At 39.4% G+C, this 65,306-nt stretch overlaps 1 protein-coding gene and 1 pseudogene across 2 annotated transcripts; one reads left to right on the top strand and one right to left on the bottom strand.

The window, feature by feature from the left end:
• Window positions 1–19,914: 19,914 nt before the first annotated feature.
• LOC107781386 (plastocyanin A'/A''-like) lies at window positions 19,915–21,254 on the bottom strand (annotated as a pseudogene).
• Window positions 21,255–30,726: 9,472 nt separating this feature from the next.
• Window positions 30,727–37,362, top strand: LOC107781385 (serine/threonine-protein kinase STY46-like). Of its 2 annotated transcripts, XM_016602078.2 has the most exons (16): window positions 30,727–31,709; window positions 32,100–32,214; window positions 32,951–33,042; window positions 33,177–33,293; window positions 33,435–33,489; window positions 34,170–34,280; window positions 34,763–34,813; window positions 34,893–35,095; window positions 35,170–35,277; window positions 35,421–35,494; window positions 35,624–35,799; window positions 35,881–35,976; window positions 36,291–36,371; window positions 36,768–36,821; window positions 37,000–37,134; window positions 37,214–37,362. In XM_016602078.2, the coding sequence occupies exons 1-16, from the start codon at window positions 31,516–31,518 to the stop codon at window positions 37,253–37,255; spliced, it is 1,704 nt and encodes a 567-aa protein (XP_016457564.1). In that variant the 5' UTR covers window positions 30,727–31,515; the 3' UTR covers window positions 37,256–37,362. The 2 variants fall into 2 exon arrangements, 1 of the variants encoding a protein (XP_016457564.1); XR_012699364.1 differs by lacking the exon at window positions 37,214–37,362 and having other exon boundaries at window positions 36,732–36,821; window positions 37,000–37,016.
• Window positions 37,363–65,306: the final 27,944 nt, after the last annotated feature.

Raw genomic sequence — 65,306 nt, 5'->3', positions numbered from 1 at the left:
GAAAAGTTGATTGTGGTAGCAAATGGCAAAGACCCTACTAATGTTACAAACAACCCGTTGCCAACACACAACGATGTTCATTTTGTGGGAATGAGTGGCCGAGATCAAGAATACAAGCCGGTTGGCCGAGTAGAAATTACAGTAGGAACGATTCAAGAAGGAACAAGACTGGAAGTAAGTCCAAGCCGAGATCTGCCATTGATTGTGAAAGGCGCCCAGAGCTCAGGGAAGGCAACTTTATTTGTTCCAAAAATCTCGAGGTTGGAAATTCGCTCCTATGTTCCAAGCCCAAAGGTGTATGTCCTTGGAGGTCACCCCATCAGAAGGCAGAATCAGGGCGGTACGAAGGGTTAAACATAGCCGATCATAATCAAGTCTGCCATACAACCCCGTGTGACAAACACGAAAACCATTCCTTGGAACTACAACAAAACTGTAGTAACCTACAAGGGCAAGGAAATCATAGAAGAAGTGGGGAAAACTGGAGGTTTGACTCGATCGGGGAGGTGTTACTCTCCAAAAGAGTTGAGAAAGGCCAAGCAAATAAGAGAAGGCCAATTGCCAATAAAGAAACCAGTCACTAAAGAAGAGGCGGAAGAATTTTTGAAAAAGATGAAAGTTCATGATTACTCAATCATTGACCAGCTGAGAAAGACTCCTGCCCAAATCTCTCTGTTATATCTGCTCATACACTCAGAAGAGCATGCCCATGTACTAATCAAAATCCTGAACAAGGCACATATCTCAGAGAAGATCACCGTGAATCAGTTAGGGAAGATGGCCAACAGATTTTTTGAGGTGAACATAATCTCCTTTACTGATGATGATTCCCTAAAAGGGAGACGGGCACAATAGGGCTTTGCACCTGATTGTCAAATGTGAGGGGCATTATATAAAGCGAGTCATGGTTGATGGAGGCTCGAGCGTAGATGTATTCCCTCTCTCTACCTTGCAAAGCATGAAGATCAATACAGATAGAATCCGACCCTGCAATGTTCGCATCCGGGCTTTTGATGGACTCAACGAGATATACCATTGGGGAGATCAACCTCACCATGATGATTGGGCTTGTTGATTTTGAAATTGTCTTCCAAGTAGTGGACATGAAAACTTCTGATAACTTTCTTCTTGGAAGGCCATGGATCCATAAGGCCCGAGCTGTTCCATCGACCTTGTATCAGATGCTCAAATTTGAACATGACAGGTAAGAAATTATTGTTCACGGGGAAGACGAGTCGTCCATTTATAAAGACCTGTTAATCCCATGTATTGAGGCTAGGAAAGGGTGTGAGTCCATTGTCTATCAGGCTTTTGAAGTAGTTGATATGGACCATGTTGAGGAAGGAAAGCCCATTCTGCATCCTCGTCTTTCTGCCATATCTGTAATGGTGGCTGCACTTATGATAAGATAGGAAAAGGCTTGGGGACATCATTGCAAGGAATTCTGGAGCCCATTTCTCAGTTCAGTAACCAAGTTACTTTTGGTTTAGGCTTCAGGCCAACACAAGCAGACGAAGACAAAGCCAAGCACCGCAAAAAGTATGGATGGGTCTTGCAACAACCTATCCCTCACATTTTCTAAATTTATTTTCAAGCCACGTCTCTAAGAGGGTCAAAATTCCTCTGCACAGACAAACATTGATGAAATTTGCCATAGCCTCAGTCAGATATTTTCTGAATTGAATATGATCCAGGCTGGTGAAGGCACTAGTCGTGTCGATATATAACTAATGGTCCGAGGCACCATGCTCAACAACTGGAAAGAAACTCCTCTCCCCACAAGGAAGGAGACTTGGTAGTTTGCTTTTGCAGCTTTTTTTTTTGTACTTTGGGTTACTTTCAGGGTTGTAATCTAAACATCTCAGTATCATTGTTTTGTTGTTAACCCTTCTATCATTTCAAATTCAATGAAATGCAGTTCAGTTTCTATTAAGTTTTGTATCTTTTTCTTTTTCCTAATTCTTGTCATTTTGTTTCCATTTCAGTTTTATTAATGCCGACTTTAATAACATGACATGCATGCAGAATTCACGCCCAGATCTTAAAAAGCTGTCTAATTTCGAAATAATGCATCAAGAGGTTGAGTATGATGAAGTTGAGGCTGTTGAGGAAATAAAAAGAGAGTTGGAATAATTTGAAAACAAGCCTAAGCCCAACCTCAATGAAACCGAGCCAATTAATATCGGAAGTCAGGAAGAAGTTAGAGAAACAAAGATAAGCATTCACGCTGAACAAAAAATCAAAGATGCCTTGATTTAACTTTTATTTGAATACAGAGATGTGTTTGCTTGGTCTTATGATGATATGTCGGGTTTAAGTATTGATCTAGTGGTTCATAAGCTTCCCACATATCCTGATTTTCCACCAGTCCAACAAAAATAACGAAAATTTAAAACAGACATGAGTGACAAAATCAAAGAGGAAATAATGAAGCAACTAAGCGCCAATGTGGTCAGAGCTATCCGATATACCACCTGGGTCGCAATGTTATGCCTGTGCCAAAGAAGGATGGAAAAACTAGAGTCTGTGTTAACTACAAAGACCTGGACAAAACAAGTCCGAAGGATAATTTACCTTTGCCAAACATCCACATTCTTATAGATAATTGCGCAAAGTATGAGATACAGTGGTTCATGGATTGCTATGTTGGATACCATCAGATTCTAATGGATGAGGATGAAGCAGAAAAGACCGCTTTCACCACTCCATGTGGTACTTATTGTTACAGGGTCATGACATTCAGTTTAAAGAATACATGGACAACTTACATGAGGTCCATGACCACCATTTTTTACGACATGATGCATAAAGATATTGAAGTATATGTCGATGATGTCATCATAAAATCAAAGACACAGGCTGATCACGTGCGCGATTTGAAAAAGTTCTTTAAACGGCTTCGAAGTTATGACCTTAAGCTTAATCCAGCCAAGTGTGTATTTGGGGTTCCATCTGGGAAACTCCTCGGTTTTATAGTCAGCCGGAGAGGCATCGAATTGGATCCATCTAATAGAAAGTCCATTTGAGATCTACCACCCCCGAAGAACAAAAAGGAAGTCATGAGTTTGCTCGGGAGGTTGAACTACATCAGTAGGTTCATTGCTCAGCTCACAACCACGTGCGAGCCCGTCTTTAAGTTGTTGAAAAGGGATGTTGCTATCAAGTGGACGGACGATTGCCAAAATGCTTTTGACAGGATCAAAGATTATCTGTCAAAACCCCCAGTACTGGTCCCATCTGAACCTGGTAGGCCTTTGTTTTTATATCTATCGGTGATGGATAATTCCTTTGGATGCATTCTGGGGCAACATGATGCAACATGCAAAAAGAAACATGCAATCTATTATTTGAGCAAGAAGTTCACCAATTATAAGGTTAAGTACACCCTTTTAGAAATGACATATTGTTCCTTGACTTGGGTCGCTCAAAAGTTGAGACATTATCTTTTGGCCTACACTACTTACCTCATATCCAGAATGGATACTCTGAAGTACATCTTCCAAAAGCCAATGCCCACTAGAAGGCTCGTAAAATGGCGAATCCTGCTCACAGAGTTCAACATCGTCTATGTCACTCGCACCGCGATGAAAGCACATGATTTGGCCGATCATTTGGCAGAAAATCCAGTTGATGATGAGTACAAGCCACTTACCACATACTTCCCAGACGAAGAGGTCAACTCAATAGAGGAAGCAGTTCTAGACGACAAACCTGTATGGAAAATGTATTTTGATGGAGCTATCAATATCAAAGGAATTGGGATCGGGGAAATCCTCATCTCACTTATTTGACAGTATTACCCTGCAACGGCCCGACTTCGGTTCTTCTGTACCAATAATACAGCAGAATACGAAGCATGTATCATGGGTCTGAAAATGGCCCTCGATCTGGATGTGCATGAACTATTAGTTATGGGAGATTCCGACTAGCTTATCCGGCAAGCCCATGGCGAATGGGATACTCGAGACATCAAGCTTATTCCATACAGACAATGTGTGCAAGACTTGAGAAAAAGATTCAAATCCATCGAGTTCAGGTACATTCCCAGGTTTCACAATGAGCTAGCCGATGCTTTGGCTACTTTAGCCTCGATGCTCTCTTATCGGGGCAACACTCATATCGATCCACTAGAAATCCAAGTTCAGAATCAACACGGTTACTGCAATACAATTGAGACAGAATCAGATGGTGAACCATGGTATCATGACATAAAACGATTCCTAAAAACAAGAGAATACCCATAGCATGCCAAGGGAGATCAAAAAAGAACTATAAGGCAGCTCGCCGACGGTTTCTTCCTGAATGGGGAAATTTTGTACAAAAGGACCCCAGATTTGAACTTGTTGAGATGCGTAGATGCCACAGAAGCTAAGCGGACCATGAGTGAAGTGCATTCGGGGGTATGCGGACCTCACATGAATGGATATGTTTTGGCGAAGAAGATTCTGTGGGCAGGGTATTATTGGCTTACAATGAAGTGAGATTGCTTCAGTTTTGTTCGCAAGTGTCACCAATGCCATATTCATGGTGACCTGATTCACTCGCCTCCTTCGGAGTTGCATCCCATGTCCTCTCCTTGGACTTTCATTACTTGGGGAATGGATGTTATTTGGCCAATCAAGCACAAGGCTTTAAATGGGCATAGATTCAATTTGGTTGCAATTGATTACTTCACCAAGTGGGTGGAGGCCGTCACTTTCAAAGCAGTCACCAAGAAAGCAGTGGTAGACTTTGTTCATTCAAACATCATCTGTCGCTTTGGTATTCCAAAGACCATTATCACTGACAATGCAGCCAATCTAAATAGTCATTTGATGAAGGAGGTATGCGAGCAATTTAAAATTGTGCATCGTCATTCTACCCCTTACCAGCCAAAAGCCAATAAAGCCGTTGAATCGACAAACAAGAACATCAAGAAGATTCTTAGAAAGACTATCCAAGGTTCCAGACAATGGCATGAAAAGTTGCCTTTTGCTCTTTTGGGATACCGCACGACTGCTCGCGCATCTGTTGGTACAACTCCTTATCTGTTGGTATACGGAACGGACCAGCGGAAGTCGAAATTCTGTCTCTCCGGATCATTGTGGAATCGGAGATTGAAGATACAGAATGGGTAAAGACCCATTTAGAACAACTAATGCTGATTGATGAAAAACGCTAGCAGCAGTATGTTTCGGCCAATTATACCAGCAAAGAATGGCACGCGCTTACAATAATAAAGTGCGTCCACAACACTTAGAGGTAGGTCAACTCATTTTGAAATGCATTCTTTCATACCAAGTAGAAGCTAAAGGAAAGTTCGCCTTGAACTGGCAAGGACCCTACATCATCAAGAAAGTGTTACCAAAAGGGGCCTTGCACTTGGTAGATAAAGAAGGACGGATACCAGACATGACGATTAATGCAGATGCAGTCAAAAGATATTATGCTTGATATTTACCCACTGCAGAACTTTCACGCATTATTTTGTCAAATCGAGATGACGAAGGCTATTATTGGTCTCTATCCCAAATAGGTGTCACCCTTTTGTTAACCCTTTTGAGCCATATTTGTCTTCTTCGTTTTCACTCTTTTGGAACCCGTGTACTTGCAAGCGAAAAAAAGAATCATACAGCAAACCTTCTGAGTTCATTGAACTACGTTCGACCTGATTTCGAAAGGATACGTAGGCAGCCTTACCTTGGGTTCAGTCCCATCACAACGAAAATCCGTATTCTCAATACTCCAAAACTGGGGTAGAAGTTTGTTTTATTTTATGTTTTTTTCCTATAAAAGTGTCTACAAAAGTTGTAATTCAGTTCAAGGTTCTTTTTGCCTTTTCCCTATTAGGAACTGCTGATCGATCTTTGAGAATGTTTGAAGTATCCATACCAAGAGCGTTGGGCAACCTTCCGCATGCAGTATCTTAGTCAAAAACAAAAAGAAAAAAAAGAAATGAGTGAGTCTTATCGGTGAAAACCCATATAGGCACTGTAAGGCGACGATGAGAAGAGAAATGAGAGAAACTTATTGGTGAAAACCCAGATGGGCACCATACGACGATGATGAGTAGAGAAATAAGAGAGGTTAGTTAGCAAAAACCCGCAAAGGGCGCTACTAGCTGAATGCGGGTCTTCGATATTCCTGCATGAGCACAACCAAGACAGTTTCAAGATGATCATTTGGGACAGATTTTGAGAATTAGACAGCTCAAATGGATCATGCGTCCAGTCCAAAATGCATATCATGATTTATTGAAGTCGACACATGCCTCCAGATAAGTCTCCATTTTCCTCTCCCCAGAAGGGACACCTTTTGTTTAGACACAATTCCTTTTTTTTAACTTTCAATGGCTCTTCTGTTTTTCCCATAATCTTTCTTTGATTCCCTTTCGATCTAATCTTGCATCAAAAGTAAAGCAAAGAAATGGCTGTAAAACATGCTACAGTTTCCCCGTAATACCGAGCACAATTTGGAGCATATACAGCAATGACGAATGCAGGAATCCATTTGTGATCTCTTTTGATAAGGCAGACAAAGTGTCTCAAAGAAACTGAAATGGTCACCTAAGCAAGACTTGCTTCATGGGAAAAGTTGATAAGCACTACAAACATAAATTGGTCCGGGGTGCAAGATAACTAAGTTTGATTTTAAAGGAAAATTGCGTTGCCTTAGGGACAAGTATTAGCGGTACCATGGACATCTGGGTATGAAACAGCCTGGGGAAACATTAGAAAGACAATGTCTCCAGAAAGCGATACAGAGTATCCGAGCACCTCGGTATCACGCTGACAAAATCAGTTCTTCGACAACGGAGTGACCGTGAATTCAAACTACTCATGGCATCAAGGCCACAAACCGACCACTACTTTAAAAAATCATAAATTTTTCTTTGTTTGAAGCAGGATCAAAGCAGTGCAGAATGGCGATTCTCAAAGGACGAATGTCACCAAACGTAAGCTCCTTAAAATCTCCATTTTTCTTTTTATTTGCAGCATGCATCACTAGTGTTCATACCTCCCAATTTTCTAGCTTAACCCAGATAGTACATTTTCACCCAGGGGGATCCAACTCATAGTTTCAGATAGAAATACTCTTCGCTCAACATGTTTTACGTAGCTTAACTCAGGTAGAACTTTTTTGCCTAGGCGGTTCCAGCTTATGTTTTCGGGTAGAAGTACTTTTTGCTCAGGCTTGTTTTATGTTAGCTTAACTTAGGTAGAACCCTTTCGCTTAGAGGGATTGAGAATTTTATCCATAATAGAGGGTACCAACCCTTAGTTGCATTCCTTCTTAGTAATACAGGGTGCCAACACCTGGTTACACTCTTTTCGGTAATACAGGGTACCAACCCCTAGTTACATTCCTTTCAGTAATACAGGGTACCAACCCCTGGTTACATTACGTCTCAGTAATATAGGGTGCCAACCCTAGGTTACACTCCTTTCAGTAATACAGGGTGTCAACCCCTAGTTACACACCTTTTAGTAATATAGGGTGCCAACCCCTGATTACATTCCTTTCGGTAATACAGGGTACCAACCCCTAGTTACATTCCTCTTTAGTAATACAGGGTACCAACCCCTGGTTACATTCCTTTTAGTAATACAGGGTATCAACCCCAGGTTATATTCCTTTTCAGTAATATAGGGTGTCAACCTCTGGTTACACTTCTTTTTGTAATACAGGGTGCCAACCCCTGGTTATACTCCTTTCAGTAATACAGGTTGCCAACCCCTAGTTACACTCCTTTCTGTAATACAGGGTACTAACCCCTGGTTACACTCCTTTCGGTAATACAAGGTACCAACCCCTGGTTACATTCCTCTTTAGTAATACAGGGTACCAACCCGTGGTTACATTCCTCTTTAGTAATACAGGGTACCAACCCCTGGTTACATTCCTTTTAGTAATACAGGGTACCAACCCCTGGTTATACTCCTTTCTATAATACAAGGTACCAACCCCTGGTTACACCCCTTTCGGTAATACAGGGTACCAACCTGTGGTTACATTCCTCTTTAGTAATACAGGGTACCAATCCCTGGTTACATTCCTTTTAGTAATACAGGGTACCAACCCCTGGTTACATTACGTCTCAGTAATATAGGGTGCCAACCTCAGGTTACACACCTTTTAGTAATACAGGGTGCCAACCCCTGGTTACATTCCTTTCTGGTGATACAGGGTGCCGAACCCTGGTTATGTTCCCTCTTTGTAATATATGGTGCCAACCCCTGGTTACATTCCTTCCTAGTGAAACAGGATGCCAACCCTTGGTTACGTTTCTTTCCAGTAATACAGGGTGCCAGCCCCTGGTTACGTTCCTTTACAGTAATACAGGGTGCCAATCCCTGGTTATGTTCCCTTTCAGTAATACATGGTACCATCCTCTAAATTCCATTTCCTTTGGTAACATAAGGTACTACCCCTCGTGGTTGCATATCCTCACATAGTTAGTTCAACCTACTCCCATTGTCTTGATTTCAACAAATTAGATACTTTATAGCTTTCTCTAACTCACAAAACTTTCCTAGTGCCAAACTGGGGCAGAAAAATTTTGTTCGTTTTGTTCGTTTTTGATGGCTTTGCAGGCCCCGCCACATAGCACAAGTGACGATTAAAGCTTGCAGTTTCAGCTTTCCCATCATAAGAAAGAAGTCTTTCTATCGCAATATAGTTGGAGTCAGCTTTGATAATGTGACAGCAACTCGGCGTCTCAAGATTCATCCTCTCAAATTCGGATCAGGAAAGCAAGAAATCGAGAATAATTCATAGTCTTTTCTTCAAAGAGCATCAAAATCCAATCCAAGGTCAACACCATCGAGCATGTCAAGAATCAAGATTTGACTCCACAAGACTCATAGATAGGAATTTTGTAACTCTTAGCTTGCAGGCATATGTAGTTCTCTTCTCTTTTCATTTTGATGTAAGCAGCAGTAACAGTAACAACAACAACAACAACAAGCAGTAGCAGTCTTAACTCTAGTGTCCGGTAGTCCCAGCTACCAAAAGTTTCTCAGAACTACACGAACCTGATTCCTTTATAGCCAAAGATATGTAGGCAACCTCAGAAGCAAGGTTCGGTCACATTTTTCAAAAATGCTTTCATTAGAGTCATATGCAAGCAAGAGTTAATCATGGCATTCACTATCTTTGCACGAAAACTATTCATGTTCTCGAGCAAAGAGGGGCAATTGTGAATACCTAATATTTGCACGCTCTTCCAAAAAACAATTAGTAATAATAATAATAATAACTTTTGGATGATTTTAGCTATTTTTTATTTTTCTTTGAATTTATTTGCGCATTTTTATGTGAATTCCTTAATTAAAAAGTACCAAAAATATTTTTTACCTTTTATTTGTATATTTTAGTTTGCATCTTTAAATTATATATATCAAAAAGATTTTCTTTCTACTTGTACATTTTCTTTAGGACTAAATAAGACTATATTTTCATTAGTTAGGAAAGGGATTGGGCTAGTGTATTTTAATTAAAATTGGGCCAAAATTGGCCCAAATTTTGAACCCAATTCGGCTATACCCAGTCCAAATGGCTAGCCAAGACTTGGTCCAAAACGGCGTAGTTTCATCATGAAAGTACGTCGTTTGATTAAGTGAATCAATGTTAAATCTCATCCATTCATCTCTCCCTCATCCAATGATCTACAATCAATCTCCCAACTAGGTATTTAAGATTTAGAAATGCTGAAATTTTGCCCCCATTTCTCCCGTAATTCCTTTCTTCTTCCCCCCTCTTCTCTCTCTCTCTTCTCTCTCTTTTCTCCGCCGCCGCCAGAAATCACCCACCAGTGGCGAACCACCTCCAAACACCTCCAAATTCACACCATGTAATCTCCACAACCTCCCTCTTCCCATATCTCCAAATTAATTCCTTCAAAACACCCTCAAACTCTTTAAATTTTAGATCTAGGAAACTTTAGCCGCCACTTTTTGGCCCAAATTCTTGAAACTCCGGCCAACACCACCCTACAACACATACATAAATGGATAGAGCTCCGCGAGACCTATCTTTTCCTATCCATTTCACCCCCAAAATCACCGTCGCCGCCGGCGATCCACCTCACCGCCGACCCGCCACTACTGTCGCACTCCTCCTTCTCCTCCTCTGTTTTAGCCTAATTCTGACCCAAGAACACTCATTTCCTTTTGGTATGACACCAAGTTCATTGAATTTGTTGTCTACCGAAATGAAATAAGCGTTTCATGGTCGTGCAACCACTTCTTGGCATCTCCGACGTCTTCTCGTGGCTTGAACAGCTTCAAGCACGTTCGTTAGGTATAATCGTCATCTCTTTACTTAATTTCTGATTTTCTTTAGTAGTAATAGGTTAGTTCTTGATTTTAATTTTAGTTCCTGATTTTAATTTTTCTGTTTTGGATTTGTTGTTAATTAGAGTTTCAAGTTAGATTTATTTAATTAGTTATCTATTTAGTTTAGTTGTTTGTTAGACTATTATTAATTAAACATAATATTTAGTGTATCAGTTTAATCGTTTGCTTAGTTAATCAATTATTTAGTTGTTGAACGTCGTCGTCCGAGTGTTAACGATGCTCGTTCTGTTTTGAGCATTAGTTTGTGAATCAAACTGTTTGTTCTATGTTTAGTTTGCACAAATTAATTTGTTTTAATCTAGTTAGTCAGAGTTTTAGTTCCATTTGAAATCATATTTCTGTTTTGTCAATTGTTAGTCGTCTGAGTTTGATTTGGTTCAAAATCAAGTAGTTTGGTGCTGATGGTTAAAATCTGAAGTTTAGGTTATTTTATCATAAAATTGTGTACTAGCAGCCTACCTTTTACTAGTAGGGTGGCTGAAATGACTTTATTTTTCTCCTTGCTTCTGACACAACAGATTTCAGGCTGTCCTTTCACCTTTTGGATAGATTTTGAACAGTGTTTAGCACACAAAGTCAGTCATTTGGACAAATTTTGGTGAACCAAAATCTTTCCAAAAAAAATCTTACTTTATTTGCCTATTTAAAGGGTTGCTCTTCTCCTATAAAGGGGACTCTCTTACACTTAGAATACACATCCTTACTTACTGAAAAAGGATCACACACTCTAGGGCACATATTGAAAGATCTTCTACACTCTGGAAAAAAAAAAAAGACACAACTTAAGAACTGAACATCCAAAAGTGAGCTGAAATTTGAGAGCGGTTGAGTGAGTATTTAGAAAGCAAAAATTGTCCCAAAAAAAGGGGGTTCCTAAGTCAGTTTACTTAGTTCTTTCCTTGTTAAAAGTTGCTGAATTTTCTATTTTAGTTCGTCCGTTTTTCTGGGTTGTTTTCTTGGGTCACTCAAGTTGTTGATTTGTTGTTGTTTCCCCTGTTGTTCCTACTGCTTCTGTTGCTGAATTTATGCTATTGTAACTGCTGTATTTTCGATTTTCAGGTAACCTTTCAAATACTTGTAATGCAGGTTCTTTTCTTTAATAGAAGATGATGAAAAGATGGGCCTTTTAGTTTGTTCCGGGCAATTTTATTCAAAGGAGTTTCTGAATATTTGAGTGCTAAGATCTGCATGCTCGTAATCATTTTATTGTTGTAGTCGAGTAGTTTGGTTTATTTCGTAGTTGGCAGATCTGAGTATCCATGTTCTTTGATATTAGTTTGAACTAGTTAGATCATAGTGCACTTAAAAAATGAGTGAGGCAATAATATTTAGTATTGAAAGAAGAGTATTGGATTGTTGACATTGGTGAACGTGTGTTGTGTCAAACTTCATGTCAAAAGGTTTCCGTTGCATTTGTACCTGAGAAGTTGATTTTTCAAAACTGGCCACTTTTGTTGCATTTGTCACCTTAATTTAAGGCCATATAACTACAATTGTGGTAGTAATTATTTTTAAGTTCAATTGAAAGGCATCATATATGCGATTTCATGTCTTATGCCAATTCTATTGATTAAGATGATAGATCTATATATATATAACTGAGGGAATAGAAATGATGACTTGTCACCTCTTATAGGCCAGGAAACCTATTTATCTTTTTTCTCAATTTTTTATATTTTCTCCGCTCATTCTAATAATTTCAATGTATATTACAAATTCAAAACTCATTATGAAATATAGTCATTCGTGTCTTCCGTAAGAACCGTTTCATACAAGATACTACTTCTTCTCCATTATAACGTTTCATAATTAAGAGCACCCAATCGTCTCTATTAAGACTTGCCATGTATTTATTAGAAAATCAAATGAATATTTCTGTCATAGTACGCACAACTAAGTAAAGCCGATCAAAGCACTCAATAGTTTCACGAGAGCTATAGAAAGGGACACAATATTCTCCTCTCAATGTCTCGTATGTTTCTCAAAATATTCACTGGATGTCAGGTAAATTTTTTCTTTTACTTATTTGTGTGTTCAAGTATTTGTACTTTTCATCCAGAAGCTTCTTATAGTTGCGATTCTTCTACATGTTTCTTAGCGTTAGTCTTTTTATTCTCTTTAATTTGCAGTTTGAAATTCCGATCATGAGATTTACATCATTTTTTTATTTGAATCTCAGGAGACTTTGTATTTTTCGGAACAACGATGTGTCACTGGCACAATGTAAAGATTTAAAGGACTGTGAGGAGTAGTACGAGGTGAATATAAACTAAGGTTTGTCTGAGCCTCTTCGGATGAGAAAACCATCTATAATAAGGTTGATTTTACATCAGTTTATTACTCCTAATACATTATCCTGAATGTTGCAATCACAGAACGTAGACTATTTTTAAATTTTTCTCTTTTTCACAGCTTTTGCTTTTTTCTAATTCCTTTCCTTCACATTTTTCCATGCCCTCCAAGTTTGGTTCGGATTATAGCACATATGATTAAGATATAGAGGACATTACATTTCAACTTTCTTTTTTGTAGAAGATTTCCAAGTTCTTCATATTAGAATGTTGTAATATATAAGACATATAATAGCTTTTTTTAAATTATATTATGTGCTAATTATTTTTCCGTTCATACATTTTAAAGACAAAGTAATAAGAGTATAATTGTTTACCGAAAAAATCGGATAACGTTAGATTTGTGTATGGTTCTAAGGGTACGTAATATCCTTTGATACAAAAATAACAATACAAGTATTTTGACTGTGAGGATAGAAAATGATGAACAGAGAAATTGAATAAGATCAAATAAAACAAGCACAAAGAGATGTCTTTTTTTTTGTCTGAGCTCTCCCTTGTCTATTGCAATTCTCCCCCTTTTATAGAAGAGGGTCATTACAAAAAAATAATAAAATAAAATATATAGTGGAAAGCCTATGATGACTTGTCTCTTCCTTGATTCCCGCCAAGATTTTCTCTCTTGGTGCGGTTGTAACGACTCTTGTCTGTGAGCTCGATACTAGCTCGAACTCATTACTGGGTCGGGCCCTTCGGTCTTGGATCGAGTTCAACCTTCGAGATGGGCGTCGCGCATTTCCGACCTCGAAGCAGTGCCTTGCGGATCGATTCAGTCATGGGCTCGATAGGATTATCGAGCCGCCTCCTCGAGCGACCTTCGGGCTCGAGGTTCGTTAGTACCGACCTCAGAGCTTACTCCCAAAATCTCATTCCGACTTTTTAACACTCGAACTCGCTCAAACGTAGGAAGGCGGAAATCTATTTCGACCGTATACAGATAGTCCCCTCGTTTCTTGAAAAAGGATGTGGCGAGAAACGATATGATTTCCCAGCAGCTCGATCAGATATACACTGATGTTTTTATCGATCCCGACCATGACGTATGTAATGCTCGATCATCTTATGCGTCTTTACAGTCCCCGACTTTATCGAGGATACCCGAATTTTTTCTTCCCCTGTGGGGATTGCCAGTTACCTTCGGTCCTTGGTGACCGAAGAAGATCAATCAGTGTTAAATGCCCGCCTGTCTTTTCAACGAGGCCCAACATGCTTTGAATCAGGTAACTTCTGATGGCGTTTTCGCCGCTTCTTTTACACAGAGTTGTAGGTAATTCTAATGTTTCTTATTTTATTTGCAGGCTTCGATGTTGCATCATGAGGCTTTTCTCCGAATCAGGGAGGAGCATGATGCCGAGGTTCGGAGCCTCACTGAGAAGAATGACTCATACAAGCTTCTTAGTGAAAAAATTTCAAGCAGATTTGACAGCGGCTCGGGAAGAGCATGAGGAGATAGCTGAGCAGGCATTCTGAATGTTCCAAGATAGTAAAGATGAAAAAGAGATAACCACTAACGGTCCGATTCTGCAGATTTGGCAGAGGATCGAGCATATTGGACTGCTTAATTCACAGGTAGATGCACTACTGGCCGAGGCAGAAGAATTTAAAAGGTGTATGGATAACCTTGCCTCGAAAAAGGAGACCGTCGAAGCTTAGTTGGAGCTGTCAGATGCCCAACTTCGATCTGCGAAAGAAAACGCTTTGGGGCTGATCGAAAAGATGAAAGAGCTTCAGCATCGGTTGGATTTGGCCAGTTTAGATAAAGCAGATTTGGCCAAAGAACTCGAAGTGGCCAGATCTGAAGTAGTCGAGGCCAACAAAAGAGCCGATGCCAAAGTGGCTCAGTTCAGGATCAACGTCGAAGTTAATCAAGCCAAAGCAGCGAGCATGGTCGAATATGCAAAGTGGCAGGCTCGAAGAGAGGCTCTCGAAGGGGTCAAAGCTCAGGGCTTCGATATTGGGGCCAAGATTGAAGTCGCAAGGGAGGAGGAGAATAGAGCTCGGAGGTTGGCCTTTCCTAAGGAGGACTCCGATGACTTGGGGGAGTCTGAAGACGAGGACGATGCCAAGAATACGGCCTCCGATGAAGATTGAGTCATTTAGGGCCTTAGGTCGATCGTTGCGTTCTTGTGATACCGCTTTCGGTTTTTGTATAAAGAACTTCCTTTTGGAAGAGTTGCCGCCTTTGTACAAAAAAATTGTAAATACAAATCTTTCTTCTTTTTGAAGAGAAATAGCCTTTCAAACCCAATAGATAGTTTGAATTTAAATCTCTGTTGCCTTCGGGCCTCGTGGGTAGTCCCCTTTGCTTTATCGGGCTCGAGCGTCCTTCAGCTTAAATAGTCAAGTGTTTGTTTTAATTCGAAGAAATGAGTAGTTTTGCTCGAAATAATGTATCCCGTAGGCATAATAGTCGAGCGAGTGATTGCTCGAACTCGACATAAAGGAGCCTGTAGGCTTAGCAGTCGAGTGAATGATTCGAACTAGATGCAATGTAGCCCGCAGGCATAATAGTCAAAGTAGCCCGTAGGCTTAATGGTCGAGTGAGGGATTGCTCGAACTCGAAATAAAGGTAGCCCGTAGGCTTGGCATTCAAGCGAATGATTCGAACTCGATGCAATGTAGCCCATAGGCGTAATAATCAATAGCCCGTAGGCTTGGCATTCAAGCGAATGATTCGAACTCGATGCAATGTAGCCCGTAGGCGTAATAGTCAATAGCCTGTAGGCTTAATGGTCGAGTGAGTGATTGCTCGAACTCGAAATAAAGGTGGCCCGTAGGCTTGGCAGTCGAGCGAATGATTCGAACTAGATGCAATGTAGCCCGTAGGCATAATAGTCAAAGTAGCCTGTGGGCTTAATGGTCGAGTGAGTGATTGCTCGAACTCGAAATAAAGGTAGCCCGTAGGCTTGGCAGTCAAGCGAATGATTCGAACTCGATGCAATTTAGCCTGTAGGCATAATAGTCAATAGCCCGTAGGCTTAATGGTCGAGTGAGTGATTGCTCGAACTCGAAATAAAGGTGGCCCGTAGGCTTGGTAGTCGAGCGAATGATTCGAACTCGATGCAATGTATCCCGTAGGCGTAATAGTCAAAGTAGCCCGTAGGCTTAATGGTCGAGTGAGTGATTGCTCGAACTCGATCCTGTCTGCATAATAAATCTTGGACATAGAATATCGGTAAAGAAGAGAGCTTTCTTTACAAGTCATTATACATGGGTTCATGTTTTTCGTCAGGGCTCGGGCCAACTACATAAGCATGGTTTGTTTTGACCATTTGGCTCTTACAGCGTTTCCTGTTGAGACGTTGTTTGTCATGAAATAACGAAGTAACTTCCTTTGCACCGAACTTGATAATCATCACAGATGCGTTCAATGATAAAGCCCCCTAGTATACGAGGTTGATTTTAAAGAGGCCTCAGATACCCAGCAGTAGTAACGTTTTCGCTATATGGCTAGTATCGATCTCTGGTCGACTTTTGCTTTTTCGTAACGGACCTAGAAATCAACTGGTCATCTTCGACTCTTATTTTTGATTAATATCGATTGTGCACATCAGTCCAAGTAATGGCTGGGTACTCGATCAGATTTTGCTTCAGCCGTCGTGAAGCCATCAAGCTCCGCTCGTTTAGACCTTGAGTGAAAGCTTGAACAGCCCAATCATCTGTGACTGGTGGCAGATCCATTCATTCCATTTGAAAACGAGCTACAAACTCCCTTAGCATCTTGTTATCCTTTTGTATTACCTTGAACATGTCCAACTTTCTAGTTTCGACCTTTATGGCTCCGGCATGTTCTTTTACAAAGCAATCTCCAAGCATAGTAAAAGAATCAATAGAGTTAGATGGTAAATTATGATACCATACCATTGCCCCCTTTGACAGGGTTTCACCGAATTTTTTCAATAATACAGATTTGATCTCATCATCTTCCAAATCATTGCCCTTGATGGCACACATGTAAGAAGTGATGTGCTCGTTGGGGTCAGTCGTTCCGTTATATTTGGGTATTTCGGGCATGCGAAATTTTTTAGGGATTGGTTTTGGGGCTGCACTCGAGGGAAAAGGCTTTTGAATGAACTTTTTCGAATCTATCCCTTTTATCATTGGTAGATCTCCCAGGATCTGATCGACCCTGGAATTATATGTTTCAACTTTTTTATCGTTGGCTTCGACTCGTTTTGTGAGTTCCTCGAGCAATTTAGTAATTTTGGGAGTAGTCCCCGATTCTGGCTCGTTTAACTTCACTATGGCTGGTTCCGTTCTGTGGGTGATTTCTCGAAATGGATTGGGCTCCTGCCTGCTTCGTTCCTGAGTTTGGCTCTGCAACTGAACTATTGCTATTTGATGGGCTTGTAACATTTCGAAGATCACCCGTAAGCTGACTTCGATCTCCTTCACGTTATCGGTGTCTCGAGCTACGGATCGAGTATCGCCCTGAATGCTTTTTTCCGGTTCGGAATGTTGGTTCGCCTCAAGAGCCACTTGTGAATTGACATCTAGCGGTACTTCGACTCGAGCTTCGGTGACATCGTTAATTCGCCTTCCGGCCCTGGGTGTCAAGTCGTTGGTTTCATCTTGAGGGCCGGCTTCGTGGTCGATAGGTATAGCCATCAATCAAGGGTTTGCCATTGTTGATCTGAAGTTGTAAACTGGTGTATATTACAGATTTGTATCAAACAACCACTATTACACTTAGCCCCACAATGGGTACCAAACTGTTTACCGAAAAAATCGGATAATGTTAGATTTGTGTATGGTTCTAAGGGTACGTAATATCCTTTGATACAAAAATAACAATACAAGTATTTTGACTGTGAGGATAGAAAATGATGAACAAAGAAATTGAAAAAGATCAAATAAAACAAGCACAAAGAGATGTCTTTTTTTTTGTCTGAGCTCCCCCTTGTCTATTGCAATCCTCCCCCTTTTATAGAAGAGGGTCATTACAAAAAAATAATAAAATAAAACATATAGTGGAAAGCCTATGATGACTCGTCTCTTCCTTGATTCCCGCCAAGATTCTCTCTCTTGGTGCGGTTGCAACGGCTCTTGTCTGTGAGCTCGATACTAGCTCGAACTTATTACTGGGTCGGGCCCTTCGGTCTTGGATCGAGTTCGACCTTCGAGATGGGCATCGCGAATTTCCGACCTCAAAGCAGTGCCTTGCCGATCGATTCGGTCATGGGCTCGATAGGATTATCGAGCCGCCTCCTCGAGCGACCTTCGGGCTCGAGGTTCGTTAGTACCGACCTCAGAGCTTACTCCCAAAATCTCATTCTGACTTTTTAATACTCGAACTTGCTCGAACGTAGGAAGGCCGAAATCTATTTCGACCGTATACAATAATATTTGTCGTTTGGAATGTTACACGTTTGCAGAATTCATTCACGATTGCGGAGAGAAAGGAACTATAGAATATTTACAACTGCAGCAAAAGACAGTGAAATTCTTGCAAGAGATAGTGTATATATGCAACTTCAGGGCTATGAGGGATCTGAAATGGCTACTGCAGAAGCTTTATTTCTAATTTGTTTAACTCTTTTTTGTGCTATAATGTCTAATTCAGGAGCTTAGATAGCAGATTTTGTATAGGGTATGGATTTGGAGTTTTCCTAGAGATTAGCTGGCTGCAAACTTGCTATGTTTTGTAAACGCATGAAGTAATTTAGGAGTTCGTGACTAATTGCTTTGAGAATTATTTAAATAAGTGGTGATTGAGTAAATTTTGTTAATGTTTCTTTTTTCCCATACTTATGCTGATTAAATTTATAAACACTATTCCCCAAGTAATACAATCAAAGAGTTAATTAATTAAGAAAATATTATATTGGATTATCAATATGAATTTCATATTTCGTTAAAAATATATTTGTATTTTTAACTTAATTAATTTTTAGAATTAATTTTTGTACATGCTCATACATATGAGTGTATATATATATACTGAAATAAATTTATATTAAAATAAATTTACTAATATGTATTATGCTTTAATAGTGGATGATGACTAATACTTATTGGCTTGGATTAGAATTTTGAAAGTGATAAGAAAAAGCCTATTGAAATAACTAAAGGCAGAAAAGAGAAAAGTGCCCTTTAATTTGAATGAAAAAGTGATCTTTCAAGGAAAACTTATGTTGAGCCTTTAGAATTTGCACTTATGGTGGCCTATTTTTATTTTTTTTAATAAAATAAAAACAAATAAATTAGCCTATCATCAAAGTAAGATTACCCGTCTTTTCAAATACTTGCAAACAAATTGGTCTACACTTTCATAATAGTTGGACAAATAACTTGAGACAATTTTTAGCAAATAACTAAATACCAAATAATTTAAATGCTAGGCATTAATAGGCACTAATAGGCATACTTTAACTTTTTCATTCACGGACTCGCTTGCGTAGCGTGATGTTTAACCTTCAATTAATTCATTAATTCCGTACCAAATTCAATAGCATTAATTAATTTCTAATTTAATTAATCCTTTCGCTAAAATTGCGGATTCACTTGCGTAGCGCGATAGTTGATATTTAATTAATTTCTTCAAGTGTAGTAACTTTTTCAAAAGTAATAATGTACTAATAATCCTTGTCATAAATGTGGATTCGCTTGCGTAGCGCTGTTATGATAAAATTAATAAATTTTGTTTCGATCACGTATTTGCTTGCATAGTGTAGTTACGACATCTTATTATTCAAATTTTTTTTAATTTTTCTAATAATCCAGAAATAAAAGCGGATAGGTATAATATAAAAATCATATAAATCAGAGTTTGTCCAAAATTAATTCAAGCTAAGTTTAAGTCAATAAAGCGACCGTGCTAGAACCACGGGACTCGAAAAATGCCTTACACCTTTTTCTCGGTCAACAGATTTTCTTACCCGGACTTTGTTTTTGCAGACTAATTAATAATAGAGTCAAACCTTTCTTTGACTAGAGATTCAAATAAAAGGTGACTTGAAACACCAAAAAAATCAATTCCAAGTGACGACTCTGTAAATAAAATAATTCCTACTCAAGTTGGTAACTTTAATTGAAAAAACTCTTTATCCCACAATCCATAACATAAAACATATCTTTTTGGGGTAGAAAAGGGGTGTGATAGTGGTAATACACAAAAAAAAAGCCAGCGAGATCTGTTAGCTCTTATAGTAAGTTTTAATTGCCTCCTCAAAAGCAAAAGAAGCATAAAAAGATTTAAACTGACTGAAATTATATAATATCAACTGTTACATGGTGCTATGTAATAAGTTGACAGTAACTTTGCCAATCATTCCAGCTCCCTGGTGAGGCGCACAGTAGAAAGTGTAATCTCCTTTCTCACTCAACCTTTGATAAAGGACCATATTTCTGGTAAAGGAATAGAGACAATTTGTCTTGTGGAAAAAACTCCAAAGAAAAACTTCCAATTATTCAAGACACTGCAAACACTATATCTCCCCAGGTCCATTGAGATACTCTTCTTCAGGCATGGAGATTTCCGATGCATCCACATCATCAGCTGGGACTTCATCCTCATCGAACACGATGTTGTGGGGGAACCCTCTATTGTTCTTGAGCAAAATACTCCCACCCGCGCTTACGCTGAAGTTTCCGGGGACAAAAGCAAGAGAACCATCATCACCACCAAGCAATACTTCAATGGCATGGCATTGCTAGCTAGCATTGCACTTGCAGCAGTGGCGAAAACGACATTGCCAATAACTTTTAATGAAAGCCTTCACGGCCAATTTGGGGTGGTGGACACCATCTTGGCTATATTGCTAGTTTTAGAAGTTGATGCACTAGCTTTAAGGCCAGTGAATGATGGGATAGTGATCACGCCCAACTACGCCTAATAAAAAATCTAGCGGTCGAATCCCATAGGAAATTAACCTATAAATCACAACTAATTTTCTTGCACGAATTCAAGCAATCAACTTTCAGAAATTGCAAATAACAATGGTTGTTGTTTAATAACTACGAACGAGCGACAAAACAATGCAGCAAATTATCACAAGCAAAGTTGTAGACAAGATTGAGAAGCCTACAGTTATGATTTCCCTAATTGTCAGAATCATCCCTGCTATATCTCTAATAATTTCGCCTATTCCTCTCTATGAATCATGAGCACTTCGTTTATCGTAATTCTCTCTTGAGTAAGTACAACAATTTACTAGACGCACTCTTACGCTAGTTGTATTTTTCTCTTACCGCTCATTATAATCACGTTAAGGTTTTGTTATCTCTAAACCCCCATTTAACCCCTCTATATTGATCGTTCATACACTTTGGAAGTATGCTGTTCAACAATCACCCAAATATGCATTCTTTCTCAAGTAGTACACGCTAGATAGGCACCGCTAATTGATGGCCATTCAATTAACCAAGTTAAGCATGTCGTTGAACACGCATAGAAATTTACAGGTAAAATTATATTCAAATATCACGGGAGTTTATCATTCAAAAGGTTAAATCAAACTTTAGATAGAAACTTAGCTATTCATAGTCATGCTAACAATTATATTCATAATTGAAAGCATAAATCTACAAACGAGAAAGAATTGGAAGAAGAATTCTTGTGCTCCATTGCTTGCAAGTGTTCCCACTGTCTTTTTTCTCTACAATAATGTCTCACCCTCTAAAAACTACGTTCCAAGGGTATTTATATGCTAGAATAAAGTTAGGGCCGAAATAACCAAGCTCCAAGCTGACTGGCAGTCAGAATGCCTCGGTGAGCAGCCTTGGCGTGTCGTGCCATTCCTCCATCGCCCTAAACCTCACCTAGCGCCATCAAGCACATGGTCCTAAGCGCCCCTAGCCTCGCAAGGCGCCAATAAGTGGTTGCCTAGCGCCCTCTGGGGCATAGTGTTTTTGTGGCCTTGCATCGTGATTCCTCTCGTACTCAACTTTATTGTCTTTGATGCCTTTTGTCCAATTTTTCCCACTTCATTCCAAAATGATCCTACATATAAAAATAACTCAATTAAGCACAAACATATCATGAATCGTTAATATCTACAAGTAAATACAAGGTAAATGATGATATAACATGCTGCATTGTAGTCTTACATCAACATCCCACACTTAAACGTTGCTCTTCCTTGAGTCAACCAACACTCAATCTCTCCAGTCTCTCGGTCTCACAATACTCATGCCAAGCAGCCTAAATCAATGATACATGATGTGACAATGTATGATAACAGAGACTGAGATATGATACTCAATGATGAATGCGACTGAGTACATAACATGCAGTATTTGGACTGAATGGGGAATCTGCAGGCACTTGTTTGCGCTTAATTGTTAGGCAAGTAACCAAATAACTCAACAACAAGAACGACCATTGTGGGTTCCAATAATACTTGTTTATAGCCTAAACATGATTTCTAACATAAATCACAGCTCAAATGCTCTAACACATAGAGTACAGTAATAATATTTAGATAAGGTGACTACACAGTCACACGAAATTAACTAAGTCATAATTACTACGGTACACGCCTATACGCCCCTCACCCAATATGTGCATCACCTTAACATTGATCACATAACACGAAGTTCAAGAATTCATACTCTCAGAATCATGTTTAGAAGTGTTGCTTACCTCAAACCGTGTAAATCTCTACTCCAATAATCCATTGCCTCGCGAATCGGCCTCCGAATACCTTGAATCTAGACACAAAGAATTCGATACAATCAACACGAACTATAGGAATCAATTCCATATGAAAATGCTAAGTTCTTAATCAAAAGTCAAAAAGTCAACTCAAAAGTCAATCCCGGGACCACATCTCAGAATCTAATAAAAGTTACAAAATCCAAACACACATTCAACCACGAGTCCAACCATACTAAATTTACCAAATTCCGAAATCAAATCGTCACTCAAATCCCCAAATTTCACTCTCCAATCCCTAGCCCATAACTCCCAAAATTCCACCTCAAAAACACACAAACTAGATGAAAAATTCAATGGGTAAACAATATTATTGCATAAAAATGATCAAGAGTGACTTACCTCAAGAAACCTCTCGAAATCCCTCTCAAAATTGCCTCCAACCGAGTTTCAAAAGTCCAAAATGATAAAATCTCGGAAACCCTTCGAAATGTATATTGCTAGTGCTTTCACTCCTGCAACCCACTTAACCGCATATGCGGTCTCGCAGGTACGGACATTTCCTCCGGTTCTGTGGTTTCCCATGAAGGCCCCTGCCTTCACTTCTGCGATAACACATTCGCAGATGCGAGTCTGCATCTGCGGAACTTCCTCCGCACCTGCGCTCCCTAGCCTCCTCACTGAGCTTTGATTCTGCGCCCAATAAGCCTCATCTGCGACCTCGTAGGCGCGAAAAATAACCTCGCACCTGCGACCACTGCCCACTTCCTTCCAGGCCGCTTCTGCAATGTCATCCACGCACCTGCGACCATGACCTTCGCAGGTGCGATCACACCAGTTCAGGTCTGCCGAGTCATGCCTTAAGTTCCAAATTCGATCTGTTAACCATCTAAAATCGACCCGAGGCCTCCGAGACCTCAACCAAATATACCAACAAGTCATAAAAGATAATACGAACTTAGTCGAGGTCTCAAATCACATCAAACAATATAAAAAAAATGAATCGCACCTCAATTTAAGCCTAACGAAAACTAAAAAATTCCAACTTTTACAATCGACGCCGAAACCTACCAAATCAACTCTGATTGACCTCAAATTTTGCACACAAGTCATAATTAACAAAACGGACCTATTTCAACTCAAGGAACAAAAATCTTTGCCCGGTAATTACAAAGTCAACTCTTGGTCAAAAATCCTAGCCCGGTGTGAAAAATCCTCTCAACTCTTGGTCAACTCTTGCTTTGTGTGTGATTGTGTGCTAGTTAACCTTAACCCACGATCTTCCGCAATAGTTTTTATAAAATGTTTACAAATGTATAATTAGTCGATAACAGATTCATTAATGTTCACTGCAAATACTTTCTTCTGGCTTACTTTTATTCGATAACAACAAGCAAGTTCATGTATATGTCCCTGAGCAAAACCTGGTTGGCTGGTCGAAAATTTCATTCTAAATTTTTATTTTTATTCAAAAATATTATAGCATGTTTAAGATAAGAATTTTCAAATGTCTTTCTATTTTCTTTCTTAAATGTACATTCAATGTCGTCACATAAAACTGAAACTGAGTAAATATAATATCGGTAGTGACATAAACGATAAGAAAAGAAAATGGCGAATGGGGAACAAGTGTAGTACCACTAACTTTGGAGAAAGAGAGACCAAGAAAATGTTGCGTGACGGCAGCGAAAAACGAATAATCTTTTTCAGCCTTCTGGAACGAAGCCCTTCATAGCGGATGCAGGGAAATCCATATGGTTCCCTACCTACCCCACATTTAAGCAGTGGCGGATGTAGTGTTAAAGCGAGGGATACCTATAATTTTCGGCGTGAAGTATAATTTATATGTATGTAAAAATTCATTGAATTTGTAAAAAAATAATAGACATGAACTTATAATTTTAAAAATATAATGAGGGCAATGGTAAAAATCTTAAATATTAAACCCATAAAATTTAAATTCTATATCCGTCTAATCCAAGCTCTTAGATACTGAGACAAATCAAAATTTCGACCATTTGAATTCAATCTTTAAAGTTTTTAGTACTGAATAATTTCCTATACTCTTAGAATTACAGGTTTAAATATAATTTTTGATGAAATTTTAGTGAATTTTCATGATATATTTATACTTCCGTAAAAAATATAGAGTTCAATAAATACGCAACTTATTAGGTGCATCGGCCACTCCTTAGATATATATGTTTCTGTTGAATTTTGTATGCTAATATTTGATTTATTAGAATAATAAGTAGTTTAGTCTTAGGAGTCTTTGTTTATTTTAAATTTAATTGGATAAGTTAGTTGAAATAGTTTAGATCTGTTATAAGAGAAATCAAATTATGTTGGATGTCTACTCTTCCTTCATGGTCTTCTCAAATGCTTAATGACATATTCAATGACATATTTCTATGCTTAATGACATATTCAATGACATATTTTTATTCATTTTTCATGCCTATATAAAGGCCTTGTAATAAATAGAAAAAACACACAATTAAAGAAGAAATAAGAATCTCTCTTCCTCTCTTTCTCTCTATATCTCTTAACTTATTTTTCCTTGTTCGATATTGTTATTTTGAGTTATATTTATAACACGTTATCAGCACGATTGTCACCTTCATTTTCACAATCATATCCTAGTTGTGTTCGATTCTCCTTCAGGTATATCACTATATATTCTTTTAGTTTATGATAATATATATGCACCAATATGCTATTTATTAACAAATTCATATATTATTAAACATTTATTTTAGTTGATCATGTTACTGAAGTTCTCTTACCTTGCTTATTGTTAAAGAAAATATAAGATATAGATCTTAAGTGCGTTAAACTAACAAAAATAATTTAATAAATATGTGTGGACTTGCGTAGAGCAAAACTTATCTTCAAGACATTCTACAAAAATAAAATAGTGATAACCAAGGTGACAAAGTAATTATTGTACATACTAGTTTAAATTACTTTACAATTGGTGGAAAGTAATATTTGAATACATTCACTCTTATCACCGTATATGGTTATTCCTCAAATCCACGTTTATAATAAATTACTTTTCTTTTACCATACTAAATATATCTCTTTGTGTTTATTCATATACTCCATAGTTCTTGTTTATTTGACATATATATTATATGTTACTTTTTTATACTACATGTTTGAAGTGATCAACTTCTTACTTAGTTGTCTGATTTATTTTTACAAGTATATTTTCATTGAAAATTATTTTTATTTGTTTTAACCCATTTACTTTTGTGATTAGTTTCAATATGTCAAACTTGTCAAAGCTTGAATTCGTGGCACTAGACATTACCGAGAAGAATTATTTATCATGAGTCCTTGATGCTGAAATTCACCTTGACGCTAAAGGTCTTGGAAATACTATTATACAAGAAAATGAAGTATCAAATCAAGATAAAGCGAAGGCCATGATTTTCCTTCGTCATCATCTACATGAAGGGTTAAAAATTAAATATTTAACTGTAAAAGATCCACTTGAGTTATGGATTAATTTGAAGGATCGATATATGACCACCTAAAACTTACGGTATTACCGAAAGCTCGGTATGAATGAATACATTTAAGGTTGCAAGACTTTAAAACCGTAAGTGAGTATAATTCGGCTATCTTTAAAGTAAGTTCTCTATTAAAATTATGTGGAGACACTATCACAGATGAAGACTTATTAGAAAAAATATATTCTACTTTTTACGCTTCAAATGTGGTGCTACAACAGCAATACCGTGAAAAGGATTTTAAAAAATATTCTGAGTTAATCACATGCCTACTTGTGGCAGAGCAGAATAATACTCTATTAATGAAAAATTATGAAGTACGTCCCACTGGGTCAGCACCATTCCCGAAAGTGAATGTTGTAGCAGCATATGATAAGTCTGAAAGAAAATAAAATAATTACCGTGGTCGTGGACATAGTCGTAGACGTGGACGTGGTAGGGGACGAAATAATTATCGTCATTATGGTAGAAATAAATAGGAGAATAATAAGGGTTCTCAAATTAATCCTTCAAAAGGTAAAATTAGTATATGTCACCGATGTGGTATGAAAGGTCATTGGGCACGCATTTGTCGTACGCCAGATTATTTTGTCAAACTTTATCAAGCCTCCCTTAGAAAGAAAGAAAATAATGTGGAGGCACACTTGACCTTTCAAAACAATGATGATGAAGCAGGTCCCTCAAACAAATATGATTCTGAGGCACATCTTGCATATAAAGATGATGATTTTGGAGGCCTAGCAAATATCACTCATTTAGAAGCTGGAGACTTCTTTGAGGATATTGACTGAAGAACTAATCACCTTATTGGGAATGAAGCTATAATAAAAGTTGTTATTTTGTTATGTTTGCAACTAGTTTATTTTTCTTAAGTGCATTTTCCTAATGTATCATGTGTTGCTAGTTTCTACATTCCTAATGTATTTCTTAATATATATTTTGTTTGTCTTTCATATTTCTTATAATATACTTTTTGATTTTTTTTTATGAAGAATATGAAAATTTCTCGGTCTTCAATTGGACTCAAGATTAATAAAGATGATATATGTCTTCTGGATAGTGCTACAACACACACTATTTTAAGAGATAAGAGATATTTCTCTTATTTGGTAATGAAAGAAGCCAATGTTAATATAATATCCGGTAGTACAAAATTAATTGAAGGTTCTGGAAGAGCCAATTTATTACTACCATGAGGAATAAATTTGGCTATTGATGAAGCACAATATTGTAGTAAATCTCAAAGAAACTTATTAAGTTTCAAAGATATTCGCCAAAATGGCTACCATATTGAGACTACAAATGATGAAAAGATTGAATATCTTTATATTACTACAATAATGTCTGATAAGAAATATGTGCTTGAAATGTTACCTGCTCTTTCCTCCGGCTTATACTACACAAGTATTAGCAAGATTGAAACGCATGCCATAGTAAATGAAAAATTTACTAATCAAGATAATTTTATTATTTGGCATGACCAGTTGGGTCATCCTGGTTCTACTATGATGCGTAAAATCATTGAGAATTCACATGGACATTCAATGAAGAACCACAAGATTCTTCAATTTAAAGAATTCTCTTGTGCTGCATGTTCTCAAGGAAAATTAATTATTAGACCATCAGCTATTAAAGTTATGATGGAATCCCCTATATTTCTGGAACGTATACAGGGTGATATATGTGGGCCCATTCACCCTCCATGTGGACCATTCAGATATTATATGATTTTGGTAGATGCATCTACAAGATGGTCACATGTGTGCTTACTATCAACTCGCAATATGGCACTTGCGAGATTGTTGGCTCAAATAATAAAGCTAAGAGCACAATTTTCAGATTATGCAATTAAGACAATTCGTCTTGATAATGCTGGTGAGTTTACATCCCAAGCCTTTAATGATTATTGTATATCAACTGGGATAACAATTGAGCATCCGGTTGCTCATGTTCATATACAAAATGGTCTAGCGGAATCATTGAACAAACGCCTCCAATTAATTGCTAGACCAATGCTTATGAGAATAAAACTTCCCATTTCAATATGGGGTCATGCTATTTTACATGCAGCAGCACTTGTGCGGATAAGGCCCACAAGTTATCATAAAGTCTCCCATTGCAATTGGCTTTCGGTCAGGAGCCAAATATTTCTCATCTTAGAATCTTTGATTGTGCGATATATGTTCCAATTGCTCCACCACAACGCACAAAGATGGGTCCCCAAAGAAGGTTAGGAGTATATGTTGGGTATGAATCTTCTTCTATTATAAAATATCTGGAGCCTATGACTGGAGATTTATTTACAGCAAGATTTTCTGATTGTCATTTTGATGAATCAGTATACACAATATTAGGGGGAGAAAATAAGCAGCTGAGAAAGGAGATAGATGGGAATGAATTATCACTATCTCATTTAGATCCTCGAACAAATCAATGTGAACAAGAGGTTCAAAAGATAATTCATTTGCAAAATATTGCAAATCAACTGCCGGATGCATTCACTGACCTACCAAGGGTGACTAAGTCACATATTTCAGCTGCTAATGCTCCTATTCGAATGGATATTCCGGTAGGACAATTAATTAAAGCAAATAATTTTAAACCACGCTTGAAACGTGGTAGACCTATCGGTTCTAAGGATAAAAATTCTCGAAAAAGAAAAGGACCAAATGATCAAAGTGATCATAATACAGAGGTAGTGACTCAAGAAGAGCACAAAGACATAACAAATGATAAAACCTCAAGAGAGGTTCAAGTACCTGAAAATGATAAGAATGGAGAGATCTCAATAAGTTATGTCTTAACGAAAAAAAGATGGAACCGAAATAGTATTGTTATCGGTAACATTTTTGCTTATAATGTCGCTATTGAAATAATGCAACAAGATGAGGATCTTGAACCAAAATCTGTTGATGAATGTAGACAGAGAAATGATTGGCCAAAATGGGAATATGCTATCCAGGCAGAATTAACTTCACTTGCGAAACGCGAAGTTTTTGGGTCTGTAGTCAAAACACCAAATGGTGTTAAGCCTGTTGGCTATAAATGGGTTTTTGTACGTAAAAGGAATGAGAAAAATGAGGTACAAGGATATAAGGCACGCCTTATTGCACAAGGATTTTCACAAAGGCCTGGTATCGATTATGAAAAGACGTATTCTCCTGTTATGGATGCTATAACGTTCCGTTATCTCATTAGTTTTGCTGTCCATGAAAAGCATGACATGCATTTAATGGATGTGGTTACAGCCTACCTTTACGGCTCACTTGATAATGAGATATACATAAAATTTCCCAGGGATTTAAAATGCCTGACACACATAATTCAAAGTCCCGAAAAATATTTTTAATCAAATTGGAAAGATCTTTGTATGGTCTAAAGCAATCAGGTAGAATGTGGTATAACCGCCTTAATGAGTATTTATTAAAGGAAAGTTATATAAATGATACCATTTGTCCATGTATTTTTATAAAAAAAATAATATCAGAGTTTGTTGTACTTGCTGTATATGTTGATGACATAAACCTTATTGGAACTCCTATAGAACTCCAAAAGGCAACTGATTATTTAAAGAAGGAATTTGAGATGAAAGATCTCAGAAAAATAAAATTATGTCTTGGTTTGCAAATTGAACATTTGGCAAATGGGACTTTTATTCATCAATCTACTTGCATAGAAAAGGTATTGAAACGATTTTACATGGATGGAGCACATCCATTAAGTACTCCGATTATTGTTCGATCACTTTATGTGAATAAGGACCCGTTCCGACCTCAAGAAACGAATGAAAAACTTTTTGGTCCTGAAGTACCATATCTTAGTGCAATTAGTGCATTTATATATCTTGCTAATACTACAAGGCCTGACATAACTTTTTCAGTTAATGTCTTAGCAAGATATAGCTCTGCTCCTACAATGAGATATTGGAATGGAATCAAACACATATTGCGGTATCTAAAAGGGACTATCGATATGGGGTTATTTTATGGCAATGATTGCAGTCCCGATCTTGTTGGTTATGCCGATGCTAGGTATTTATCTGACCCACACAAGGCTCGATCTCAAACAGACTATGTGTTTACATATAGAGGCACTGCCATATCTTGGCGATCGACTAAGCAATCAATAGTGGCTACTTCATCTAATCATGCTGAGATAATTGCTATTCATGAAGCAAGTCGAGAATGTGCATGGTTGAGGTCTATAATACACCTTATTCGAGACAAGTGTGGTTTGAAGTGTGATAAATTACCCACAATTTTGTATGAAGACAATGCAACATGCATAGCCCAATTGAAAGGAGGATTCATAAAAGGGGATAGGACAAAGCACATTTCACCAAAGTTATTTTTGACACATGATCTTCAAAGAATGGTGATATCAATGTGCAACAGATCCGTTCAAGTGATAATATGGCTGATTTGTTCACCAAATCTCTACCGACGTCAACCTTTAAGAAACTAGTGTACAAGATTGGGATGCGAAAGCTCAAGGATGTGAATTGATGCTCTCATCAGGGGGAGTTAATACGCGTTGTACTCTTTTTTCCTTATAAGATTTTGTCCCACTAGGTTTTCCTTGCAAGGTTTATAACGAGGCAACCAAAAGACGTATTTCTAAACATGTGTACTCTTTTTCCTTCACTATGATTTTTTTTTTCAATAGGATTTTTTCCTAATAAGGTTTTAGCGAGGCACATTATCTATGGACATCCAAGGGGGAGTGATATAAGAGAAATCAAATTATGTTGGATGTCTACTCTTCCTCCATGATCTTCTCAAATGCTTAATGACATATTCAATGACATATTTTTATGCTTAATGACATATTCAATGACATATTTCTATGCTTAATGACATATTCAATGACATATTTTTATTCACTTTTCATGCCTATATGAAAGCCTTGTAATAGATAGGAAAAACATTCAATTGAAGAAGAAATAAGAATCTCTCTTCCTCTCTTTCTCTCTATATCTCTTAGCTTGTTTTTCTTTGTTCGATATTGTTATTTTGAGTTATATTTATAACAAGATCAAACACTTTTAATCTTCATGCGTCCCCCTTTTTTTTTTTAAAACCAACAGTTTCTATTTCTAACTTCCATACCGTTATTTTTCCAACCAATAGTGTGCTATATGGTGATTCAAGCAATGAGGTAAACAATCCTATTATCAATTATACCCGATATGAATAAAGATGTGTGATTTTTTCAAAAAGGTTCTTGATGGTGTCATCATAATGAATCTCTTGAGTGGAAAATGAGACAACAGACAAATTTGCATTTATTTTATCCAATAAGATATTCATGAAATGGATATAATCCTTAAACAAAGCTTAATTCAGAATAAGAAAGCCCAACAATACAGTTTGGTGATATAAGCAAAGTTTACAAACCTTGTTTGAATCCACGTCCTTCGATAGATACAACCATATTATATACGTAAAAAAAATTGACCCCATCAGCGCGAAACTGTGTTCTTACTTGCTTTTGTTTGCTTTTTTTTAAAAAATCTTTTCGTGTGCTCATGATGTAACCTGTCATAAAGAATATACGTATACAACTTCAACTACTACATTTTTATTCTTTTACTTATTCATCTCTCTATCTTACTTTTTTCCTTATATGGTTTCACTTTGGAATTGGAATCTGAATCAGAGAGTATATTCACGTTCATTTTTGTATATTCCTTAATCTGATTCTCTTTCTTGATAATGGAAGATGCTGTAAGTTTCAGTAGTAGAGGATTGTCGGAGTCTCCACAGAGTCGTATTACTCGAAAGAGAAGAGAAAAAGTTGAAGTATTTCAAGAGGTGCTTCGTAGATTAAGGGAGTCGAATGATGAAGACACGAATCAGCCTGATTTTGAGGACGAGTTGTGGGCTCATTTTACTAAGCTTCCACTTCGGTAAAACTGTTAAACACCCCCCCCCCCCCTCCCCCCGGATCAAATTTAAGTTATATTTAGCTGATTATAGCTGTTACTCCCTTCGTTTCTATTTATGTGAACCTATTTTCTTTTTAGTTCGTGCCAAAAAGAATGACCACTTTCCTTATTTGGTAACAATTTATCTTCATGCAATGATTTATAGCCACACAAAATAGTTCTATCTTTTCTTAAATTTCGTGCCCAGTCAAATGGGTTTACATAAATTGAAACGGAGGGAGTATTATTCTATTTTCTAAGTTACTATATTAGACTTGATATGAGACTTATGTGTTGTTGTTCCACTTAATCTGATGGTTCGAGTTGACTTTTCTGTTAGCAGTATCGGTAATATCTTCGTCTTCAATGTAGGTATGCCTTGTTTGTGAATATTGAGAGAGCACAAGATGTAGTGATGCACAAAAAATTGTTGCAAATGGCGCATTATCAGAGCACCAGGCCAGCAGTTGAAGTCCGCCTAGTGCAGGTTATAATATTTTCCAACTTTTGCACTTCATTCTTTCTATGATGATCAATTTATGCCTATATACATGTGTGATGAGTTATAAGTATTGGGGTGTATGACCATCTCATCTAAAAACTTACTTAATTATATGTCTTTAACATGCCCCTCAAGTGCGGGCCTGACTCTTTTTTCTTAGGCCAATCACTTAAAAATTCTTATTTTGATAATGGGTGGCGGTAAGATTCGAACTCAGGATTTCTGCTTGCTCTAATTAATGTTATGTTGAAGAGTGTGACCATCTTATTTAAAAGTTTTATTTGAACTCAATCATGGACATAGGGATATTTGATGGAATGGTCACTTGAATTAATGATGATTATCAAACATTTGTAGCTAATTGCTTTAGAATTGAAAACCTGTTTACAGCAATAACTTTCTGTGATTTGTTTTCCAGTCATGAAGAAGTCCTCTGCTCTAACTTGATAACATCCTAGACAAATGGCCTGATCCCTTCTGTAATGCGAGTTGATTCCTTAGCAGGAGTGTGTCAAAATCTTGAATTTTCTCTGTACTAAGACTTTTCATCTCAATCTGTTATGTATTTTTTAAGTCTAGTATACTTTATTCAGTAAGATATACACCTATTTTCTTTACAATTTCTCTTTACTAGGAGTATCTTTTAAGTTTACATTTTCTGATTAGCATGCCTGAAGCAAATTGAATAAGAACTTATTCATCTGACTTTTGCGCAATCCAGATTCATCGAATATCCGATGGAAATCCAGGGGATTCAGTTCATTCCACTTTCTCAAAAAGGGGAGGTGCACAAGGTACTGATCACAATGGCAGGTAGAGGCATGATGATACAAATACAAATATAAATATATATCTGAACTCTCCTTCCTATGCTCAGAATAGTGATGAAAGCTGCTTCAATAGGCTGTTTCTATATTCATTTTTTCCTTTTGTTTATCAAATTACAGCATGCATCCTCCACCTGCCTTTGGTTTGTCACCAAGTACAGAGCTTGCATTAGAAGCTAATAAGTTACATGTTCAAGATGGAAATAGTGCTGTCAGTGGAAATTCACTGTTATTTCGGTAATATTCTCCTATTGAGCTTTCCTTTTCTCTATTGTCGTCCATAAGGAGTTTTTCAGTGTTCTGAAATGTTGCAAGTCTATGATGCTTTCATTTTCAGGGAATTTATTTAATACTTACCTCTTTTACTTTGTTTTGCAGGTCTTCGTATGAAATAACAATTTCAACACTTGACAAGCCCAAGCTCCTCACTCAGGTAAGCATTTTCAGTAGCCAGACCAGAAATCTGATAGTATCTTCTGTTTCTGAGGATAATCTGCAAACACCATGTAGTTCACAATCAAGTCTTTATTATATACATTTTAGGACTGAATGGCATTTGCCTCTTCTTCACTATAGTTACATAATGAGCACATCTCGACTTTTTTCAAACCGTGTTCACGTTGCCTAGTTTCTCTGCAATGGATGGAATAGCTAAACGATCATGTAACAATTATCATAAGTAATGAAAAGAATTAATTATTATCTGAGCACATCTCTCTATAGACTTGGTACACTATGTCATTGCCTTCCCTCTCTCCTTCTCTTTCAGAGAGTATATTATATTATTTGTTGTGCATGCTTCTATTGTCCAGAGAACCTTGAATTCTGATTCAATTGGGATTTAAAGCCCTGCATAAACACTAATATTAATAGTTCTACTCTTCTTAGTCATTTACCACCATGTCGCCAAACTAGTATGTGGCTTACGACTAAACATTCGTCAAGTGAGGAACATGTAACTGGGGGGGTAATCAGAAGATAAGCATAAGGGATTTCTCCTATAGTGATATTCTTCACTTAGTCTGCTTTGTCCTCTCTAAAGATTCTCTAAAAGTTTCTCCATTCAGTTGTTTTCAAGATATATGATTAAGGTTAATGCACGTTTAACTTCAGTTGACTTCCTTATTTTCGGAGATTGGGCTGAACATTCAAGAAGCTCATGCTTTCTCCACAAAAGATGGTTACTCCTTGGATGTCTTTGTGGTTGATGGTTGGGGAAATGAGGTACTCTCCTAAGACTCAAGTTTAGATATACTTTGTTTAATGATAGTTTTATGCTTGAAATTGAGCTATCACATCCTTTTATGACAGTGAACCACATCTTCTCTAGTTCTGTGCTTATGTGCCTTTCTTTTATCTGGTCTCCCGAGCTAACCTAAACATTCATTAAGATTCCTGCAAGTAGTTGATTGCTATTCCTGTATTTCACCTTTCTCGATGACAATGCATAAATTACGTTGAAGAATATCCTAAAGGCTGTAAAGAAGTATCTTCTAGGTTTATTGAACAATCACTTTGTTGTATTTGGATTCATTTACTATTCCCTCAACCAATTGGTTGCAGCTATTGTGATGAATGTTTTCTCTACACTGAGCAAAAACTGTGTTCGATAGTTGCAAATACTGTTTTGGTTGCTAGAGAATGAAACTTCACTCTCCATCATCTTTATACAATTGTTGACGTTTAGTCTCTTTCCTAATTGTTAGGAAACCGACCAACTAAGAAGTACCCTGTTGAAGGAAATTTCAAATATGGAGGTAAAAGTCATAGATTGGGCTTAGTAATGTTGTTTCATCTATCATCTGTGTCTATCTTAAGTTTTAAAATGCAATGCAGAAACAGTCTGCGTTAAATCAGCACCTTCTGCAGTCTGCGCTAAATCAAGTCCTTTTATCCCCTAAAAAGGATTTGGTAAAAGCTGGTATCAACTTCACCGCGAACCATGTGGATATACCAAGCAATGGGAGTGAAGCCTGGGAAATTGACGCTGCATTGCTGAAATATGAATATAAAATTGCAACTGGCTCAACTGGTGATTTGTTAGTAGAATGACATTCTGAAACAATAATCTATTATTTACTGACTATGGCCTAATAATTTATCTTGTTGGCAGGTATAAGGGTTCATTCCAAAGTCAGGAAGTGGCTATTAAGGTTCTCAAGGCTGAGTGCCTAAATGAAGTAGTGCAAAAAGATTTTGCCCAAGAAGTTTATATATTAAGGTGACTATATATGCTTGCTTTCAACAACAATATTCTGTCCTGTTTGATTGCTGCAATGTTACTGTCAACTTCTTGCTTTGACTTCTACCCTCTGCGTGTGTCTAAGATAGTGTACATTTCCTTCTCTTTCTGGTACTTTACAGGAAAGTCCGCCATAAGAATGTCGTGCAATTTATTGGTGCATGTATAAAACCTCCACTCCTATGTATCATCACAGGTATTCCTAGAGATTAATGTGTCACATTAGATGCTTTTTAGTTCAAGAGCACACTGATTGTCTAGTTTAGTTTTACCTTTTACTGGAAAAGCCTCCTTTCATTTATTTTAAATATCCTCTTCTATGCAGAATTCATGTCAGGTGGAAGTCTGTACGATTTCCTGCATAAAACGAAAGGTCTTTTCAATCTTCCATCGGTACTCAAGGTTGCAATTGATGTTTCAAAGGGGATGATCTACCTGCACCAAAACAACATAATCCACAGAGACCTGAAGACTGCCAATCTCTTGATGGATGAAAATCAAGTAAAGAATGAAGTTGATTTCCTGTTTAACTTTATATGTAAAAGGACTCTATACAAAGTACTTACAGCTTGTTCTTGACAGCTCGTGAAGGTTGCTGATTTTGGTGTTGCTCGAGTGCAAGTTCAGTCTGGTGTCATGACTGCAGAAACAGGAACATATCGCTGGATGGCTCCAGAGGTCCACCCTACCTCTCTTTCCCTCTTCTTCAATATCAATCATTTTTCTGCTAGTTCATGTGTTGTGAACTTAGTTGATTGTGGTCCTTAGTAAAACGCAGTCCCAGTCCGATCAAGAAATGGTCATAAGAAAAACAGATGTAGTTGAAATTGCATCCATGATCTACTATAGAGTAACTCATGCAATCAGCCCAACTTACTTTCAAATGAATGCAGAGAAATGATGCTTGTAACGGTTATATTTTCCAAACATGACATCAATCTCAAGCAGTTCACTCCTCCTGATTTTCATTTCTTTTATTTGATATTTCAAAGGTTATTGGACATAGACCATATGATCGAAAAGCTGATGTTTTCAGCTTTGGGATTGTTCTTTGGGAACTGCTAACAGGAAAGGTAATGCTTTCTCCCATTGATTCTTCCATTTTCTTTCTTTTATAAGAACATAGGGAAGAGAAAGGGCGGGAGAACATTAAAATATAAGGAATCTTGCCTGCAAATCATAAAGTTTTTGTTGAATAAAGCTTTTTCATAAAGTTTCATGTGCCCTTCAATTTCCTATTCACATTTTGCTTAAAACTTTTATGTTGCCTAAGATCATTGTTTTACATGTTGACAAGCTTATTATGGGAAATGGATCTTGTTACAAATTTTATGAACTCTGGAGTTCACACTATAACCTTTTACACTAGCTTATGTCATTTTTGTTCATAGCTGCTTCCTCATGAGCATTTTCTTGGCTTTAAAATTTTTCAGTGTCAATAATCGTTTTTGTTGATATTGATATATCAGCTTCCTTACGAGTACTTGACCCCATTACAAGCTGCAGTGGCTGTGGTCCAGAAGGTATTTCTCAATAAATAAACATATCTTGTCCTCTAGAAATTTTGAAAGATTCAACTTGATAACTCGTTAACTATGGTTGGACTACACAATTTTCCATATTTTCTTCGGGTTGAGAAATTTCCCCTGTGAAGTTGAGGTTTTTCCCTTCATTAGCTGAATTTTCTGACATCAACTTTAGGGTTTAAGACCGACAATTCCCACGCACACTCATCCGATGTTTGTGGAATTACTTGAGAGATGCTGGCAGCAAGATCCGTGCTTAAGACCTGAATTTTCTGAGATTCTTGAAATCTTGCAATACATGACCAAAAAGGTATTAAGATTAATGTCATTTCTGGATTTGCTTTATGTTTCTAAGAACGTGAACTAGCGTTTGTGCTGCTCGTAAACAGATAGTCGAAGAAGAGAAGAGTAGCAAAAGAAGAAGCCTCTGATAACCATATCAGCTCATGTATGCAGAGCAGCATGTCGCATGACACACATTTTGCTTAGAATTTTAAGTTTATATACACCGATAATGCAAAGAATTTTTTTAGTTTAACCTGTGAAGCCGTGATAATTGCTAGTTTACCAGTTTTATCAGGTTTTTTACACTGGCAGTACATAAACCTTCTAACTTATCATAATTATTATGTTTCCTATTCAAGTGTTCATTACACGTTCTCCTTAGGACTTAGCATGATTTCGAGTGGAGGCTTCTGAAATGGGCACAAGGAGGAAAGGAAGAGCTGATACTTCCCCTTCCGGTGCTCTTAAACTTTCCTCCATCAGAAAACTATTTCTGCACTGCTCAACATACTATCTAAGCATGGAAACACTAAAAAGCACATTGGTAAATGTCAAGTATTAAGCAATTAGTCGTGCTGATTAATGAACTCGTAGAAAGCTCATTAAGCATACATTCGTTTGAGCCGATACCTTTGAGTAGATTACTACTGTCTCAAGTTCTTGAAAATTACTACTTCAATAACTAGGATAGTTCATACGTGGTGTTTTGAATCTGTTACAATTGACCTATTTTTATTCTTTTTTGACCAACTCTTCTCTTGTATACCACAGACAAATTGAAACAGCTGAAAACTTGGATTTGCAAAAGTGGTGTTAAAGTAGTAACTACCTTCTTCTACAAGAAAAACAAATAAACTCAAATATAGTAACATGTATGATCTATCCAGGTCTATTACCAGTGGCGGACGCACATGGTGGAAAGCGGGTTCATCAAAAATAATATTGTGTATATGTATAAATTACGATTAAAGCTGCATAAATTTTATATAAATATTTTATTTGAATCCACTTGACAACTACTATTTTACGATTAAAATTATGTACTTCTAAGATTGAACCCACTTGCACAAAATCCTGGGTCCGCCACTGTCTATTACATCAATTATCCCTGCCTGAACAACTATAAATAAGTTGTCTTCTTAATCCTTACATAGTCATTGGGCTTAAGGACAATATTGCTTCTAAAACTTCATGTTTAATAGACAAACTGCACTGTGAGAAGAACTGTGATTTTTGACTTGACGAGATTCTGAATGAGACAGATGATCCTATGGATGATATTATTGAGTACAACGAGGCTTCACAAGTAAGGAAAAGCTTGGTCTAATATTCTTGTCTCACAGCCACATATTTTGACGTCATACCAATCAAATGACATGCGCTTAATTTTGTAAGTTACAAGGAACCAACGAGTGTCGTGGAGAATTTTAACAGCACAGAAAGTAGAGGGCACAAATAAGGGCCGACGGTGATGGTGGAGATAGTCTAGGAATAGTAGGAATAGAAGCATAATAAATTAGAAACTACCAATCTCTGGACACCCTTTTGAACGCCATTAGAGGTTTCTCCGGTAATTAACCGGCACAAAATCTCTACTTTCAAATCTTCCGAAAAACTGGACTAATTGGATAACTATTGTTCGTCTTTTTCTTTCACATCTCCACCTGTTATGCTCTTCTCCAACGCCATGGATTTACACATTTCCCATAACTCCAAATAGTTTAAACCAAATACATGGATTTTATTTGTTTGTTTATTTGTACCCAAAAATATAAAGTTCAATAGAGTAGCTAAATTGACAAAGTCTACTCCCTTGTCTAATTTAAATCATTTTTATTTTATACTAGTCTTACGATACGCTTACATCAATGCATATATAATTATAAAAAATTATGTAAGTAAAATTAGAAAAACAGATGTAAGCTCTTCTTGTAGAAATAAAGTCAATGTACCTTAAGAGTTTTATCAGTTTGAAAAATAAATTTGTTTACCCTGAAAAATGGATAACAATTGAATTTGTATGTGGTTTTAAGGATATGCGGATTAATTTAATACAAATGATAAATGACGTTAGATTAAACAAGTAAAAGACGTAATAAATTGTCAAACCAATAAGGAGAATGGTCCCGGATTCAGTAACGACTCAACGAAGTGTTTGCCTTCGATCCCGGGTTCACACTAACGAAGAACTGATGAACAAAAGTAAGAATATTGGATAACAGAGAGAATATGAGTATATTGTCTTGATATGCGTGTTACAATATCATTTATGAATAATAAGCTTTCCCTTTTATATAGTATGAGAGTTTTACCCTAAGTGCAATTCTAAAAAAGATGAAAATCTTCCGTTTCGACGATCACTGATTTTCCGTCGATACGAGCCGAGATTCACGTCCTGATATCTGGTTAGGTACAGATATCACAGCCCTTTGTTAGTCGTGTGCAACTGCTTGGTAATGTTCTCTGAAGTCTCAATGCTTAAATCGGACCTCGAGGATATGACTTAGATCAACTTTGGTCGGTTTTTTTTGCAATATATTTTTTTGAATTTAATTGACCGACCAAAGTTGGTCGGTAATTTTTGACCAACTTTGGTCGGTATGCCTTTTCGACCACAAAAATACCGTCCACGCATAAATGGTTGCGTTTTGGTCTATTTTTGTCCATTACCAACTAACGTTGGTCGGTTTTTTTGGTCAGTTTTTACCGGATTTCTAGTAGTGATTACGGTCACCTTCCTGCTCCGCTTGGCTCACCAGGAAGTCGAGTCATGCAGCGGGCTCGATTTTACCCGTATACAGATAGTTCCCTCATTTTTCAGAGAGTAGGCTAGCCGAAATGATGGGAAACGACAGATGACTCTGGTTCCTTCCCTCGTAAGTTACAACGGGGAGCCAAAGCGTCCCATCAATCGCGTCGTTCTGACTTCGCACACATGTAGCTCACCGGCAGGTTGCCTCCGAATGCGAAGCGTCGGCTGTTTCCCTATAAAAGCCTCCTTCATTTGTCCTTTTTCTACTTTTCGATCAAACTGGTATCTTCGAGCCTTCCAACCATTACCAAAACCTTCTTCAAATCTTCATATCTTCATCCCTGTTCTTCAATCTCCATAGCAATCTCCAAATTTCTACCCAAAATTTCTTCAAATCTTCATACCCTGTTCTTCGTCTTCAAAACTCATTTCTCCCAAACTTCGTGTTTATTTCTCAAATTTTCAAACTCTCTCAAAGATGACAATGGAAAAAACATCGAAAACCTTTACTCAACAAGTTGCCTCTTCATCTTCTTAACCGGCCGCTGGTACTGAAGCAGCCGCCCCCGAGGTGGTGCCCCTCGAAATGGCTTCCCCTATTGCGGCTGCTAACGAACCGGCCCCCGATCCTTATTTGTCGGCATTTATCACCGGGGGTTTCTCAATTGCAGACGATTTCAAGGTCGAGAAGCCTTTGCGCAAACAAGACCGGGGCGAAGGAGTCTCGAGATATATATGTTCCGTGACAGATAACATTCTTCCTATAGTTCGTAAGGACTACAATTGGGAAGGCAAGGACGTAGTAGTCCACGAGCCCGAGGACGCTGTTACTACCCACGTGGAAGGGTATTTAAGTGTTTACACTTATCCCTTTACATTGGGCCAGGTGGACCCGATCATCCTGGATTTTTGCAGAGAGGTACGAAGTGTGTATCGGGCAAATCCATCCATCATTGTGGAGGATCGTGACTCTCCTATGTTACTTCGTGAACAAGACCGAATCTCGTCGGTTCACGATCTACTACCTGCTTCGATTATACAGTCCCCGTATGTTCTGAGGGGAGCTGATCAAGCTTACACGCCGGGCCAGCAAGGCCCCCTTCTCCAGTATCAATGAAGACCGAGACCGGGGCTGGCAGGAACTCTTCGTCCGAGTGAAAATCGAGGATTTGATCCCCTCAGAATACATGCCATTCCCTAAGAAATGGAATGTGTATCGTAAGTGAAACTCCTTTTTTTAACATCAAAATCTCTTCTTCTTTTATTTCGATCTTCTTATTCGTGTTTGTGGCTCTGCAGTTGTTGCCCGGGTTCCTAATACGGTCCCCCATTTAAAGGAGTGGATCGAGGGCATTTGTACTCAGATGTCCTACTTAGAGCACACATGGCGCGGACTCTCAAAGGGTCGATGAGAAGCCCGTTCTCACGGTAAGGTCTCTATCCGAATAGCCAACATTACGTCTCCACCTTATATTATACTAACCCCTCTTCTTTATCATTGCAGGTTTGACTAAGACCACCAAACTTAGGCCTTCGGAAGGGGAAGAAGATGTGCCCCCTCCCGTTGATTCCTCTGTTGCATCCACGGAGGGAAAGAAGAAGAGGAAAAGATAACCCTCGGGATCCCCGAGCCTCAAGGAGATTAAACCTAAGAAGCGGGTGCTTCGCAAGCCCATGAGGGGCTCCAGTTCCCGTGTTCCTGCCTCTGACTCCCTCCTCCGGCTTAGGGACGAGCCGGAGGATGAATCTATTTTTGTAACCCACGGGACGACCTATCCCGGGGACTGGGATGCATCCGAGGGGGAGACTCGTGAGATCGACCCCCTCCAACTCAGCAAGCTGACACGGATCTGATCACGTCCACAACACACCTCAATAAGAGACATGACACGGTCGTATGCAATAATAATTACCCAATTAGGAGTCGGGGTCGAATCCAATGGGAGTTAGGACTATATATTTGAAGCAAGCAAATAGGTTATCTAAGATGGTACTTCCACAACAAGGTTTTGTTTTCTATTTCCACTGTTACTCTAATGAATGCAAGATAAAGAAAATAGATTATAAATAAATATTTTTGAGGTTTTTCCAATTGGATTAAAGGCCTAGGCTATGACCATAACCTAAGTGTTTTCCTAATGGGATAAATACATTAATGCTTATTTTGTTGATTGGGGTATCTTATAGCTCTCAACTCTACGTTACCTACTCAATACCTCTCGGCCAGAGAGTAATTTTGCCTAATTTAGCTTTCTCAAGTCCAAATGGGTATCAAACAAAATAGTTGATAAGAGCTCAAGTCGGGTTATTACTATCTCTGGTTTGAACCTTCTAATTAAGTTAATCAATCTCTCAATCAACCAAATTCCTTGTTAGCTAAGTTAGCCTAGATTAGGCCCCTCTTTCTCAAGTGGAGATTAAGTCAATTAGGCATCAATCAATGCTTGCAACCATTAATTCTAAAATTGAAGCGTGAACTAAGCTAAATAATCAACACCCAATCATAAACAAGCACTAAATTAGATACCCATAAAATTTACACACAAGGGTTGGGTCACAACCCTATTAAAAGTCTAGCTACTCATAATGAAAATTGCAGAAAATAGAGAAGAAAAGCTAATTAAACTCACAATAGAAGATTAAAATGATGAAATCTAATGTTAAAACACCAAAATAATGAAAAACTTCCTAAAATAGTAAAAACAAACGGCTACAGCAGCTTCAGATATTCAAACTTGACCTAAATTTGTGAAACTCGTCTATTTATACATGGCTAAAAAATACGGACAAAAATTCCCCTCGGGAGGTTCTGCGGCCACATAATTCCATTGGCGGTCCGCAAATTTCTTCAGCTGGCAGGAAGTGGAGTTTTGTGGCTGCACATTTCTGAACTGCGGCCGCGAGGCAATATTCTACGGCTGCATGTTTCTAGACTGCGGCCGCGAGGCAATCTTCTATGGCCGCACAATTGTTGTGCGGTACGCAATTCACAAAGGATCCTGGACTTGGTCTTTTTGCATACTCTTTGATCTTTGACTCTTAGCCTAGTTATGCGGTCGCACAATTCATGTGCGGTCCGCATAATTCATGTGCGATCCGCACATTGTTGAAAGTTCTGTTAGATTTTACTTCTTGGTTTGCGGCCGCAGATGGAATTCTGCAGTCCGCAATTTCTACTACGGGCGCAGAATTCCTTCTACGGACCGCATATTTGTGCTTTTGTGCCCTTTATGGCCTTGTGCTTCGGAACACTCCTTTTTGAGTCGAATTTCATCTCGGGAGACCAAACTTCCAGCATTCCTGCAATTTTGCACAATTTTATTAGTTTCGGGAACGCAATTCAATACTTTCAGACTAAAACAAAAGCTAAAAGGTGCTAATAAGCAGTCAAAATCCCCATTTATCAACTCCCCCAAACTTAAGTCTTTGCTTGTCCTCAAGCAAATAAATTAGTTTCCACCTCCAAAAGTTAAGGATCATTTCAGCGAGTCATAGGTGAGCCATCCACACATTAGTTGGGACCAACAATTACTCACACTACTCATATATTATCAACAAGGCGACAAGTTAAACATTCATGCACATATAGTTCTAATATGACATTTGATCTTCAAGCATTGACTTTACTCATCAAGGACTCTTGCTCTATCATGTAGGTCATAGTGGACTCCAAACTCTTCCTCCTCTACTTTCCATTTGCCAGGCTCACTTAAGAAATTTAGCACTCTATCCAAAGATTTATGAAAGGTGATGTCGCCCAAACTCACACCACAAATATAGGTAGTGAGGCGGTCGAAGCAATAATAAAACACAACGCAAGTCGGGGTCGAATCCTCAGGGAGTTAGAATTGGGATTAGGTATATATTTAGTGTAATTGTACGATATGCCTTAGATTACACTTCCACATTCTTGTTTGTTATTTTTACTTCTACTTTAAACTATTGATTGCAATTATAAAACTAGAAGACAATATTTTTGGTTTTGGTTATTTTCCAAATGATAAAAGATCTTGGGTCTTGACCTCCAACTAGGTGGTTACCTAATGGGTTATAAACTCTAGGGCAAGTTTGATTGGTCGGGGTTGTAATAGAAATCACACGCAATTACCCACTCTGTAGCTCTCGGTAGTTTGGGTGATTTTGCCCAATTTGGCTTTCTCAAGTCCAAATGGGTATTGCACAAAATAAGTGACAAATGCTCAAGTCGGATCTTACTATCTCTAGATTTAACCCTTGAATTAGGGCTATCAATTTCTTGAGTTCACCCCAATTTTTTGTTAGCCAGGTTTTTTTAGACTTAGTCTCTCTTTCTCAAGTAGAGACTAAGTCAATTTGGCATGAATCAATGTTTGCAACCATTAATTCTTGAATTCAAGCAAGAACTAGGCTAAATATCACTAATCCAATCACAAACAAGTCCTAAATCAAACACCCATTAAGTACCCACACTAGGGTTGGGCCACAACCCTAGCTAGAAATTTAGCTACTCATGAAAAATGAAGAAATACAAGAAGAAACTAAGATAGAATGCATAATAATTAATTAGGGAAAGAAAATCTAATGTTTAGAAGCTAATCTAGTACAATATTACTCAAAACAGTAAAGAAAAATGGCTCAGGTGCTCTCCCAAAACAAACTTACCCTATAAATGATAAAAAGTTCTATTTATACTAAGCAGAAAATATCTGACAAAAATGCCCCTGCGAAGATTGTGCGGCCGCACAATTCTGTGTGCGGTCCACACTCTGAGCTTGACTGGTCAACTGGGCCTTCTGCGGTCGCATAAAAGTGGGATGCGGCTGCACTTCATTTGATTGTGCGGACCGCACATTTCTGAGTGCGGCCGTACACTTGACTTGGGCTAAGACTTGGACCTTCTTCTGCGGACCATATAATTATGAATGTGGCTGCACCTTTGAATCCCGCGGCCGCACAACTTCAATCAAGGCTCTCTGATTCTGGTCATTTACGGGCCGTATAATAGTGAGTGCGACCGCACTTGGCATCTTGGGGCCGCACAATAATGGTGCGGTCCGCATTTCTTCACCTTGCCAAAATTCTAACTCTCTGAATCTCTCTTCTGCGGCCGCACCAAAATTATGCGGTCCGCATACTCTGAAGCCAATCTGACAGGGCTTCTTCATTGTTTGCAGCCGCACACAGTATTGTGCGGTCCGCACTGTAAGTATTTTTGCCTTGTTTTTGTCCTTGTCCAATTTTGACTCCTTTTTGAGTTGATTTTTACTTCTTTGGTTTGTTTTCCAATATTTCTGCAAGAAAGCTCATTTCATTAGTTCTCGGGAATACCTGTAAGCATTTTTGAGCTAAAACACAAGTAAAAAAGAGCAAATAAGTGGTCAAAATCCCTACTTATCAACTCCCCCAAACTTAAGCTTTTTCTTGTCCTCAAGCAATTAAGGCAATTACCACCTCCACTAGAAAAAAGAATATTTCAGTTGGCCTAAGTTGAGTTGAACACAAATCAATTGGGACCAACAATTACCCACGCATTCATGAATCATTAACAAGCCTATGATTTGAATGTAGAAGCACAAATGGCTCTAATGTGACACTTGAGCATCAAGGGTTGACTTTGTTCATCAAGGAAGCTCGCACTTTCATGCAAGTCATTGTGGATCCCAAACTCCTCCTCATATACTCTCCGAGAGCTCATCTCACTCACGAATGAAGAATTCAATTCAATGACACGAGAAAGATTTGCTCATTACTCTCAAAAGAATGTCACAAGCCCGTCTCTAAGTACCATATGCTTGCCCCTCATGTAGATCACCACTAATGTAAGCTCGCTCGGCTTGAAATCACGTAGGGCTTTTTCGGCATGTAATGAAGGCTTTTGGACTAAGGAGGGAAATATCAGATTGGTTCATCTTCCCTTTAGCACTTCATATTCTCTTTTTGGCTCTTACTTTGCCGACTCTTTGAGTCATTTTCTTTTCCTTTAGGGGGATTAGAGAGACTTGACATCACTCTTTCTTTGTCATGCTATTCATACTTTCCTTCTATGTTATCTCCATGCTTTGAACTTTTGCTTTCTTTTGCATCTTTTTAACCCTTTCACATTATTCACTTTCTTTTTGTGTTTTTCTTTTTGTTCTTCCTTTCTTTTTCTTTGCCATTCCTCTTCTTCATTTCTTTTCTTTTTTTGTGCCTTGAGACCATCTTTAAACTTCTCGTCTCTCCCTCAAACTTATGTTTTTGCCATTTGAATTACATGAGTGCTAAAGAAAGTTCGAGTCCTAAGAGAGAGAGAGTCACTATAAAACGGGCAAAAGCTTGTAATGTGGTTATCGAATAACAAAGGCTTTAAGCTCAAAAGGGTTTACTAAGGATGATGTCATTGGTGGACCATGGAAGGTTTCAAAATGGTACAAGGAAAGCCTACAATCACTTCTCAAGCCAGGCTAACTTAGAATTTTGCCTAGAAACATATTCAGGGCAAGTTCTAGTCCACTCGCACGGGTACTTGGACTTGCAATTCAATACCTCCCCTTTCACGCTGCTGGATTGCTAAAGAGAACGGAGTTAAGGTCCCACAACAACCCTAGTTAAGATTGAGAATCACAAATGGCTCGACTAAACCACTCGATGGATGTTTAAGTCAACACAAGAGTCAAAAGGTCACAACTAGAGCTATCTTATGCCAACAACTTTGTTTTTAACCATAAGGTCGGAGGTAAATGTGTTGGTACCAAATGAAGAATGCTTGAGACCTTTTTATTCATTACTACTATATTTGCCTAAACATAAAAGAAAACGGACTCAATCCCTTAAGAAAGTTGTCATGCCATCCATCGTTGGGAAGAACCACCCGGTTCACACAAAATCCACCTTTGGAAAGAACTGTGGCATTAAGAAAATCAAAGGCTTATTGATCACTCAAACGTAAAAAGAAGCTAACAAATCAAAAAGAAACTACTAAAGTAAATAAGAAGTTATACTACTTAGAAAGACAAAGTAAAGAAGCTACGAAATAAACTACGGAAAGCAAGATAAATGAATATACAAACCGAAGTAAAATGAATATATACATAAGGGAGACTGAATATATACATCAAACAAAGGGGGGAAATATATACATACCAAAGAGAAAATAAAGATAAAGGAAATAAAAAAAATAGTATAAGAGTTATTACAGGCCACATGTCAATGTCAATCAATCAAAATATAGAGAGTTAAGAGAACTCCCCATGTGGTCTCAGTCTGCATGGGATCCGTAGCACCCTCTGTCTCTTCTAGTTGTATCTCATCATCACCTGGCTGGGGGACAACAGGGTTGTTGAGCATCTGGATCATCTCCTCAGCGGTGTGGGCAGTTGCAACCGGCTCCTCAGACTGGCCGACTGCTATATATGATGCCTCTGGTACTGCTGGTGTTGCCTGTGCTGCTGGGTCTGAAGGTGCTCTTTCCATAAGTAAGTCCAGTGGTAGATCTCCGGCAGATGCAATTTTGGCAACCACTTTTCTCAACTTGTCCACTGACCTCTTCGATGCCTGAGACTTCCGCATCTTCTTTGTTTGCTTACCCAACTCCTCAATGAGCTCCCCATGTGCCACTAAAGTCTCCATAATGGTCTTCTGGTTGTCCAGAATCGTCTTCAATATTTTCTCCACTAATGGAGGTACCTGTGGTGCTGCTGGGGCTGCTGACTGTGCTGCAACAACACAGGATATGTCAGACAGCTTTGAAGTAGCTGCCTACTTCCAGTTGTTGAGACTCGCCAATGTCTGGGAGACTCGCAGCGTAGTGTGTGGATAAGTGGATGAAGCTGGCACTAATAATGGCACTGATAATGAAGTCGGTGGTCTAGAAGACGACAGTGGTGGCATGGCTGTTGTCCCAGCGAAAGGACTGGCTGTTGTGGAGGACTCAACAGCTGAATCAGTAACTACTACCGTTGGCTCCTCAGACTGTCCAGCGGAAGTAGTTGCCTTACCCTTTGAACTTCGCGTTGTCAGCACCCTGCAGGTGGTACCATGAGAAAGGCTTCTTGGCCTTTACTTCTATATCATATTGCCTCGGCTCCACCTTTTGATCTTTGAAGTATTCTGTGAGGAATTTCGGATACGGGTATGATCTCTCATCTTTCTGAACAACTAATGTGATGTTGGTGGACATGATGGCACCAACATTAATCGGATACCCAGCCATAATCTAAGCCACCAGGAGTGCACATGGAAGTGGGAGGTTGTTCTCATTTAGGCACGAATCAATGCGGTTGCACACAAATGTTTTCCACCCTTTTGCTTCAAAATTTAGGGCGGCCCGAACTATAGGAACCCCTGCTATAAGCCACAGAGGTGTTGATCCTCGAATAGCCAAAATCTCAGCTAGCCATGGGCGAGCTGCATCACCCATATCCAGCTTTTCCAAGTATTAGGCTGCCTCCACTTCTTCAAATCCCACATAAGAGTTCAAAGAACAGGAGTCGAATCGGATTTTCAGATTTCGCACTTTTGTCACCCTAGTACCCTTCTTAATGTGAGCCACATTGGCATAAAATTCTTTAACCAAGTGCTCATTTGCATCGAGGATGCTTTGGGTGAACCATTTCCATACTTTTCTCTCCTGGAACTATCTTAGGACATTTGGGTTGTGGTTATCCAAATCCCTCATCAAGAATTGTCGCTCAAGAGTGAGCGATCTCTGGGGCCACCACTTTCTAAATTTGTTGAAGGCAGTCAAGCTGACAAATCTGTCTTCCCACATCTCCCTTCTCCTCGACCTCTCTAAACCCCCCATTGTATCATCACCCCCTCTACCATCGTCCGGGACATCATCATCATCAACATTCATTGGTGCAGCCGGGCCATGATAAGTAGGGATTTTAACCTATTATTCGCTCTCTTTTACTTGTGTTTAGGGCCAAAAATGCGTGAAGGTATTCCCGAAAACTAATGTAATATGCTTGCTTGCAGAGATTGTTCAAAATGAGCCAAAGTAATCATAATCAACTCATAAAGGAGTCAAAACTTCAACAAAAACGAAGATTGGGCCAAAGGATGTGAAACGCGGACCGCACAAATATTATGTGGCGGCGAAAGCTGCGATGCGGACGCGAGCACTATTTTGAGGTCTGCAAAAGGAAGATTCAGAGAGATGGATTTTTGGGCTAAAACATGAACGCGGACCGCGTCAGAAAGATGCGGCCGCAAAAGTACATACGATGCCGCGATTGGAATTACGCGGACTGCAATTGCTGAGGTTCAAAGAGCTTACATTTTAAGCAAAAACAAGAAGTGCGGTCCGCGTCAAGATTATGCGGCCGTGGAAGTCTCCTACGTGGCCGTAATGTAAATTATGCGGTCCGCAAAACCAAGCTCAACCCAGATCCAGAAATGAAGAATGCGGACCACGATCAGTATTACACGGCCGCTAAAGCAAGAGTGCGGCCGCAGTCAGCTTAGTATAAATAGAACGTTTTGTCATTTTTAGGTTATGTTGTATTTTTGCTGAACACGTGAGATGGCTGGAACTTCCCTTTTGGGAAACTTTGTATTAGATTCACCTTATAACATTAGATTTTCATCTTTTAATCTAGTATTATGAATTTTATCTTCTTTTCATCTTTGATTTATGCTATTTCTATGAGTAGCTAGACACATAGCTAGGGTTGTTACCCAACCCTAGTGTGGGTATTTAATGGGTACTGATTTAAGGGGTTGAATGTTTATGGGTTAGTGATATTTAGCCTAGTTCTTACTAGAATTGTAGAATTAGTGGTTGCAAATACTGATTCATGTCTTTATGACTTAGTCTCTTCCTGAGAAAGAGGGACTAAATCTAAAAAAACTAAGCTAACAAGGAATTTGGGTGAACTCAAGAAATTGATAGCCCCAATTAAAGGGTTAAACCTAGAGATAGTAATACCCGACTTGAGCTAATATCACGTGACTTGCATGAATACCCATTTGGACTTGAGAAAGCCAAATCGGGCAAAATCACTCAAACTATCGAGAGGTATAGAATGAGTACTTGGGTGTGATAGCTATATTACGACCCCAAATTAATCAAGCTTGTCCTAGATTCTTGCTACCCGTTAGATATCCACCTAGGCAGAAGTCACTCCCTTAGTCCTTTTAAACACTTGAAAACTAACATAAAAAATATTGCACTTAGCTTTAATCATTGCATACAATAGAATAGAATTAGAAGTAGAATCAAAACCAAAATGTGTGGAAGCGTAATTAGGAACAAAAAACGCATCTAGACTTAAATATAAACCTAATTCCAAATCAATTAATTCCCTGTGGATTTGATCCCGACCTTGTTAGGTAAAACTGCATCGACCATCCTCGCTACTCAATAGTAGTGCAGGCTTGGACCCGATCAAAATTTTGGAGCCGTTGCCGGGGAGTTAGACGGTCTTAGCTATTTATCTAACTATTTGTGTGTTTTGTTCTTCTTTCCTTTCATTTTTCTAATTTTTGTGTGTCAATTGCTTTTAGGTACCAAATGGCTCTTAACGAGGCCCTCAGACATATTCCTCAGGGGGAGGAGGTAGATGAAAATAAAGTGGATGAGGTTTATCTTGAACCTCAAGTACAAAGAAGAGGTCGCCTGCCTCATGACAATGTTCCAATCCCTCCCCCACCTCCTCCAAGGGCAGCATACCGGGTGTTGCCCAACGAAGGCTACGCAAGTGCAATTGTCCCGCCCCGGATTCGGGCGGGCAATTTTCAAATAACTAATGTCATTCTTACTCTATTGGAACAAAGGGGTTTCTTCACCGGAGCTCTACATCAGAACGCATATAAGGATCTCAAAGGTTTTGTAGACACATGCTGGGGGAGCAAGCAGACGAATGTATCTGAGGACGCTTTGAGATTAAGGCTTTTCCCTTTCTCACTTAGAGGGAATGCTTTGCATTGGCTTGAGAGGCTACCCAACCATTCCATAACCACTTGGGATGAGTTGGCCGAGAAGTTCATAGCAAAGTTCTTTTCTCCGGGACATATAGAAACATTGGGAGATGAAATCCTTGCTTTTAAACAAGAGCCAAATGAACCGTTACATGAGATTTGGGAACGGTACCGGACAATGGTCAAAGAATGCCCCAATAACGATATGACTGAAGCAATGATCCAGCAAAACTTTCATAGGGGTATCAATACAACTAACCACTGTGTGGTGAATCAACTCGCAGGGAGTAACTTCATGAACACGCCATATTGAGAAGCATGTGAAATATTAGATGAGATGGCGGACACCTCTTCAGCTTGGCAAAGTCGGGCCAACGTTCCTTAGGGTGACCCTAATATTATCCACCTTCACAAGGAACTTCATGATCACGGACAAGCCATAGCAGAGTTGACAACTACCATGAATCAGTTAGCCAAGGCACAACTTCAGCAGGTTCAGGGGCCAAAGCAAGTAAATTCCATGGAAGGAGTGAATGTAATTATTAACAAGAGGAGACAAAGAGGTCAACAAGTTCAACACAATCAGGATCAATTTGAGCAAAGTGGTAGTGGGTACAACCAAGATGACTCTTATGATGATCAAAGTGAAGAGGCTTAATATGTGAACAATTACCAAAGTCAACGGAGCAATGCTCCAAATCAACAACAGTGGAGATCACAGGGAAACAATCAAAATTAGGGCAACCAAGGCCAAGGGAATTGGAATAGTGGAAACAACAACAATCCGAACAATTGGGGAAACAACAATCTAAATTGGGGGAATCAAGGAAATAACCAAGGCAATTGGGGTGGCAACAATAATAGTAATTGGGGAGGCAATGGAAACCAAGGGGGTTGGAACAACAATAATCAAGGGAACCGGGGGTCGGGCTTTCAAAGGCCCCCAATGTATCAACAACCCAACAACCCGCCTCCATATCCGTCACAAGGGCAAAGTTCTTCCAACAATGAGATGGGACGGATAGAAAGTATGTTCAAGCAAATGATGGAAAGAAACGCCGACTCCGATGCCCAAATATCCTCCCACAACACTTCTATCCGTAACTTGGAAGTCCAAATGGGTCAAATTTCTCAAGCCTTGAATACTTGCCCTAAGGGGGCACTACCAAGTGATGCGGTAGTGAACCCGAGGGGTGGAAACAATGCAGGACATGCTATGGAGGTGACTACAAGATGTGGTAGAGGTGGAGTTGCTAGTACCTCCAATCCAAGAAAGATCGTGAATGATGATGTGGTTGTGCAAGAAGAGGATGAGTCAAGAAATGATGATAATGTGAACGATGAAGTGAGAATAGACATTGATAAAAACGTGGAGGAGACACAAGATGATGTGAACCCGGCTAGGGAACACGTGGTAGACATACCGGATCTGGTAGTGCCCACAGCCAAGGCTCCTTTACCAAGGCCACCTCCACCATATCCTCAAAGACTCGCAAAGCAAAACAACGAGAATCAATTCAAGAAATTCATTGTTATGATGAAAAGTTTGTCCATAAATGTGCCTTTGGTTGAAGCTCTAGAACAAATGTCGGGATATGCCAAGTTCATGAAGGACTTAGTAACAAAGAAGAGGTCAATGAACTGTGAGACGATCAAAATGACACATCAAGTGAGTGCCATTATGCTTTCCATGGCTCCAAAGCTAGGAGATCCTAGTGCCTTTACAATTCCATGCACTATTGGTAGTGCCGATTTAGCCAAAACCTTGTGTGATTTGGGATCGAGCATTAATTTGATGCCATATTCTATGTTCAAGACATTGGGGATTGGGCAACCAAGACCTACTTCCATGAGGTTGCAAATGGCAGACCGAACAATGAAGAGGATATTGGGGATAGTTGATGATGTGCTAATTCGGGTCGACAAGTTCATACTTCCCACAGATTTTGTGTTACTCGACTGTGAGGTTGACTATGAGGTGCCAATAATATTGGGGAGACCTTTACTAGATATAGGGAATGCCTTAGTTGATGTGGAAGTTGGGGAGCTCACCTTCCGGGTGGGCGATGAAAATGTTGTGTTCCACGTGTGCAAGTCAATGAGGCAGCCTAATAGCAACGAAGTATGTTCATTTGTGGATCTTCTGACTGAGGTGATTGTTGATGACAAAAGTGCTATGATTAATGTGGAAGACCCGTTTGGAAGCTGTGTTGTTGAATCATGATGAGGATGAGAAGGAATGCTTGGTAGAATGTGCGAATGCTTTGCAAGGAATGCGATCCTACACATATGGACCCCGAAAACTTTCCTTGGACCTTGAGAATCGGAAGACTCCACCAACAAAGCCCTCAATCGAGGAGCCACCCACATTGGAGTTGAAGCCCTTGCCTTCACACCTCAGGTATGAGTTCTTAGGCCCTTGTTATACATTACCTGTTATTCTCTCTTCGTGCTTAACTAACGTGCAAGTAGATTGCACCCTTGCGGTGCTTCAAAGAATGAAGAAGGCAATAGGTTGGACATTGGCGGATATTCGGGATATAAGCCCCGCCTTTTGCATGCACAAAATCATATTGGAGGAAGATGCCAAACTCTCTGTGGAACATCAAAGGAGGTTGAACGAGGCCATGCAAGAGGTAGTCAAGAAAGAGATCATCAAGTGGCTAGATGCAAGGGTTGTGTACCCCATTTCTGATAGTTCATAGACTTTGCCGGTACAATGTGTCCCAAAGAAGGGGGCATGACTGTGATCACAAATGATAGAAATGAATTGATCCCCACAAGAATTGTCACCGGTTGGAGGGTATGCATGGATTATAGGAAGCTGAACAAAGTGACCTGGAAAGACCATTTTCCATTGCCATTTCTTGACCAAATGTTGGATAGACTTGCCGGACGTGCTTATTATTGCTTTTTGGATGGGTATGCCGGATATAAACAGATTCTCATTGCACCTGAAGACCAAGAGAAAACGACCTTAACCTGCCCGTATGGCACATTTGCATTCTCAAGGATATCGTTTGGTTTGTGTAATGCACCAGCTACTTTTCAGCTGTGTATGATGGCAATATTTACGGATATGGTGGAGGAATTCCTCGAGGTATTCATGGATGATTTCAGTGTTGTGGGGGATTCCTTTGAAGAATGCTTAGATAATCTTGATAAAGTGTTGGCCCTATGTGAAGAGACCAACTTAGTGCTTAATTGGGAGAAGTGCCACTTTATGGTCGAGAAGGGCATTGTCCTTGGCCATAAGATCTCCAAGAACGGTATTAAAGTGGACAAAGTAAAAATTGAAATGATATCAAAACTCCCTCCTCCGACTTCCGTCAAGGGAGTGAGGAGCTTTCTTGGTCACGCAGGGTTTTACCGTAGGTTCATCAAGGATTTGTCAAAAGTGGTGAACCCCTTGTGAAAGTTGTTGGAAAAAGATGCGGGTGTTCAATGATGATTGCATGAAAGCTTTTGAGCTACTCAAGTATAGGCTGACTACCACTCCCATCATTACCGCATCCAATTGGAGCTTACCATTTGAGCTCATGTATGATGTTAGCGACGTTGTGGTAGGAGCGGTATTGGGGCAAAGAATCAACAAGATATTTCACCCGATCTATTATGCAAGCAAAACAATGAACGATGCCCAAGTCAACTATACAGTGACCGAGAAAGAGCTATTAGCCATTTTCTTCACCATGGAAAAGTTCCACACGTACCTCATGGGTACCAAAGTGATTGTGCACACCGATCACGCGGCACTTCATTGTTTGATGAGTAAAACAGACTCTAAGGCTAGGTTGATGAGATGGGTTCTTCTTTTACAAGAGTTTGACCTTGAAATCATAGACCGAAAAGGGAGTGAGAATCAAGTGGCGGACCACTTGTCCCGCTTGGAAGAGGAGGGGAGGCCCCGTGATGGCCTTGAGATTAATGATTCGTTTTTGAATGAACAACTCTTCTCTGTGTCTTTGACTGGGATGCCTTGGTTCGCCGATGTGGCTAACTTTCTTGTGACCGGCATTGTCCCGAATGAGCTCTCTTCGAACCAAAAGAAGAAGCTCAAACAAGACTGCTTAGATTATTATTGGGACGAGCCATATCTTTTCAAAATTTGCAATGATGGTGTTATCCGGAGATGTGTTCCGGAAGAAGAGCAATTGAGTATTCTTGAAGCTTGCCATTCCTCGCCCTATGGTGGTCACCATGGTAGGGCGAGAACTGCTACAAAGGTCCTAAGCTGTGGATTCTATTGGCCTACCTTGTACAAAGACACTAGCGAGCTTGTTAGGCGTTGTGATGAGTACCAAAGAGCTGGTGGAATTTCCAGGAAGAATGAAATGCCTCTCACCACCATCCTTGAGATTGATATTTTCGACGTGTGGGGCATCGACTTTATGGGACCATTTGTGAGTTCATGTGGGAACACTTATATTCTTGCTGCTGTAGATTATGTTTCCAAATGGGTTGAAGCTGTGGCTTTGCCCAACAATGAGGCACAAAGAATGGTGGCTTTCTTAAAGAAAAATATCTTCACAAGGTTCGGTACCCCAAGGGCTATCATTACTGATGGGGGTTCTCATTTTTGCAACAAAGCCTTTGACACTTTACTTTCCAATATGGTGTCAATCATAAGGTGTCAACCCCTTATCATCCCCAGGCAAGTGGACAGGTTGAAGTCTCTAACATGGAGATCAAGAGCATTCTATCCAAGACTGTCAATGCAAATCGGACTGATTGGTCAAGGAAACTTGACGATTCTTTATGGGCCTATAGAACAGCTTACAAGACTCCAATTGGTATGTCTCCGTACCAGTTGGTATTTGGGAAAGTATGTCATCTTCCAGTTGAATTATAGCACAAGGCCATGTGGGCACTGAAGAAATTGAACCTTGAATGGGATGTAGCTGCCAATCTCCAGGTAGAGCAACTAAATAAACTTGATGAGTTATGGTTCCATGCTTATTCCAGTTCGTCCTTGTATAAGGACAAGATGAAGTACTTACATGATAAGTATATCCAGAACAAAGAATTCAAGGAAGGTGACTTAATTCTTCTATTCAACTCTAGGTTACAGATGTTTTCGGGAAAGCTCAAGTCGAAGTGGAGTGGTCCTTTCGAAGTGGTACATGTGACTCCTTTCGGTGCTCTAGATTTGAAAAACAAGAATATTGAGATCTTTAGAGTCAATGGGTACCGAGTGAAGCACTACCTTGGCAAGATTGTTGATAGCCACGTTGTGGCATTGATCCATTTCAAATGATGATTGTAACATGTGTCGTGCCGCGACGTTAAATCAGGCACTTCTTGGGAGGCAACCCATGTATTTTTCTTTTTCTTTTTTTATTTTCTTCTTAGATTAGACATTATTTTGGACTAACTGGTTTTGAAGTGTATGTAGGAATTGGTTGTGCAGTGCAGGAAATTGACAAGGAAACAATTTGGCTAAGTGGTGAACTTTCGCGGACCGCACTCAAAATTTCACAGATCGCATGAGCACTTCGTGGCCGCACAATTCTGCATGCGGTCGCGTAGCTGAAATGGGCAAAATGCCAACTCTCTGAAGTTGGTCTGTCAAAATTCCTTCAGAGTTCGCGGCCGCGCTCAAATTTTTGCGGTCCGCACAAATTGTGCGGCCACGACCAGTTTTTCGCGGACCGCACCCGTACATCTCAGGCAGATCTACAGAAACGTAAAGAGTGCGGACCGCGACAAAATTTCGCGGATGCACTCAGGTAAGGCGGTGGGGTCACTGGGTTCTTAGTATAAATAGGAGTTCTTGAAACTTTTCACACTTTACGAACCCTAACCTCTCAAACTCACCTAAAGTATTGTGCATCCTTACTTGGTTTCAAACTCATCCTATTCTCATCAATTGTCGATTTCCTACCACATTTTACAAGTGTATGTTCATTTCAATAATTTGATTTTATCTTTTTCTTTTCTTTTCTCTTTGTTTTAATTTTTCTTTTTAGATAGGGTTAGAATCATGCCAAAATGTCAAATTAATGCTTAATTTTTGATTAACAACATATGGGTAGTGTTTGTATGCATAATGGAGGTTGGGGTTAGTAACTTTACATGTTTAATTGCTACAATTCTTGGATAATTAGTGAAAACTTTAGTTTTAAGTGTTCATCAGTGCAGATTTATTTGGAATTTTGCGGTCGCGGTCATTTTTCCGCGGTCCGCGATAGGGTATGCGGCCGCGTCCAAAATTACGCGGTCTGTGATACCCTAGCTTCAAGGCACTGATGGTTGTTTAGAATTCGCGACCGCGGTCACTTTTGTGCGGTCCGTGATAGGTCTTTCGCGGCCACACCCAATTTTTTGAGGTCCGCGTGTTTGAACTTCAGAGACTCTATCATTTGCCTTCGCGGCCGCATTCATTTTTATGCGGTCCGCGATTGGTCTTTCTCGGCCACACTAATTTTTGTGTGGTCCGCGGTTGATCATGTTCAGAGAGCCAGTAGTCTGAGCCTGGCCTCTTTGCGGCCGTATTCACTTTTATGCGGTCCGTGATGGGCAGTTCGCGGCCGCACTCATTTTTGTGCAGTCCGTGATGTCATGTTCTGAGAAGCATTGTTTTTATTTCATTTGTACTTCTTTAACACATGATTGAACCCCAATTCTAACTGTCTTTCACTACTTGTGTCTTGCAGAAAATAGTGCGTTATTGTGGGAGAGGAGACACTTCAAAAGGGAGGGCAAAATCCTCCCGAGGCCGGGGTAAAGGAAAGCAAACCTTATCCTTAGCAGCCCAAAGGGTAGTAGGCAAAAAGGCTACCCTCGTTAGACCTCCTGCCGAATCCTCTGACACCAGTGAATACCTCTCATCCCGGGAAACGTCTGAGGGTTATTCTGTACAACCACAACTGGGGGCACAATCACAACAATTCCCCGACAGATTCCATTTAGTCGATGAACCCACCTCCTCTTCTGGGTTTTCTGATGGCTCAGAGGGAGTTAGTGAGGCATCCGGGCCATCTTCTCCACCTGCTATAACACCTGCCTCAACAACTGCCCCAATAAATGTTGATGATGATGACGAGGTCCCGGATGGCGGGAGAGGGGTGACACAATCATGGGAGGCCTAGCTAGATCAAAGAAGCCAGAGGTGTGGGCTGATAGATTTATAAGTGAGAAGGCGTATGGCAAATTTCGGGAATGGTGGCCCCAAAGGTCGCTCACTCTTGAGTGATAATTCATAACAAAAGACCTAAGCCATCACAATCCGAATGTCCTACGGCAATTTACGGAGAGAAAAGGATGGAAATGGTTCACCGTCCGGTTGAAAGATGCCAATGGATACCTCGTCAAGGAATTTTATGCTAATGTTGCCCACATCAAAAAGGGTACAAAGGTGACAAAGGTCCGGAACTTGAAAAACCGGTTTGATGGAAATGCACTGAACAGTTATGTAGGGTTTGAGGAGGTCGAGGAAGTGCAATACCTAGAGAAGCTAGCCTTGGGTGATGCAGTTCGCCCATGGATAGCTGAGATACTTGCTATTCCGGGGACAACACCTGCATGGCTCACAGCAGGAGTTCAAATTGTCAGAGCCACCCTTAACTTTGAAGCAAAAGGGTGGGCGACATTCGTGTGCAGCCGTCTTGACCCGTGCTAGCATGAGAATGTCCTTCCACTTCTCGGGGTAGTATTGGTAGCTTCCATCATGGAAGGATATCCTGTTAATGTAGGAAACTTGATGTCCTACAACATCTCCAATGCAGTCCAAAAAGAAGAAAGATCATATCCCTACCCCAACTTCCTTACAGAGTATTTCCACGACCAAGGGGTAGAGCCGAGACATTTTGATGTGGAGGTGAAGGCTAAAATGCCTTTCTCATGGTACCACCTCTAGGAAGTGGACAACCCTAAGTTCAAGGGTAAAGCCACTACCCCCACTGGCCAGTCTAAAGAGCCAGGGGTAGTGGCCACCGGGTCAGTTGCCGAGCCTTCCATAGCAACCGGTACTTCTGCCGGAGCAGCTGCCATGCTTTCTCCTTCCTCCAGGCCATCCATCACAGTGCCATTAGTTGTGACCTAATCTTCCACCTACCCTCAGACTGCACTGCAGGTTTCACAGACACTATCTAGCCTCAACAACTGGATGCAGGTAGCTACCACAAAGCTGATTGTCCTATGCAGTGCAGTAGCAGCACGGTCTTCAGCTCCATCAGAGCTTCAGGTACCTCCATCATTGGAGGAGTCTTTGAAGAAGATTCTGGACCAATAGAACAAGATTTTGGACGACCAGAAGAAGATCCGGGAGACTCTTGATACACATGGGAGGATTATCAAAAATTTGGGGAAGCAGGTAAAGAAGATACGGAAAACTCAGGCGTCTAAGGATTCGGTAGGGAAGTTGAGCAAAGAGGTTCAGAAGATTGCTTCTGCTAGTGATATTCCACTGGACATGCTCACGGAGGAGACAGCCCCAGCAGAACCTGCACCAGTGCATGAGGTATCAGAAGCAGTAGTTGGCCAGTCTGAGGAGCCGGCTGCCACTACACATATTGCCGAGGAGATGATCCAGATGCTAAGAAACCCCATGGTCCCCCAATCAGAGGATGTGGAGATCCAGTTAGAGGACACGGAGGGAGCTGATGAACTTATGCAGTCTGAGGACCCCAATCATGTTCCTGACCCGATGCAGACAGATACTACATAGGGATTTCTCTTTACTCCCTAACCTTTCCCTGATCTTATTTTGATATTAGCATGGAGGACAATGCTATTTTTTTTATTTGGGGGGGTGGTCTATTTTGATTTGATTTGTGATGACATTTGGTATGTAATAACTATGATACTATTTTTCTTTATCTTTGGTATGTATATAATTTTACCATTTGATGTATATATTCGTTTACTCCATTTTGTACATATTCAGTTTACTTTCCGTAGTTTACTTCATAACTTCTTTCGTTATTTTTCCTTAATAGCTTAGCTTCTTATTTCCTCTAGTAGCTTCCTTTTAAGTTTTTAGCTTCTTTTTACATTTTGTGTGAATGATAAGCTTTTGGTTTTCTTAATGCTATAGTTCTTTCCAAAGGTGGATGTTGCGTGAACCTGGTGGCTCTTCCCAATGATGGATGGCGTGACAACCTTCTTAAGGGATCGAGTTCGTTTTCTTTTTGTTTTGGTGTATATAGTAGTAGTAATGAATAAAAGTGTCTCAAGCAGGCTTCACTTGGTACTAACACATTTACCTTCGACCTCATGGTTAGAGACAAGTTGATTGGCAAAGATTAGCTCTAGTTCTGACCTTTAGACTCTTGAGTTGACTAAAACAATCATCGAGTGGTTTCCTTGAGCCATTTGTGATTTTCAATCTTAGCTAGGGTTGTTGTGGGCCCTTGACTCTGTTCTCTTTAACAATCCACCAGCTTGAGAGGTGAGGTATTGAATTGCAATTCCAAGTCCCGTTCCAATAAGTCTGGAACTTGCCCTGAATGTTTGTCTAGGCGAAATTCTAAGTGTAGCTCGACTTGAGAAATGATTGTAGGCTCTCGTTGGTCCAATTTGAACTTTGAAAGCTTCCGTAGCCGACCAATATGATATCCCTAGTCAACCCCTTTGAGCCTAAGCCTTTTTTATTCAATAGCCATATTATAAGCCTTTATCTGTTCTATAATGACCCTCTCTTGGCACCCAATCTTTCCTTAGCATTCATGATGAACAATTGGCAAAAGCATAAGTTTGGGGGAGAGAGGAGGAAATTGAAAGTGATAAAAGGTTCAAAGAAGAAAAAATAATTAATGAAAAGGAAAGGCAAAGAAAAGGAAGAAAAGCCAAAAATAAATATATCAAAAAGAAAGTGAAGGTTGAAGGGATTCAAAGAATGCAATGATTAAAGGCATGGAATGATGAGAAAAGGAGAAAAATGATTGTCATGAGTAAGAAAGAGTGACGGTGTGTCTCTCTAGTTCCCCTAAGGAAGAAGAAAATGACTCAAAGACTCAAGAAAGTATGAGCCGAAATGAAAAAATGGAGTGCTTAAGGAAAGATGAAACCATCATAGTTCGATAAGTCCTACCTTGATCCAAAAGCCTTCATTACAGCCCTATATGATTTCAAGTTGAGTGAGCTTACATTAGTGGTGATTTACATAAGGTGCAAGCTTATGGTACTTAGAGCCGGACTTGTGGCATTCTTTTGAGAGTGATGAGCGCACTTCTTCACAATCCTTATTTTGAGTGGTACATTCTAAAAAGTGAGATTTGCTCATGGAGAGTAAAGGAGGAGAAGTTTGGGATCCACAATGACCTACGTGATAAAGCGAGCTTCCTTGATGAATTGAGTCAACTCTTGATGCTCTAGTGTCACATTAGAACTATAGTACTCAAAAGGTCATAACATGGTGTTGTTGATAATTCATTTGTGTTGAGGGTAATTGTTAATCCCAATTGATGCTTAATGGAGTCACCATAGACCAGCTAAAATATCCTTTTATTTTTCTAGTGGAGGTGGGAATTACCTTATTTGCTCGAGGACAAGCAAAAGCTTAAGTTTGGGGGAGTTGATAAGTAGGGAGTTTAACCTATTATTTGCTCTCTTTTACTTGTGTTTAGGGACAAAAATGCGTGAAGGTATTCCCGAAAACTAATGTAATATGCTTGATTGCAAGGATTATTCAAAATGAGCCAAAGGAATCATAATCAACTCATAAAGGAGTCAAAACTTGAACAAAAACCAAGACTGGGCCAAAAGATATGAAACGCGGACCGCACAAATATAGTGTGGCCGCAAAAGCTACAACGCAGTCGTGAGCACTATTTCGAGGTCCGCGAAAGGAAGATTCATAGAGATGGATATTTGGGCTAAAATATGAATGCGGACCGCATCAGAAAGGTACGGCTGCGAAAGTACCTGTGCGGCCGCGATTGGAATTACGCGGACCGCGGTTGCTGAGGTTCAGAGAGCTTACATTTTATGCAAAAACAAGAAGTGCGGTCCACGTCAAGATTATGCAGCCGCAGAAGTCTCCTACACGACTGTGATGGAAATTACACAGTCCGCGAAACCAAGCTCAACCCAGATCCAGAAGTGAAGAACGCGAACCGCGATCAGAATTATGCTGTCGCTAAAGCAAGAGTGCAGCTGCGGTCAGAATTACGCGGCCGCGTAACCTCCGCAGGGGTATTTTTTTCCAAAAATTTTAGCTTAGTATAAATAAAACTTTTTGTCATTTTTAGGTTATGTTGTATTTTTGCTGAGCACGTGAGACGGCTGGAACTTCCCTTTTGGAAAATTTTGTATTAGATTCACCTTATAACATTAGATTTTCATCTTTTAATCTAGTATTATGAATTTTATCTTCTTTTCATCTTTGATTTCTGCTATTTCTATGAGTAGCTAGACCCATAGCTAGGGTTGTTACCCAACCCTAGTGTGGGTATTTAATGGGTACTGGATTTTAGGGCTTGAATGTTTATGGGTTAGTGATATTTAGCGTAGTTCTTACTAGAATTGTAGAATTAGTGGTTGCAAACACTAATTCATGCCTTTATGATGTAGTCTCTTCTTGAGAAAGAGGGACTAAATCTAGGAAAACTAAGCTAAAAAGGAATTGGGGTGAACTCAAGAAATTGATAGCCCCAATTAAAGGGTTAAACCTAGAGATAGTAATACCCGACTTGAGCTAATATCACGTGACTTGCATAAATACCCTTTTGGACTTGACAAAGCCAAATTGGGCAAAATCACTCAAACTATCGAGAGGTATAGAGTGAGTACTTAGGTGTGATAGATATATTACGACCCCAAATTAAACAAGCTTGCCCTAGATTCTTGCTACCCGTTAGATATCCACCTAGGCAGAAGTCACTACCCTAGTCCTTTTAAACACTTGAAAACCACCATAAAAAATATTGTACTTAGCTTTAATCATTGCATACAATAGAATAGAATTAGAAGTAGAATCAAAACCAAAATGTGTGGAAGCGTAATTAGGAACAAAACACGTATCTAAACTTAGATATAAACCTAATTCCAAATCAATTAACTCCTTGTGGATTCGATCCCGACCTTGTTAGGTAAAACTGCATCGACCATCCTCGCTACTCAATAGTAGTGCAGGCTTGGACCCGATCATGGCATGCGAGGAAGAGGGCTCAGAATCTGGGCTACCCTCTTCCGAACCTTCAAAAGAACTAGCAGCGGAAGATGACTCATCTACCAAATGGAATCTACCCGGGACTTGTTGTGATTGGGCTTCCGGTTGTGCTTGCACGGAGTTACTCCCAAGCTTCCCCAAATGGGAGATACTCACTGGTCTCAGAGGTTTCAGTAACTCTGTTGGTGGTTGGTTGCTTGCCTATGGTCCTCTTAATGGCAAGTGTTAGGTTACTCTTGCCTCGGCCTCGTGAGGGTTCTGCCCTCCCTTTTGATGTATCTCCTCTACCATGTGATCTAACCATCGTCTGCAATTTATAACAATAACAATCAGTTAGAGTTCAAGTTCATAGGACACAGATATATACTTGACAGTTGCAGGCCAGTTGTGGAAAACAGAAGAGGCAGTGCGGACCACACAAAAATACGTGCGGCCGCATACTGATAAGTACGGACCACACAAAAATGAGTGCGGCCGCACAACCAAAAATGTGGACCGCACAATTTTGTGTGCGGACACATAGCCCCAGGTTCAGAATACTGGCTTCTCTGATCATTCATCAGTGCGGACCACATAATTTTGCTGTGGACCTCACAATTTTACTGCGGACTGCATATTTTTTAGTGTGGTCCGCACAATTCAAGCACACAAAAGCCCTAAGTTAAAGGACTTCGGACCGCACAAAAATGTGTGCGGCCACACAATTTGAATTTCACGAGCAGTAAACTATGGTTCATGCAATTTTTCACAATTTAGACATGGTTTAAACAAATTGATAAGCTTAGTGGTCTACCTAATCCCTAATTAACACATACGAGGCTACCCACATGATTTTGAAGCACATTTTTAGCACATTTGACATTTATAGGTCTAAAAATAACTAAACTAATCAAAGAAAACAAGAACATAAATTAAGAAGAAAGTACAAAAATCTAACATGGATTGAACATACCAGTAGTGAATTATGCAGGTGAGAATCTAACTTGATGAAATGAGAGAAGATTTAGAGCTAATGGGGTATGGACTGTGCTTGCTTAGGGCTTGAGATTTCATAAAGGGTAAAGTGTGAAAAGTTATGAAAAACCCTATTTATAGGTTGACCCGTCGGGCCCAGAACTTACCTGAGTACGGCCGCACAATTTTGAGTGCGGTCCGCACTCCTTACCTGTACCTTGGAAGAATTTCTGCGGTACTCACAAAAGTGAGTGCGGCCGCAAATTGTTAAGGAAATTTGACGGGCCAAACTTTAGAGACCGTGCATTTTTGATCTTCCAGTTGTGCGACCATACACAGAATTGTGCGGCCGCATAGGGATTTTGCGGTCCGTACTTTTGTGATACTTAGCCAATTTTTCTTGCACAGTCCCTGCAATGCACACCCATTCCTGCATACACTTCAAAACTCGTTAGCACAAAACAAAGCTATCTAACAAAGAAGAAAAACAAGAAAAGAATAAAGATACATGGGTTACCTCCCAAGAAGCGCCTGATTTAACGTCGCGGCACGACGCAGATTACCAATCATTTGAAATGAAGAACCGCCACAATGTGGCCATCATCAACCTTGCCAAGATAATGTTTAACCCAGTTCCCATTGACTCTAAACATCTCATCATTCTTATTTTTCAAATCTAGAGCACCAAAGGGGGTTACATTCACCACTTCAAAGGGGCCACTCCATTTTGACTTCTACTTATCCGGAAACATCCGTAACTGGGAATTGAACAATAGCACAAGATCACCCTCTTTAAATTCCTTGTTGTGGATGTACTTGTCGGGGAGGTACTTCATCTTCTCCTTATAAAGAGATGAGCTTGTGTAGGCATGATACCAGAATTCATCAAGCTCATTCAATTATGACATCCTTAGATTTGCCGCGACATCCCATTCAAGGTTCAACTTCTTCAAAGCCCACATGGCCTTATGCTCAAGTTCTACCGGAAGATGGCATTCCTTCCCGAATACTAACCGGTATGGAGACATCCCAATCAGTGTTTGTAGGCCGCTCTATAAGCCCAAAGAGTATCATCAAGTTTTCTTGACCAATCCGTCCGGTTGGCATTGACCGTCTTTGACAAAATACTCTTTATATCCCGGTTAGAGACTTTAACTTGTCCGCTTGCTTGAGGATGGTAGGGGGTTGATACTTTGTGAGTGATACCATACTTTGTGAGTAAGGTATCAAAAACCTTGTTGCAAAAATATGAACCCACATCACTAATAATGGCTCTTGGGGTACCAAACCTCGTGAAGATGTTCTTTTTCAAGAATTCCACCACACTCCTTGCTTCATTGTTGGGAAAAGCAATGGCCTCAACCCATTTAGATACATAATCCACCACAACTAGAATGTAGGTGTTCCCACAAGAGCTAACAAACAGACCCATAAAATCAATACCCCACACATCAAAGATATCTATCTCCAAAATGGTGGTGAGAGGCATTTCATTCTT

The sequence above is a fragment of the Nicotiana tabacum genome, chromosome 15 (genome assembly GCF_000715075.1).
Source record: "Nicotiana tabacum cultivar K326 chromosome 15, ASM71507v2, whole genome shotgun sequence".
Taxonomy (NCBI): domain Eukaryota; kingdom Viridiplantae; phylum Streptophyta; class Magnoliopsida; order Solanales; family Solanaceae; genus Nicotiana; species Nicotiana tabacum.
This window is presented reverse-complemented; position numbering and strand designations above follow the sequence as displayed.

Coding starts and splice junctions, on each gene's coding strand:
- LOC107781385 (XM_016602078.2), top strand. CDS start 31,516: ATGGAAGATGCTGTAAGTTTCAGTAGTAGAGGATTGTCGGAGTCTCCA. Junction 33,043..33,176: donor GGTACTGATCACAATGGCAG/GTAGAGGCATGA, acceptor ATCAAATTACAG/CATGCATCCTCCACCTGCCT. Junction 34,281..34,762: donor TTGATGGTTGGGGAAATGAG/GTACTCTCCTAA, acceptor CCTAATTGTTAG/GAAACCGACCAACTAAGAAG.